The sequence below is a fragment of the Coffea arabica genome, chromosome 11e (assembly GCF_036785885.1).
Source record: "Coffea arabica cultivar ET-39 chromosome 11e, Coffea Arabica ET-39 HiFi, whole genome shotgun sequence".
In the NCBI taxonomy this organism is placed as follows: domain Eukaryota; kingdom Viridiplantae; phylum Streptophyta; class Magnoliopsida; order Gentianales; family Rubiaceae; genus Coffea; species Coffea arabica.
The window spans coordinates 45,058,929-45,131,017 of NC_092331.1; the positions used below are offsets into that span (position 1 = coordinate 45,058,929).

At 35.0% G+C, this 72,089-nt stretch overlaps 3 protein-coding genes and 1 long non-coding RNA gene across 9 annotated transcripts; 2 read left to right on the top strand and 2 right to left on the bottom strand.

Annotated features, from left to right (window-relative positions):
* Positions 1 to 1,246: 1,246 nt before the first annotated feature.
* LOC113719224 (phytosulfokine receptor 1) lies at positions 1,247 to 5,253 on the bottom strand. Its single transcript, XM_027244373.2, has one exon. It carries the CDS (start codon positions 4,664 to 4,666, stop codon positions 1,613 to 1,615), a length of 3,054 nt encoding a protein of 1,017 aa, XP_027100174.1. The 5' UTR covers positions 4,667 to 5,253; the 3' UTR covers positions 1,247 to 1,612.
* Positions 5,254 to 13,926: 8,673 nt separating this feature from the next.
* On the top strand, positions 13,927 to 27,777 carry LOC140021013 (uncharacterized). 4 transcript variants are annotated; one of them, XR_011824980.1, is made up of 3 exons: positions 13,927 to 14,229; positions 15,170 to 15,358; positions 18,294 to 18,946. It is a non-coding gene; the product is annotated as an uncharacterized lncRNA (long non-coding RNA). The 4 variants fall into 4 exon arrangements; XR_011824981.1 differs by lacking the exon at positions 18,294 to 18,946 and adding an exon at positions 27,166 to 27,777 and having other exon boundaries at positions 13,928 to 14,229; XR_011824979.1 differs by having other exon boundaries at positions 13,929 to 14,229; positions 18,302 to 18,946.
* Positions 27,778 to 31,986: 4,209 nt separating this feature from the next.
* On the top strand, positions 31,987 to 44,059 carry LOC113717673 (DEAD-box ATP-dependent RNA helicase 1-like). 2 transcript variants are annotated; one of them, XM_072072681.1, is made up of 10 exons: positions 31,987 to 32,281; positions 32,717 to 32,951; positions 33,399 to 33,653; positions 34,170 to 34,321; positions 35,643 to 35,820; positions 38,070 to 38,257; positions 39,624 to 39,828; positions 41,331 to 41,436; positions 41,835 to 41,914; positions 43,437 to 43,573. In XM_072072681.1, the coding sequence occupies exons 1-9, from the start codon at positions 32,124 to 32,126 to the stop codon at positions 41,897 to 41,899; spliced, it is 1,542 nt and encodes a 513-aa protein (XP_071928782.1). In that variant the 5' UTR covers positions 31,987 to 32,123; the 3' UTR covers positions 41,900 to 41,914; positions 43,437 to 43,573. The 2 variants fall into 2 exon arrangements, with proteins under 2 accessions (XP_071928782.1, XP_027098255.1); XM_027242454.2 differs by having other exon boundaries at positions 31,988 to 32,281; positions 43,517 to 44,059.
* Positions 44,060 to 47,259: 3,200 nt separating this feature from the next.
* On the bottom strand, positions 47,260 to 59,906 carry LOC113719618 (uncharacterized). 2 transcript variants are annotated; one of them, XM_072072509.1, is made up of 13 exons: positions 59,655 to 59,839; positions 59,363 to 59,476; positions 58,526 to 58,573; positions 58,162 to 58,203; positions 57,908 to 57,973; positions 57,571 to 57,690; positions 57,282 to 57,427; positions 57,051 to 57,198; positions 56,894 to 56,977; positions 54,289 to 54,404; positions 54,102 to 54,163; positions 47,877 to 47,967; positions 47,260 to 47,680 (listed from the first exon to the last, which is right to left on the bottom strand). In XM_072072509.1, exons 2-13 carry the CDS (start codon positions 59,466 to 59,468, stop codon positions 47,453 to 47,455), a joined length of 1,257 nt encoding a protein of 418 aa, XP_071928610.1. In that variant the 5' UTR covers positions 59,469 to 59,476; positions 59,655 to 59,839; the 3' UTR covers positions 47,260 to 47,452. The 2 variants fall into 2 exon arrangements, with proteins under 2 accessions (XP_071928610.1, XP_027100666.1); XM_027244865.2 differs by lacking the exon at positions 57,908 to 57,973 and having other exon boundaries at positions 59,655 to 59,906.
* Positions 59,907 to 72,089: the final 12,183 nt, after the last annotated feature.

The window sequence follows — 72,089 nt, forward strand, 5'->3', positions numbered from 1 at the left end:
TGAAGCAAAGTCAAATACTTAGCCAAATCTGTGACTTCTTATGGTATTAATAAATTATTATATGTACAGCTACTGCGCTTGAAATGTTGGACTAAAATATTACTACAATATACACAAATTAATGTACACATGCTCACATTCACATTTGTTGTTGTTTTGCATTTTGACACTTCCAATCTCATTTCAATTTTGTCAAAAGCACCATTTGTTTTCTCCTATAATTTAGTAAAAGAAAACTATATAGTTAGAATGATGGCGGAAATGTGATTAACAAAATGAGAGTACAAATAACATTTCCCTTTATCAAAATACAAACCCTTGGTGTCCTACTTAACAAGTGCCAATGAGGCATCCTGATTAGAAAGTTCATGCCTTAATCACTAAACTTGTGATTTGAGGCAATGTAAAATGCTTGGCCAAATTTATGATTTTTCTGTGGTATAAATTTATTGTTACATGTACAGCTAGTAAGCTTGAAATGTTGGATCTAAATTGGAAAGTCAACTTGTAGACTTAAACATTTTTAACATAGACAATAATGAAGCTCATTGTCTAGCTCAATAAATTAATACATACAAGAATAGGTTGAATATGAAAGCCACCAGAATTCTATTGCATCTTATATTCTTCAGCCAACAAATGGCAATAAATTAATTTCTCAATTGCTACTCACATATTTTGATACCTGAATTGTTCATCCTCACATTCACTGCCCCTCTAATTTTGGCTCACATTTTTCAAAAGAAAGTTCTATAGCAAAGCCATGTCCTGAAAACCAAAATATGGAGATGGACTTTTAGTTCTACTAAGTTAAAGGTTTGTCCTTTGATTAGGGTTCTTTGACTTTGAAGTTCACCTGTTGTGGAATTTCTTATTTGGTTTCAATGAATTTAATAATGGAATTTGTATGACTTATGACTGCATCTTTTTGGAATTCAATTTGGTTTCCAATTGTCAATTTTCAAACTTTTACCAAGAAACCCTAGGCCTTCTTTCACTTAATTTTAGAACTAGTCCCCCAGGGCTTTCTGGATTTGTGCAATTACTAAAAACAAGAATCCAGACATAAAATGAAGCTCAAGCCAGGCTACAACTCCATGCACATGGATTTACATAGACATTTGGAGAGGGTTTACATAGAGATACAGACACACAGGATTACATGGAATAGAGAAACATAGAAGAAAAAAAAAAGAGTAAAAGGCTAGGTGCCCTTCCAGACACTGCTAAAAGTGGAAACCACAAATTTGAGATCAAGTGAAAAGCATATAATCAATAACATCATGCAGAAATGAACTTGTACTTTCCCCTATGTAATAATGATCCTGACAGGAGAGGTCATAATCCAGAACGAACTTGTACAATTTCTTGAATTCTTTCAGATAATTGGGAAGGCAAGCAGGCAAGCAACACTCTTTACTAGGCATGAATTAAGAGTTCCAATCCCATGGTTTGAGATTCCCTATTTTTTCGAGTATTACATTGCATGTTATGTATAGAGGTATTTACATGGATATAATGCTGTATAAGAAGAAATCCAGGAAGAGCAACCATGGACTCTTCAGAGAAATCTAAGAAGATGGTCCTGGCACCATTGGAGAACAACTACCAACTAGCACAAGTACAGGCTGGGTGGGGAATGAATGTTGTCGAGCCAAGAAACTAATTGCTGAGTAGAAGGCCTTGCTTTGGGGGAGTCACTCAAGCAAAGGCAAGCGATCTCAAGAACCCACAACAATTCTTCAGCATGTTCTTTTTCATAAATAAATGGATCAAAAACTTCGGTTTCCCTTTTATCCTTCTTCTGTTGAATAACCCAAGAAATCAAATCCCGATTTTCTTTTGGCTTGCACATATCCATCGGCCTCTTGCCTGTAAGCAGCTCTAACAGAACAACCCCGAAACTGTACACATCACCCTTGTAGGTTGCAACTGAAGCTTGGCCATATTCAGGAGGAATGTAACCTAATGTCCCAACAAGATCAGTAGTCACATGTGTGTCATACGGAAGAATAAGCCTCGCCAGACCAAAGTCAGCTAGGTGAGCTTCAAAATTCTCATCCAAGAGAATATTACTAGACTTAATATCTCTATGAAGGATATGAGGCTCACACGACTGGTGCAAGTAAGCGAGCCCTCTAGCAGCACCTTGAGCAATTCGAAGTCTGCAATCCCAATCCAAGGAGGAAGGCCCATCGACTTTTTCATGAAGCCAATAGTCCAAGCTTCCATTTTCCATATAAGAGTATATTAGGAGCCTGTCATTCCTGTAAATGCAATAACCCTGAAGAAGAACCAGATTTGGATGCTGTGCTCTTGAGAGTGTTTCAACTTCCGCTTGAAATTCTCTATCCATCTGTCCACCATCTCCACAAAGCCGCTTGATCGCAACCTTCCTACCATCAGAAAGAATGGCCTTGTACACCAAACCAAAGCCACCACAACCAATAATGTTTGACTGATCAAAACTGTTAGTGGATTTTACAAGGTCATCAAGTGAAATTGCTTTACTACTACCCTTGTTTTGGAAAAGAACCACAAGACTCGACCCAAGTTCTTCCAAGTCCTTCTCTGAGTCATCACCCTCCTTTTCTGGATCAATTGCTTTCCTCCTGATAGACCATAAAGCAATCAAGAGAAAGAGAGCAATAAGAAATACACTTCCAAAGCCAATCCCAATTGCCATGCCAATTATAGTGCTTCTGGGTGTCTTTGCTCTTCTAACTGATGCATGGGGAACTTGTTTGCCGGTAGGACAAGAAGTATTGTGTGAATCAGAACAAAGACCTGGGTTCCCTTCAAAGCTTGATGTTGGAAACAATAGAAACTGGCCTCCGTTTGGGATCCCCCCAGAGAGTTTATTGTACGCAACGCTAAACGTTGACAGAAAGCTGAGGTTTACTAAAGAAGGGGGTATTGCTCCAGACAGATTGTTATGGGACAAATCCAAACATTCAATGCTCGTCATACCTGACAATTCGCTTGGAATGATGCCTGATAAATTGTTAAACTTCAGGTCCAAAAAGTGTAACATTTTCAAATTCCCAAACTCTGGCCAAATTTGTCCAGTGAGGAAGTTATTTCCAAGCTCCAATGTTGGGGGAAGGCTCAAAATTTGATTATACTGTAACCCTCCAGCACTTACATTTCTCTTCACAAAAAATGGGAGATCAGGAGGAGGCTTATCCAATGTTTTACTCTTAGAAATGAGACTCTTCAATTGAGCAAGTTCCTTCGGAATTTCCCCAGTCAAAGAGTTATTGGACAAGTCCAAGTAAAATAGAAACTGAAAACCCCCAAACCAGGATGGAATTGCTCCTTCAAGCTGATTCCACGATAAATCTAACACTTCCAGCTTCTGAGAATTAGTCAACCACAGGGGAATAGTACCTGTGAGTTTACAATTTGCAATGACAAGAGCTCGAAGGTTGGTAAACTGCAGAGCAGAATCAGATGGCAACTGCTCATTATGAAAATTTAGAGTAAGAAACAAGGTCGTTAAGTTCTTACAGTGCTGCAAAGTTGCAAGAGCAGATGACAGGTTATAAATACTCGAGTTTGATATGGAAAGGTAAGAAAGTGTCTGAAAATTCTTGAAGGTTTCTGGAATTTGGCCAGTGAAGCTGTTTTTTGCTAGATTTATCGTTCTCAATTGTGGGCAGGTAGGAAGATTATCAGGGATTGCTCCACGAAACTGATTAGTACCCAAGTCAAGTGAAACCAGACTAGTCATTGCAGCACAATTAAGATCAAGTGTATCACCTAAAGAATTATTTCTCAAACTAAGCGTAGCAACAGTTGGGGAATTTGCCAATGACATAGGAATTCTACCAATGAATTTATTCGATTGAGCTGCGAAGTAATTTAACTTCCCAAAGCGAAGAAAAACATCAGGTAAATTGCCTGAGAATTCGTTCAAGGAAACATCAAGGTAAACAAGACTAGAGAGGTTACCAATGTTGGCATTCAAGTTCCCTGAAAATTTGTTATCCTGAAGGGTCAATCTCTCCAGTTTTGACAGATGAAACAAATCTTCAGGTAAACCACCAGAAAGAAAATTTGATGCAAGACAAAGATCCTCCAAAGAAGTACAGTTCCCCAGTCCTGGTGCAAGATTTCCACTGAATTTGTTAGCTCCCATCTTTAAGGCCTGAAGTTTGGTTGAATTATTGCAAATTCCCACAGGAACTGGACCGCGAAATGAATTCTCTGAAATGTTGAAGACTTGAATTGAAGGCAGGCTGATGCTCATTGGAAACGAGTCAGAAAATCCATTGCAGCTCAAGTCCAATACCTCTAAATTAGGCAAGTGTAAGAGTGTCGAAGGTATTGAACCTTTGAGATAATTTTTGGACAAATTGAGTGTTCTAAGCTCACTCAAATTGCCAAAAGACTCAGGCAACTTTCCCGATAGCCTTTTCTGAGGAACCTCCAACTTCACGACCCTGCCTGAGGAAGAATTGCATCTAATTCCAGCCCAGTTGCAGCAATTGGGAGAGGATGAATTTGCATCCCAACCCACAATTCTTGAGCTTGAATCCAATCCACCCAAGAAATCCACTAATGCCTTCATATCATTTGGGTTGCACGTAACATTCTGAGAACTTACATCCAAAGCTTGCAATGAAAAGCCAAGAAACACAAAGATAATCCACACCTCCCGCATCTCTGAAAACAGAAAAAGAGCAACTTTTTTCCAACTTACACAAAACACCTTCTATTTAATCAAGATTTTCTGCTAGTCATCTTGGTCCTCTTACCACTAACACAAAACCAAGAAAAAAAAAAGAACAAAATAAATGGCGGGTTCGGGTTCTTCTCTCTTGGTAAAAATGCTTGTGGGTTTTTCTTGAAATGGAAAATTAAACAATAGATCGAACAGCAGAGTAGAGACAGAGATCCTTTAGGCAGGCTGAGTCGAACTATTGAAGGAAAAGGGGAAAATGGGATAAGAGGGAGGTATACGAAGGGAAAAAAAGAAGAACGCAAAAGATTGGGGGCGAAGGGTGAAGCTTTTGACTTCAAAAACCTCTTTTTTGGTCCATTAAAGGCTGCTGTGACTCTCTGTCTATCAGTTTCTTCCCCGCCACAGGCACCCAAGGAGAGATAAAGAGACAGAGGAATAAAGAAGGGGGGTTTGGAGTTGGAGCTATTCAATAGTAGGATGTTAAATTACCTTCAATAGTATAAATTTTCTTGAGTAGTGTAACGTGACGACTGACGACTAACGATACTACTATAGACTAGTCTGCTAGACTGCTGCTCCAACTTTCATTTTTTTTTTCTCCGGTCGTAGTGGGAAGCCCAAACACCCATTCACCAATTTTATACTAGTATCCGTTTTATTTTATTTTTTGTTTTGACTTGGAAAAATTTGTATCGTTTCGACTCGATTGCAATTACATGTTTTGAAATCATAGATCGCTTACTTGTATATTTATAGATTACTTATCCATCACTAATAATACAGTACTTTCATTAGTAAGATTCAAATATATAAGTTTTTATGAAATAGTTTTTATTTTATTTTATTGTATATCGTTATAAAAAAGTTTGGATAGTTTCAATGTGAATTATTTTTATAAGTCAAAACATGCTTTAGATCGTCTCGCAACGGATCTTCTGTCCCACACCCTGTACCATTCTCTGACCCTTTTTTATTATATTGTTATTTCTCTTGCATAAATATCATGTTTTAATTCTTTTTTTTGTTTCTTTAAGATCCAATAGCTATTAACTAAGTAATATACAAAATTTAACAAACTCAAAAAATCAAAATGCATAAAAAAATGAGATTTTTTATGAAATTTCTGCTGTATTTTTTAATTTTCTATTATATATTGCTTTTTTGAAACTGTTGTATTGATTTTTTATTCAATTAATAGTTATTGAATTTTGAGAAAACAAAAAAAGAATTAAAACATGGCGTTTATGTAGAAGAAATAGCAATACAATAAAAAATGAGACAGAATGTAAGACAGAAAATCCGTTGCGAGATCGTCTATACACGAATATTTATAAATTACTTATCTATCAACAGGTACTCCTATTACTAAAATTTGAATACACAACCTTTCATTCATAAAAAATTATTGAAAAACTTATTTACATGCAATCAAAAAATGTTCGGTAAATAAAACTCAATCCAATAACACCCACTCTCTTTTTTTTCTATAAGTAGAAGGTCTTGATTTTAAATTAAAATATCTCACTTATAATTTCTATCATCTCATTACCTAACCCAACCCTTTCCCGACGTCCACTCTTATTGTTTCTTGCTGTCAACTAAAACATCATTGGTAGATGATATCTATAAATCACCTAAATTACACAGTGGTATATCCAGACCTTTGAATAGAATGAGCATCTTCTCCTTCTAAACTTTTTCTTGTATATATAAAAAAACAAACAAACAAAGAAGGCTGAAAATCTGTAGCCTTAAGTACACATTCCCGTGTATCAGGGTTAGGTAGTAATCCACCCTTGTTCACAAAATCATATTATCTCCAACACCTTCGCCCTTCTATTGGACAACCATAGCCGCCTATTATATGTTTTTTCTATTTTAGGTTCCATTTTTTCTTTTTTTTTTTAATTTTATTATTTAATGCCACTAGTATCTCATGTTATTTTTATAGTTGAATATGCAAAAACAACTTCTGATTTTTTTTTAAACTTATGATTAACTTTTTATGCACTAACAATGTAATGATTTTTTTTTATACTAGTAGCTTTGGTTGAACGTCACATAGGCATGATTTGAATTTATGTTATGTGGCATGATTTAAACCTACTTATGTAAAAAAACTTTACACTAATAGTGTATAAAAAAAAAAGTTATCCTTAACTCATCTCTCATATTTAGCGTAATTTATGTAATTTCTATGGTCAACAACAATTAGTGAATTACAAGTTTTTAAAATGTAATTTCTACTTATTCATGCTTTAAATGCAAGATATATATATATACACACACACATATAGACACACATACACACACACACACATATATATATATATATACACACATTTTACTTGGAATGTGCTGTAGAATCTTTCCAATCAAAAACTGACAAAAAACTTTAAGCATCAAAAGAAATTGTTTAGCATATTACTTTCAAATTGTATACCACAATAGGATTGAAAGAGAAGGAAATCTAGCGATTATTTAAAAAAGAAGAAAAAGAGGACTAAGAAAAGGAGAAATTAAAAATCATATTACAACTTTCCTCCAATAAAAGCATTATAATATTGAATGATTTGTTTTGCTACCCAATATGTTAAAACTAAACTAACTTGTTTGAATATTAATCTCTGGAGGTAGTTTCTTGATTTTATGAGCACAAGGTAAAATTGCTAATGACCTCTAATATGGGGCAAATTCTAGTTAAGTCTTTTTTTTTTTATTAGTCTTTCCTACAATAGTAGTATGTATATAGTGACGATCTAAACATACGCTTTATTATTTTAATTTAAATTTAAATACTAAATTTTGTACACGTAACTTAATTCGCTAATATATGCATGGACAACACATAAAATATTTACCCATCTTTTCATGAGAAAAATCTAGACAATTGGACAGAGATCTGGTTTAGATGGGGACGACAGGGCAGGGAGGATGGATGGAACTTGCATTTGAACGTTAAAGTCAAAGGTTTGTTCGCCCAACACGAGCGGTGTCTGCAAATTCTACGCGGAGTTGCAACAAAAAGTCATCCATCACAAATCAACTTGCGGTTCAATGAAGGAGTTGTAAATTTCGTCTCTATTCAAAATTTTATCAAATTTTTTGTTTTTTTTCCCATTTGAGAAAGACTAGATGCTAGCAAGTATTACAACTTCTTCTTTTTTTGGAAGAAAAGTTCGAGTGATTTCTCCGCTAATCACCCGTGCAAGTCAATACAGCCTTGTTCGAATTGCGATTTTCATCGAAAAATTATATCATTTTTCGCAATCAGATTTTCTTGTAATCTTTTTTTCTCACATACATCAAATTGCTACAGTATTTTTTCCATGAAAAATCATGGAAAATACAATCCAAACACAACCTTGGAATCATAAACTTCTTTTGCGTTATTTATATATTACCCATCAATTGTATTTGCAGTGAGAATTAGACATATGATTTTCGTAAAAACAGTGACCTGTTCATAACGATTGAATTGACATATTTTGACTATGATGGCAGAGTATCATTACTAGCTAAATTGATACGGTCTATGATGTCTAAGGGGTTTTAATTTTGAAAAGGAAGACTCGTTCATCTTAGCCAAAAAAGAAATTCTAATTCGAATCCAATTATCACAAAAGTTCCATTAAAAAAACTTATTGGGATTAGTGTGGTCGAAAGATTGAGATATCCTAAGTGAAAAAAAAAATTAAAGGAACCTGTTGGATGCATGCCTTGTGCTTAGATTGGAGTGACATTCCTCTCACGCATAAACTTTCTGTAATCAACAAAAGATTAAGACCCGCTATTATTTGTGGATGAGTAATGGTTGGTTGCTCTTGAAGAATTAATTTTGTATTTTGTTCCATTTATGTGTATATGTATATATATATGTGTGTGTGTGTATATACATATATACATATATACACACACATGCATATGTGTATATATATGTGTGTATATAAATATATGTGTATACATATAATATACACACACACATGCATTCATACTTTTTGTAGTTCCATTTTAATTGAGGTAATATAAAGGCTCACACATATGTGTTTGGATAGAGTATTATTTGAAATAATTACTGTAATACTTTTTGTGATGTAATGTATGTGAAATAAAAGGTAATTAGAAATATAAAATGATAGATTGGAAATGTGTTATTGATGCAAGCGAAATATTATGTGAAATAATTCAGCAATCCAAACACATAGCGTTTATTTGATTCCTATGCTTTTAATTATCGAAGTAAACGGTCCGAAATCAGAGACTATGACATAATACCTGTATATTCTGCTTCCATTTGTATTCTATCCTTTTTTTCTTTTATTTTTTTGGGTAATTATATTTGTATTGTATCTATTGATTATTCAAACCTCAATTATATTTATCTTTTTTTTTTTAAATATGGACCACATAATTCAATCAAATCCATTGAAATTTAAAATGACTCGATCACCATTGTCCCAAATAATCAGTTTTGTAATTTGTCGAGGCTCCAAATTCAGTTTATTCTCTTATCATTCAACTTAAATTACTAAATTTAGTTTGTTTTGTACATGAAAATCGTACTTCACATATGCTCTCAGATACATTTTCAAAGAACAAGTATTTAGGGAATATGCTCCACTACATTTCATTGGGGGGGGGGGGGGTATTTCTGTTATTACACTTTAATGAATATTTTCAAATAAAAATTAATGTCCTGCATAAGACTTAACTTACTATTTGATTAATCAATTCTCTGTTTTTTTTTTTGAGTGATTTTGAGCTATTTAGCACCATACAAGGTATGTGCAAATTGATGACAAAGCACTCATTGGACAGAAGATTATTTGTCCAAATATATTTGTTTACATCATCATTACAATTTTCAATATACCTTTTTATCTTCTCAATTATCTTTTTATCTCACATACATCAAATCACAAAAAGTGCTACAGTAAAAATATCTCAAATAATTTACAATCCAAACACACTCAGATGGCTTTGATTTTTAGGTATGTTGATCGACTCATAATCGAATGGTTTCTAAAAATCTTAATTTTTTTTAAAAAAAAGTAAAATACATATATAATTGAAGAGAAGATAAAGGAGATAAGACCAACCTTTAATTTTAGAGACGCAGATGCCACAACGTGGTGGAATTAAAATTTTTGCGCTTGAATTGAGAGATACCTAAAACTTAATAGACCAAATCTGTATAAAGAAAAAAGAGAGTAAAACTTTGAAGACTAAATTTTTTTTAAAAAAAAACCCTAGAATTAATGCAGTTGGCCTACAAAAGAAAACCCAAATTACTCTTCACTTGATTCAACATGCAAGAGGGACATCTTAGCAGACTTGATGAACTATTTGACCGGCTTGTGAACAGTATCAAATTAATAAAATTGACCAAAGTGAAGGAAATTCAATTTCAACTATTGCTGCTAAGAGTAGCTGGCCTGCGGCTGAGGCTAATGCAATTGCGGTGTTGCAAAATGTCAAACTTTCATTTTCAAATGCATGGACGTTGTTGAACAAGAAAAGTAGCATTGATCATGAAAGTGAAGTCCCTATCAAAGCTTCATACGTATATAGCCAAGGTTGATCAGTTGGTGACAAATGACAACTAGTTTGAAAGGTCTTCAAGTTGGTTTTTTAGGTATGTGTACAGTCAAGAATAGGCTGGAAATTTGAAACACACAATAATAATGTACTTTTATTCACTTTATTATGATACTTTAATCCATTTTTGAAGGTACCTAATTTTTGGGGTATTTGTAGGAAAAAGGTTTACTATATCACTTTATTAAACGAATCCATGTACCGTAGGTTGATCAACCTGCTTTATTATATGTATATATAAAGTCGTTGTCAAAGCTTCATACTTAAGCTTGATCAAAGCAAGACCGTTAACAACTAGTTAAATAGTGTCTGCAAGTTTTTTTTTTTTTTTAATGCCTGCGCATTTATATATAGTCAAAGAATAAGCTGGAAGTTTGAAACACGGTTGCATATGGTTTTTTTTTTTTTTTTTTTTAAGTTTTTCCTGACAGGAAAAAGATGAGATTTAAGATGCAAAGCGGAAGAAGTGGCAGTTGCATGCTTTAGGCTATTTTAAAGTTTTCTTTTGTGATCTATTTTTCATTCTTTATTTAAAATGAATGAAGGGTGCGATACCCTTGTACTAATGCATCAGATTTCACCTTGTTTGGATTGTAAGTTATTTGAGATATTTTTACTGTAGCACCTTTTTGTGATATGATGTATGTGAGATAAAAAGGTAATTGAGAATATAAAAAGGTGTATTGGAAATTGTAATGATGATGTAAACAAATATATTTGAAAAAATAATTAGCTGTCCAAACAAACCACTGTCAAATTAAGCATGTTTGGATGGGAGTAATACTAGAATGGGTGGCTCTTTGTGAAGTTCTTGTGTGCGTGGAGAGGTGAGAGGGAGTAAAAAAAAAAATAGAATCGAGGATTTTAATTTTTAAAATTTGTCTTTAATTTCATGCTAATGTATAATCATTATAGTTGTCCTCGGGAGGATTGCAGCTTGTTTCAATTTCAAACAAAAACCATTCAAGAGATAGGCTATTGATGACATGATAAGTAGGTATACAAGTTTTCAACACAAGCAGTTGGAGCATATTAGACTTTCTCCTTTTATTTCTTGTTCTTTACTTTAAAAAAAAAAAACTTTATTTCTTGTTCTTTACTTTTTCTTTTGTAACTTTTTATTATTTTGCTCCTATACCTCCAGTCTCTTAAAATAAAGTATTAAGTAAATTAAACTAAATAATCCTCCTCCTCCTCTCTCTCTCTCTGTTTGTGTGCCTTTTTTTTATATATATACTTTTTCGTTCCTTTCCTTTCCTTTCCTTTTTCGATTTTGCCGTTTGCCTCAATGCTAGAGTTGTCATTAAAAAAAAGAATAATAAACATGTTTTATCAACTTAAAAACGAATGGGAAATTTTGTGGCAATTGGCATGTAACATTTCAGGAAGATTCTACTAAAATTAAAAAGGTTACCTCCCTGACACTTTCTTCATTTAAAATTTCTCTATTGCTGTTTATTATATAGCATTTCGTTAGGCTTGTTGCTTTTAAATAATTAATTCTAATTGCTTTTGTACTTAAGCAGATCATCAATTAATAAATCTTTTGCACTTCTGTACTTAGACTCTAGCAATATATTGTGAAAAGAAACATCAATTTACTCAAACTGACAGAACATTCAGGAGGGTTACTTGAACAATTAAATCTAATTAGTTTTCTACTTAAGCTGGCCATCGATTGATGATAAAATTTTGATGGTCATTATTATGTGATATGCTGAAACCGCAAATGCACGGATAATACCCTAACAAGGCGAGTATCCCACGGGAAGAATAATGAACTATGAACATTTATCAAACTCCTCTATTATTTAAGCTACAAATTAAATCGAAGATATCAAATAATGAACAAAAATTAATTAAAACTAAACTTAACAGAGATAAATATTTTTTAGGGTTTAAATTTCCTCAATTGTTCCGGCCACAAACCTTATGTTGATCAATTAATTAGCTCGTGTAATAACCATGGTAAATTCCTTAATATTGTTCATGAGTGAATTAATTATGTCCAATAACTAAATTTAGTCTACTTTCTTAATCTAAACCTAATTAAAAATTCATTAGGATTAAGTTGAAAACATTGTACAATTACCCTCTAAGTGCTTCTCAACTTTCATGAGTTGCTAGTTAAAATTATGTCTTTTTTATCTCTCTCTCTCTCTCTCTAAGTAGGAGATCATGAATCTAGGATCTTTTACTTATAATCCCTCCCATTTTATCACCAAACCCAACCCTCCCCCAATGATCTCGGATTTATTAATAACTTTCATCTATTAATTAACACCTTAGACCCTTCACAATTAAGGATCCATTAATTGCAAAGTTTGAAACAAAGAACACAAAATAGCATATCACAAAATTCACCAATCAACTAAAGATTGATATTGAACTAGAGACGAATCAATTCTATCTAAGCCTAAGAAGTAATTAACTTGACATAATTAAGAAAAACAACAATGATGATTAATGATAAGGGATTCACAAAAGATTTAAGAAAAGAGAATTAGGAAATCTTGTCTAAGACAGGCGAGATCTCCTTCTTCTTCCTTCAATTTTTGACAAAAATCCTACCTAGAGTGTCAAAAAAAGAAATCTATTTTAACCTAAACTACTCCTAAAAACTATTTTAAATTGAAGATATGCAATGTTTCTTTTTTTTTTTTTTTGTTGTTGAAGGCAAGATCTAAAATGTTTCTAATCGCAGTGCAAACGCCTCGAGATGGCTACAACGGACCAGCCCAATTGATTCGAGCTCGTTTGAGGTCTGAAACCCGTTGGCTAAACCAGTGGGAGCCTTGTTGCTCCATTTCGAGTTTTTTAGCATTCCTTTTCGCACACAGTTTGTCTGATGCCTTTCAACTTGATATCATCTTCAAAAATATTTAAAAACTGACCAAAATCATGAGATAAACACCATATTCATCAATCGAATGAGTATTCTTCTTAAACTACACTTCAATAGAAATTTGGTAAAAACCCTAGTGTTTCTGACTTAAGCACTTAAAACACACGAAACATGAATTAGAACACACGTGTAACCATATGAAAACGTGACACTAATCAAAGAGACAAAACGCCAAAATAGGAGGAAGATCAGTTTTAAGGACTTGGATTAAGACTTAGCAACAGTAATGTATAGGGAAAAATTCACTTTTCGTTCTCAAACTTTGAGTTAGGGACACATTTCATTTCCAAACTTTTAGATGCACCACATTTTGTACATGAATTACTTATTTTGGGCCACATTTAATCAAAAAATGGTAAAATATTCAATTTGAACAGAGAAGGCTGATGTGGCCGTTGATTTTGACTGAATTTTTTTTTTATTTAACGGCTACGTGCCAAACACTTAACTTTCTCCATCCAAATTGAGCAATTTACCGTTTTTGGACTAAATGTGGCAAAAAATAATTAATTCATGTACTAAATGTGGTGCATCAGAAAGTTTGGGGACGAAATGTGTCCCTAAATCAAAGTTTAGGGATGAAAAGTGTATTTTTCCCGTAGTGTATATTGCTAGTCAGAATGATAGTAGGCCTTTCACAATAATATAGTGCCATTCATAATATTCTACCCAAGTGCTTGGGTGTGAATGGTTTGAAGCCCATTCCTGAGTGCTCATTCCATCTTAACCACCCATTTGGTTGAGGGTAATGGGCCTCCACTTTTGAAAAAGGATCGATTCCGATTGACAAGATTTGGTTGACAACTATCGGAATGGAAGATCTAAAATTTTGCAAATGTGATTAACGAATAGATTGGTAGATTTTGATCTCTTACATAATGCTGCTTCCAGAAAACTCTTTAGAAGTTCTCTCTTTCTCTCTCTCTCTCTCTCAATTCTCATCTCTTTTTCTCATCTTTTTTTCATGACAACTAGCGTCAAATCTGTGAAATCATCCCAAATATACCTGAGAAATTTGTTCCAATCAGAGAAATTTCATGTAAGATTCTTTCTCTCTAGTCATCTTACGAGATGATTTCACGGGTTACTTTTTTGAATCTTTTTTTTATTCATCATTGATTTGTTTTATGGTTGATGTTGTATGTAATTGAAAGTTAAACTACTTTATTGCACCTTTTCATGTTTTTTCCCAATTTCTTTGTGAATTTTTTTTACTATTCAACTGGAAGTGAATGCATTCGAGTTAAAGACCAGTATCTAAAATAGTATGTTGTTTCCCTTTTCTACCGAAAGAAATAGTATCTCAATCTTGTGGGTTGATAATTGATTTAACCTAATTCACTAATTTGCTTCCTCTACGAGAGAATGAGGAATGGAGGTTTTCTACTCTAGCCTTGAAATTATTCGAAAAAAAGGAATTTTCGTTATTAAATATTTCAAGTTGCTTATGTATGCCGAATTTCCTAACAAAATTTGCTTATGTTAAAGAAATTCCATTCCTAAAGGAAGAAGATTGAATTGTCTTTTAATTAACCTTCTTTATCCTCCTAACTGTTAAAAATCAACTATTGCATACAGTTTTTTTGTCTATTAAAGAGCTAGTACCATCTTGGAATGGTCTTTTGTGGTAATTTTGAACTTTTTGGATTTGAAAGTTATTATGCTAACTTGGCATATGTTAATCAGAATAGCTTTTTGTATGTCGATCAAAATAGCTTTTTGGAATTACTAGGCATTATCAATACTTCTTGGAATAGCTTTGAGCATTCGGGATTGCATAAGTTTTTGGTTTTGTAAACTAAACAATCTAGTACTTCTCCACTAGACTTTCTTATGTTACTGTAGAAGGTTTTTGTCTATTATAAAAGACTTGATTCTAGTTTTTGGTTAGAAATGTCTTATACTAATGATTGCAGCATTAATTTTGTGTGCAAATTTTGTTTTGTTTATATTGGACAAAACTTTTTATTTATGTACAGGAAATAGTTGTTGAATTGGGCTTGCATTCCCATTGATGGCTGTGAATAAACCAAACAAGAAAATCAATAATCATTCCCATTACTTTCCCTAAGCCAAACACCTAAAAAGGAGTAGCATTAACCTATTCCGATTGAAGAGGTTTTGAGAGTGATTGTCATTGCCAATCCGGAGTGGCAACCAAACGGATGGTAAGTATCAAACATTTCCTTGGAGTTATCACTTTGAACAATTAAATCTATTTCGTTTACTTACTATAGTGATTGATTAATTCATCTTTTCTACTTGATGTTTAGGATTTAATGAACAATGGACAGGAGGAAATCGATTAGATCAAACTGACAAATTTTTTATGGTCATTTGTAGCTATTCTTTAGGAACACCACAGGGACAGACTTTATCAATTTACTTCACGAATCTCGCAAAACTATTTCTAGACCTATTTCAAATAAAAAAAATGAAAACATGTTTCAAATTACAAATAACAAAGCATGGATAAATCCATTAGATAGCAAAATAGAATCTTAAGAAGGTTGAATATTACAAAATCCTATTCAGTCAATAAGCTTTTGATGATGAGGCTTATTGTCATGTCATTGTTCTCGAGGTCAATACCTTGGATTTAAGATATGACATGCGGTTCTCTTGGCATTTTACTATTATAGATATAAGACATCTTGATCATAACTTAAAATGCTATTAAAAAATTACAACATCTATTAATAGCTTTGCTCCAAATAATTGAAAGCTGAAATAATCTTGAACTTAGGACATGTTGTAGACCATGATTATTTATTTATTATATAAACTTATTACCTGCAAGAAAAACATGAATATTTTCAGTTGGGCAAGACTGGCTCATCAAGTGGCATTCATATTCTTTGTCGGATCATGTGGGTAACGCATACATAAAAAGCTTTCTGGGCAATAATTTAAGCATTACTCACATGAATTTCTCCAATTTATCAGAAAGAAGGCCTTAATAATTTTTACACTTACCTCTCTTACTCATTTAAAATGATAATTCTAACCTTAATATTTTTAAAAAAACTCCCTTGTTGCAATGTTTATACAAGGGATGGATTTTATAATTTTTTTTCCTTTTTTCTTCTTATTCATTTCTCTTATATTTCATTAGAAATATAGAAGAACTATCAGTGTTGTCTCTAACCACTATCCCGATCAAATGTTAAACTAGTAATATTTTTTTGATAACTTTTGATATCATCCACTATTTTGTAACTCTTTTTTATTTTATCAAAATCAAGAATAAATAAAAAAAATAACTAAAACAAATGGCTTAAGATCACTATCAAACTATGGTAGTTCCGTCATTGAACTAGTCCATAAACTTTTCTTAAAAAATAGTCCATAAATTAAAAAAAAAAGATAACACTTTCTTCTCTATCTTAAAAAGAATCTATATCCCTAATGAAGGAATATAAAAGTAGCCTATTATAGAAAATTATAGTTGATTATCAAACAACAAATATTGGCATGAAAAACTTGACGGTCATTCCTTTTATAAGTGTGCCAAATTACTTTACAATTATTTAGAAGAATAAATTAAACTTTATAAGATACGTGCATTTTAAGATATTCATTAAATTTTTGACCTATTTTAAGGTTTGGCTACCAAAGTGTCAAATTAAAGGAGGTAAGTGTAATTTTTAAAACTTTGAGGGAACTAAGTGAAATAGTTAGAAACTCAGGGAATATTTCTGAAATTATCCCTAAAAAGTTTACCAATTTGATAGGTTTTTTGGTTAGGATGATTTCGCAATCAATGAAATCCCTCCATTTGGCATGTTTCTAAAGAACTAAAAAATAGACTTCCTTAATGGGTTTGAGTCCAACTTTCTTTTGGACCTGGGTAAAGTGTAGTTTATTATGAATGGATTTTGTTAAAAATGGATTTTTCCTAAAAATGGTCCACTACTTTAAAATAGACATGATAACCAAAGAAGTTTAGGTCTAACATAGCTATCGTATCAATTATTGTGTATATAAAGAGACGTTGAAGAAAGTTGGTCCAAACTGAAGCAAAGGAGTCCAAGCCAATAAAATTCGTCAATTAAAAGCTCATTGGGCTCTCTCTATTGAAAAGCTTAGGCTCATACAAATGGGCCAAATTGAAACTTCATGACAATATTTCAGCTTAATCATAACTATTTCTAAATTAGGAGGCTAAAACATAAATTTGACAAGACCAATTGAAGACTCACCTACCACTAATTACAAAAAATGACTTTTGTACATTACTCTTGTTTGAATTCCAATTTTTTGGAAATTTCTTCTTTATTAGAGCTTTTGAGAAATATTCTTGATCCTAATAACCACCCCTAGAATTGTAATAAAATGAAGAATACAAATCGAAGGTAAGGGATGAAAATATATTGCAGAGAAAAAAGTTGATAAAGATAACAAAGATTATTAAGTGAGTCAAGACAGAACCAATCCTTCTTCCCTACTTCTCCCTTTTTGTAGCTGTGATAATTAACTGGCCATTATTTAGTTAACTAATTACCAAATATCCTAAAAACTAAGCTAGCTATACAAATACAATCGTAACTGTTATGCTCAGTCAACAATGTTTATTATATTGCTCAGTTCCTTTATTACATCATTATTGCACAAAATTAATAAAGCAATATAATGTGCAAAAATTCTCTTAAATTTCAAACTATTATTTTTCCTTACATGCATTATATTTCAAATAGCAGTGTTACATGTTATTTTTCTATAAAAACTCCTAAAAACTCTGACAAAATATAATCAAAAGTGCCAAGGTTTTCACTACTTTTCTATTAAAAGATACAGATAATATTCAGGAATATGACCAAGTATAGTTGAATTAGGTGTTGTTAGGAGCGGTTGTTGTATTTCGTCCACAACTTGATGTATGTGATCGTATTTATGGATTGAGTTGGCATGTATGAATAAAATCAGTTAGTACAACAAAGTTTATTAAGAGTATACTATAATTTACAGAAAGTACAATTGTACTAAAATTTCAATAGCACTTACCCAAGGTCCGTATTTTCAATAGTAAATAGCACTACTAATCGACAAGTAAGTACAAACATTATTCGAGTAAAGAAGGATAGTAGTTTTAATTCAACTTAGATTGACAGGAAACTGCATTGATTTCTAATGTCACCTGGCAAGTGTGATGGAATCAACACTACTGTGGACTTAATTGGTTTCCTTGTCCCTGGTGGGTGATTTTCATCTTGTTTACCAACCCACCCAAAGTCCAAGATAACGTCCAAGAAATAGAGCAAGAAAACGAGAAGAATGCAGCACAAGAACATAAGAATGTGCCCAAAGATCCAGAAGAAAAGAGGGAAAGAGAAGTAGAATGTCCTCAGACCCAACAATTATGGTGGCTCCGAAGTAGTTAGGAGTGATGAAATGCTGCTTGTGGTGGTGGTTGGTGGTGGCAGAGAAGGAGAGGACATTGATGAGAATGTTGGCATGGCTATAGTACCTTATGGACTGAACGGTCATCAAGAATGCAACCAAAAAGCAAACCAGTATGCTGATAGACTTGACAGAGAATGCTTGCTCATATCTCCCACCACAAACCCCATCAAAGAACGTTCGTTTCCCCATTGCCTCTTAGTCATCAATACTACAATCGTAGAACTAACCATGATGGCCATCGATGTCAAAGGTTGATGCCATTATGTTGTTCCTCAATGTTTGCACTACCAGAACCCTGTTTTTCTATGTGTCATGAAATGAAAATCAATGCCAAATTGCCATTGCCATCCTCATTCATTAATAGAAACAAACAAGTATTTAGCTAGCTAAGTGCTTGTTCAAATTGATCATGGATGTAGTCATTGAATTCATAGAAGATTAATGAATTAAATAATTTAGAAAAGAAAAATTTCAAGAGGGCTGGATGAACCTTCATTACTGTCTGAACCCAGAAACGACAATTGATGGCATTGATGCGGATGATCGTCATGGTAGGGCGCTTCACAATCTGATGGAAAACCCAGATGTGATAAGTCACCATTCCCGCAGGTTTCATACTTAGCAGTTACGCCTCTTTTCTTGAAGTGTCTATTCTTTCTTTTTCCCTTCTCTTTATTCTTCATAGCAAGTTCATCTTCACTAATTACTTTACGTTTCCTTTTAGTATCGTGAGAACTTCCTTCACCCTTTTTAACTTGATTACTAGGGAGGTCTTGAGATGCTATATGACTAGGTGACTGCCCCAATTCAAACTTATTCTGCACCTCTTCTGAGATCTTTTCGTATTTCTTTTCCAATTCCACGTCCTTGTATAGCAGCTCAATTTTCTCCACATATTCTTGTTTCCATCGTCTTTCCCAGTAGTCAGCCAATTTCTTTTGGAATTCTACCTCCTTTCGAAGAATGTCTATTTCCTTATGCATATTTCCCAAATTTGTCATCTCACCGATTGGTTTAAATCAAATGCTAGCCTGTCAGGTAAATCAAAGGATCAAATGAGTAACTATTCACAATGGAAAACTCTAACCATATTACTCTTCTGTTCTTTTGCCCACAGGTTACCCCAAAATATAAATCTTAACGATTCTCTGCTTAATATGGACGAGTTCTTGGGTCTTACCACAAAGATTACTATCATTATTTATACACATAACAAAATACGGAATCATATTCCTTAATATAAGTTCCACACCCTAACTCACTCTCCAATACTCACTTACAAAGTTACTCAAGAAGAATCCCTAACCTCTTACTCACACTAGTACCTTATACTATCCTCTCAAGCCAATTTTCTGCTGCTTTGAGATCAAATCCTCCATGAAACCTAGGTGGGGCGAACTTCAGGAACCGTTCTAGAGTTCTATCTTCACCTCTCTCTTGGTTTTTAGGTTAGTTGACTGGCTCAGGGTCTTGGCGCTCAGCTAAACGCTCAAGAACATCAGTTATGCGATTAAAAGCCGTAGCCACTTGGTCACCCCTTTCATTCCTAGGGTTTTGGTTCGGACCAGTCACTGATCCCTCATCTTTCTCGGAAGTGTGGGGTTGCCGAATCCCATGCCCATGACCCCATCCACGTTCTCACCGATTCATATAGCAAGACTCTAAACGCATAATTAAAAGTGTAGAAATAAGTGTAGAAATTTAAAACATATGCAAGTTGCACGAACACTTTAAATTAAAGTATAGATCTTTACATAAACTAAAAGTCATGATACATGTCAAGAGTGCATACTACAAGTCAATAATATCAAATACAGGATATAGGCATCCAAGTGCCTCAAAATACAGGGGTACATGCAATAAAATACAAAAAGGCCTCAATGCGAGGTTCACTTCTACTAAGTCCTTTGCAAAAAAATCAAGAGATCAGAAGGTCACTAGTTTAAGTGAACCGTACTAGTAGACCCTAACTATCCTTGACAAAAATCACTAAAGTAGAAAACTACTAGTTTAGTGATTGACAGAGTCAGAAGTCTCTACTACTTCAATAGGTTCAACCTCATCTTCAGCACTAGGGGTTGCGTTCTCCTATCCCTCATCGAGTATCTTGCCATCCACTACTTGTTCAACCAAGGTCACACACTCAACCATCATTTCCTCAGTTCGGTCCCTTACTTCTCGTGCCACCCTAGCAAGTCGACGATTAGCCTCTTGAAGCTGCTCATGAAGGGTTTCTACTCTATTTCGCTCTTCGAGTACATTAATCTCCAGCTCATGAACTCTAGCAGTCTGGACATCCACAGTCGCCCTCAACCCTTGATTATCCTCTTGAGTTATCCTATTCGCATTAGATAACTGCCTCCAATCATCGATTACCGCTAGTACCACATCGTTAGGGTATGAGTAAGTCCTCCAACAATCGCATAAAGCCTTAGTTCGACGAAATAAGGGTCCACTGCCAAAGAGGGCCCCCAGGCCTCTCTCGATAACGAATCACTGGAAGGTGCCTCGGAGGCGACTCATTTCCACCATTTCCTTCCATAACCTACAATTAACCCACAAAATTAAAGGTTAGGACCTTATAATCACTGGTGCCATTCAAAAATTTAACTTAAGATTTATCACGAATTTCTATGACCAAAATCTCACAACTAAGAACTCCTAACTCTATTCCAGGTATTTCAAACCTAGTGCTCTGATACCAACTGTGACGCCCCCACCTCTCTCTAGGGCGAATCCTAGGGTATCAGTGGAACGCCTGCCCAACTCTCGTCAGGACTTACGTACTCGTTCAACTTTAATAAAGGATCACAATTAACCATCGACTTAATTAAGAAGTACTTCGAATATACAAACTCAATACTCCCAAGTAAACCATTTATAATTACAAACCACAAATCCCAAGTATAACAAAATTTACACTTTAATGGTCTCCAATAACATACAAAAGCATACTAGCTTCAACCAAAAGTCGCTAGTCTAGAACTTCCAACTTCCACCTCCAAAACCTGTTAAGGAAAACAAATTTAAAGGGATGAACTAACGCTCAATGAGGCTAAGAAAATCAAACAAGCAAGCAAGTAGCACCAATTAATCAAATAGCATTCTTGACAGCAATTTTAACATGAACTTTCATTTAAGTGCACAAGTAGGAAATAAACACACAGGGAAGGATACAGGAGCTCTCAGGAGCTATTTTCACGTCTCGACCGCTTCAAGCCATCTGAGATTGACTCTCCATCAACTCAAGTAGCAACATGACTGTAGTGCTCCACTTACTTTCTCCATCTAACATAACACCCTCTCGAATTCGGAACTAAACACGCATGAGGTGGCAATACTAATCGAGTATGTCAAGCAAGATTTCAAAAGATCAAGCTATAAAATTTCCCATGGTTCACCAAATTTCTCGACAAATCCCTTGCCGACTCGAGTTACGAGGTTAGCCAATTGGTTGGGGTGTTCCCATAAATATAATTGGTCGATGAGATAATGCTCCAATCGTCTTAGAATTGTTCATGGCTCTGAGTCGGTATGAGAGGCACCTCCCATCCGAATAGGGTGTAGTACATGTTGCCGCTCAAAGAATCGATCCTAGCACTGAATCGATATAATAGGCACCTCCCACCCGAGTAGAGTGTGGTACATGCTGCAGCTCAGTGCTCACAAGTAAAAATATGTTCGAGTACAAGTGCAAGTCATATATATTCATTTAACAAGTATCATTCAATCAAGAGAGAAAGAGAGGATGAGGGCGGTAAAATACACTCTCGTCTCGGCAAGTTCACGTATCATATAGCACTTGTACAAATATCATTTCAATTATATTAACATTGAACATGCACTTGACACTTATCAAGAGTCAAGAGTAAAACAAGAGCAAAGCGAGAGATCAGACAAACTCCTCGGCGTCCTCGTGACCACCTGAAACATGCATAATCACGATTATCTAGGTACTCGACCAAGGCTAATAAGAAAAAAATATTTTCTTGCTACCCACTCTCAAGATTACAAGTTTGAGTCAAGTTAAAGGAGCTTTTCTCGCTAAATCATTGAAATAATATACAAAGGAAACTCAAAAGTCATTTTCGAGTCAAGTCTTGCCAAGAACCCTCAATTCCAAAAGAAAGTACTATATTTACTTTCGACACAAAAATGGAGAAAAGGGTAGATAGTTTTCATCTCTCAAAACATCTAGTCCTACGCCCAAGTTTTAGAATATAAAGAGCGTTCACATTTTGCAAACTAATGGAGTTAAAATTCATCAAAACTCCACTCAATTCCATAGTAAATGTCAAAGCTAAAGGTTCCAAATTTCGAGTATAAAACTAGTGAAATTCTCCAAGAATTACTCTAGTTAAAATGCTCCATTTTTAGAGTTCAATGTCATGGAAATCAAGGGCATAAGACTAGGGGTTGAAATCCATTTCTCAAGCATGAAGTGAGGTGCAATTAACCAAAAAAGTTAGGCAACCAAGAAAACACATCAAGAGATGTTTAATCCTTTGGAAACCAAGATTCAAAGTGAAGGTCTAAAGTTTAAAGAGACCTTGCATCCAACCATGAAATCAAACTGAAAACAAACTAACAATCTCAAAGAAAAGTTAAAAGTTCTTAAAAGAGTATTTTACTTGAAACCAGAAAATTCCAGCTTTGTGCGATGCCACTTAGAAAAATCATAACTCGAGTTCTGTAAGCCCAAAAATTGGAAACTTTATACGTTGGAAATTAGATTCAATGTACTAAAACTCTCTAGAAAACACTTTTCTCAGATTCAAATCCGAAATCATTCAAATTTTAGGTTCAACTCACAGTTCCAGTAAGAACAGAGCAAAACAGTCTTACATTTTCAGTAAACTTTGAAAATTCGGCAAAATTCATAAAAGTAGAATCAGCCCCTGAAATTTATATCATTGAAAGAACTCCAGGTCTAGTTTCAAACGCAATAAACAAAACTAAATTTGGACCTTCCTACTCCAAGATACAACAGATTTAGGAAAACTGATTTTTAAAACCTGTTTCACGTGAATTCCAGTTTTGGAGCACTTACCACAATGTATAAATCAGGTCATAACTAAAGCTTCACAAATCAAAATTCAATGTGGTCTGTGGCATTGAAAACTAGATTCAATGCTAAAATTCACTGGAAGGAACCATCTTAAAATTCGTTTTGCAAGATAAGTGAAAATGAGCTACAAACTGCAGCTACACTTATTTCTCGGATGAAGACAGTGAGGAAATTCAGTCAATTTTGCCGATTCACTACAGCTCATAAGAAATGAACTAGAAGGTGAATTTTATATCATTGGAAACCTCTTGGAGTCTAGTTTCATATGCCACAAACGAAACTTGATTTAGACTCTTGGACAACAAGTTATTGGCTGAAACGTAAATACTGGTTTGATAACCCGGTCAGCAATTTTCCAGACTTTCTTCTTTACTTTAACCCAACTTTCACTCAACCAAATGAAATGCTTTTAAGGAGATAATTTACACACATAAACACCACATATAACAAGCATTTGGGCATCTAAATAACCAAAAAATTAGAAATTAACATGAAGGAAATAACCAGCAGAAATTTCGGATAGCATGCTTCTTTCTCTCTTCAAGTTTTCTTTTCAACTCTTAACCAAAATCAAGTTACCATAACTCATCAAAATAGCAACTAAACAAGCAATTTCTCAAGGCCACTACCTAAGAAGCCACCTCAAGACATCTATCTAGTGTCAAGGTTCTTTGAACCCATCAACAACCCAAGCTTAACCTAGTTATAACTAACTAAACTAACCATAAGTTGAAGAAAAGATGAGAGCTTTGGAGTGTTACCTTACTTCCAAGAGATGAACACCAAATCACTAGTGTTTAAGCTCTAAACCACCAATGTTCCTTCCTCCTTCAAGTCTCCCTTCAAACTTGAGTGATACTCCAAGGAAGTGAGCAAAATTGGTGTGTGTTTTTGGAGCAAAAGTGGAAGGAAAGCTAGCTGAAATTTGGGTAAGAAATTGAGCAAGAGTGGCCGGCCAAGAGGGGGGGAGAAGAAAGGGTTTGTGTGAGTTGTTGGTGAAGTGATGGAGTGAAAGAAAGACATGACATAAAGGTGCTTTTGGTGCAAAAAGTCAACAAATGAATAGTGGGCCATTAGTGCTCCTAATTGAGTTTAATTCAACTCACTCACATCTGATCCCTCAATTAACTTTTCTTAGTCTAGTATTGATCATCCTTAATTCTCCAAGACTACTGCACTCTCGAATCCAATTTTGCCTCGAAAAACTTGTATTCACTATTTCTCACTAATCGAGCCGCAGAAAAATTAAATTTTCTAGCAAACATTTTAAAAATATAAAATGAGAAATTGTTCCATGCAAACGCAATTAAAATGGATGAAATAAGTTAATTGGAGTAAACGAATAAATAAATAATTAAATAAGTTAGTAAAATAAGGTAAAAGTAAGTAAAATAAAATCTGGGTCCTGACAAATCCACACATGAATCCTACCACCAACCCTGCACGGATTCAGAAAAGAAAAAGAATCAGATCAAAAAAAAAAAAAAAGAACCACAATTGGATCATACCTTTGAGTTTAGAAATAAGAAGGCAAATTGAAATTGAAAATCGAAATCGACTTGGGTTTTTGTTCCAAAAGTTGGACATAGACTCCTTGTTGGGATTGGTTACTTGTTTCCAGCTACACATCCGAAATATACTTAAAAAAAACATCCTAAAATAGCATATTGATTCTTAGGATTGAGTCCAAAGGCCATTCAGATTAGGCTTTCAATTTTCCAGAAACATATGCAATCGAGTAGAGTGTTTTTTCTAGTTTCCAAAATTTCTGCTGCATAGTATCTTTGTTCTAGTTTTAAAATCCGATTTGTCCAACCACATTATGTCCATCTTTGAGTTATTTTTTTCTGGGATATAATCGAGTTTTAATAGTCCAAAACAAGGCCAAATCAGTTTTGGATTACAAGAGTTATAGTTTCCTAATTCTAGTTGTTTTACTTTCCAGATTTTTGAGTCATTCTTGTCCAAGTCAAATCAGGTTTTGTAGAGTAGATTTCCAACAATATTTCTTCGTGTCAAGTGTGTTAAATTTTTTGGTTCAAAATCCGCACCATTAACATCAAATCTAGTCGGATCCTGAGCTAATCGTCTAGAGTTTCTTAGTGTTGTTAGGGTTCATCTTTGCACCAATAAATCTGCAAATTTCCAGCACCTTTGTCTGAGTTTAATCCTTGTTTTTGCTTGTTAAAATCTGACTGTGCTTCAATCTTTTGAATATTACTTGATAAGTAGAGTTTCATCTTGAGGATAGTTCTAATTTATTCAAGGCAGCCAAGTAACATCCATTAGAACTTGATTGTGAGCTTATTAAAGTGTTGAGTGAAAACACGAGTGTTGAGAGTAAATACGAAGAGAGTGTGCGAGGAAATATGCACTTGTTTCTTTGCTTACTCTTTTGCAGGTTACCTTGACATGTCAAATAAAGGTGTAAGAAGTTTCCCACAAGTTGAATATGATGCTACTATGGAGGATATGAGGGGTGCATTTAAGCAAATTTTGCATGAAGTTTTCAAGCCTCTTCATAGACATCTTGACTGCATGGTGAATAATGATGTCAAGAGGAGGGGATCTACGCAATTTAATTCCAAGGTCCGATCTACTCCTCAAGGTTGACATATTCAAGGAGAAGGGAGGAGGTTCATGTGACAATTAAGCATGCAGATACATCATTCATAGATGGTGGATTTAGTCGAGTATGAGAGACTTATCAACACCTCTTACAACAAAAGCTTGAGAAAGAGAAAGCTAAGCGTGGTAGTAAGAGTGTAGAGGTGAAACTTGAGAATGTACATAAGGTGAAAATCGATGGAAGTGTCAAAGAAAGAGAGGATGAACATTCAAAAGAGTCGAGTGAGAAAATTCCATAAGTGATTCGGCTCTACTGGAAAAACAAGAGAGAAAGCAATGACTTATTGCCAAAGCCAATGATGTGAGGAGAGTTTATGATTTTACTAACGGTCTTAACTTTGTTTTGTTTAGTGTTTCTTATTTTGTGTAGGTTAAGCAAAGTACAATCACCTTGATCTTGAATTTTTTCATTCCTACATCCATTGAAGAGTTAAAGAGCTTTCATGGAGTTGGAATCTTGAGTGTTGTTTCTTGTTGCTATCAACATATGTTCAATCTTTCATCTCGATCTAGTTTGCTTGTTCATAAGCTTAATGACGCTTCACAGGGAGTAACTGCACTTGAGATTTGTTCCATACTTATAAATTTGATATTGATGTTCCATACTTTCTTTGTCCAATTTCTGGTTCTTTAAGTACTAACTTTGTTGTTTCATTTGTAGATTCTAGGCTGTCTATTCTTATCTAGTCTCATCCATGCAAGATGTGCCGGTTAAACATCAACTAGTGATGGATTTTACTACTTTGCATAATCAGATTAGGAGTTTTCCTTGTCTCTTTGAGCATTGCTATGAAGATCCTTTTCTAGTGAATGCAAATGGTGAGTTTTCGAGTGATTTCATATCTACAAATACTAATTGTGTGATTTCTTTTGTAGGTCCAAATATGACAATTCATGACAAAGGGCTGATTAAGAGCTTATAGAGAAAGTTCGTGAGAGACAAAGAGCAAAAATAGCGTTGTAACCAGTTTCGTGTACATTGGTACATCCTTTGGTTGAAGACTTTGCTCGTAAGTTTTTGCAATTGCATAAGCGGCATGTAACATGGTATTTTCACATGAAGGTAATACTAGAGCTATTACATTCTCTACAATCCATCGATTTGTGGGCAAATTGCTTTCAAAAGGAGGGAAATGATACGAGTCTAGTACCCGATAGTTCATGTTCAAATCATACAAGTGGTTGACTAAATCAAATCCAACATTCCAACCGTCCCTTCCTTAAGTTTAGTGTGTTTATTTAGCTTATCATTGTTATTTAGTCTTGTTGTCATTTGTTTTGTTGATTCCAATTGTTAGTTTAAGTTAGTTCTAGCCATGTTAGTCGATTATTGTTATTAGCTTGGAATTAATATTGAATTGTTAGTATGGTTTGCTAAATGGTTAAGGTCATGTTGACCATAGTTAAACCAAGTTAGGATTTAAAAATTAGTTAATTGTTTCCTAGTTTGATTAGGATTTTTCAATCTTGTAAAGGCTATATAAAAACCTTAGTTATACGTTTGTACGTAAGATAAGACATGGAATAAGAATTTTGTTGATAAAGTTTTAGAATTTCTTTCTTGCGAGAAATAGTTCTTTTGGCTTGTGATAGCCATCTTTGAAAATCTTAGAGTTGGTTTAAGGTGTTTTATCAACTTATCGATCAAGTATTCACCTTAATTGTGGTATCATTCTACCCGTTTTGATATCTCTTGAGTGGTCCAAGATAGATTGAAAACATCCACCGCCAAACATTGATCCTAATTTAGGTCTAGGGCTCGTCTTGGCATATCGAGAATCGTATCATGCATGTTTCAATTGGCTCTTGTTTAGCATGAAACAAAGCTTGAATTGAGACTTTACACACTTTTAAAGGTCCTCTCAAATAGCTTGGTTGAATTCGGGACCCTTAAGCATCTGGATTCATATCGTTGAATTTGCACCACTAAAAAACTCACCAAAGGAACGTCGGCATGAATTTCTTGGAGAATAATGTTCCTAGAACCTTCACTTTCACCACACTCTTCAAGAGGGATTAAATATACATCATTCATGCTTTCTTTTTCAGGTTCAAAGTTAATTCCAAAGATATTATCATGGGAAATGGATATATACTCATTAAAACTTATATTAGATGTATTATTATCATCAAAATGTAATCCATTTTTACATGTAACATTCCTACCATTCATGTTAAAATTGAATTCACTATCTTGGATGAAATAGATTCGCATATAACATTCAAATGCTCTTGTATTTTAGTATGACACTTGTTAAATTCATCCATTATAGCATCAACCTTATCGATTGTATCACCATATTGCTCAAAATGGTCAGAAACAATGTTTTAAAACCTTGCCCGAACTAGCTGGTCAAACCAATTGAACCGTTGACCGGCCTTCTTTCCGGTCTGGGTTTGTATAAAAAACTAGTTTGTATCACTGAACCGTCCGGTTCAACCATTGAACCGTTGACCTGGAACGGTTTTGTAAGAATGACCGATTCAATATCCAACCTTAATTAAGCCAATAATTTTGAATTTTGTCAACTAATCTTATTAATGACATTCCAAATTTAATATTTTACCAATTTTCCATGCATAATTATCCCCAATTAATTAGACAATAACAATTATTGCATATTCTACTTATTTCTCTCTCTCCTCCATAATTACATATTAACTCTTATTTAACATTTATAACATATAATTGACTATATTAGTTTTTTTAAAACTTGAATGCATTTCATTTATTTGTTAATGCCTTTTTAAGTGTTTCAATTTTTGTCATATAAACTAGTACTCATATAATTTAGGAATGAGAATTGCAGTGATTACATTAACAATTTGACTTAAGTTTCTACAAATATTTGTTTGTTTTTTTAGATGTTTAATATTTATTAGTAATATTTATGACATCACCGGTTAATAACTATCTGTCCAACGGTTGAACCAATAACACTTGACCCATTCGTTTTTTTGGGTCAATGAATGGTCTGGGTTTCAGAACCTTGGTCAGAAGTCTCATGAGCTAGTTTTTCAATAGTTAACTCCTAATATGACTTATATTCATATTGGACATATTCGAATTAGTAATCATAAAAATTGAAGAATTACTGTAAGCACATTGATTATTCCAATCATAATCATAAGAGTTACACCAATTAGGGTTGCATTGAATAAAACAAGAATTTTAATGCCCAAATTTATCATAGTAATCCGCATTTTATACTTGTCTACGTGTATGAGTAGCGTAATAACCTTCACACAAGTCACAACTCACGTGATTAATATTGAAAGTGTTAATATTCCTCTTTTGTTCAATCAAATGCATCAAATTGTCCATTCTAGTGTTCATCAAGTAATTGAATCTTGTTTCTATTATTCGCATGCCATCTTTAAAGGCATACTTGCGACTCTTCCATGGTTGCCTCTATTGTTGAAGCTTTGAAAGTATTGAGGATCCATTGCCGAATTTCTCTCTCAAGTTTTGTCTACCCATTTGAACTATCCTTCTTGACTCCCTAAACATGTTTTCAGAGCAACTCAAAAATAAATTTAATCAAGAAGAATAGGTTAAAGACACAATCAAAATAAGATACTAAATACAAAACAAAAGACTCCACAAGATACTAGACACAACAAAAACAAGAAAAATAAGTGAAATTGTTTAAACTAATAAAGTTGTTTTTAACACTAATATTGAACCAAACCTTTCTTGGCAACGGCACCAAAAACTTGATATATAGGGAATTTGAATCTTAATTGCTCTCAATTTTTAAATGTAACTTAAACTTCAACTACTGCAAGGGCACAAATCGTACATGAGAGTATAGGGAATATTTGAGTGTCGATCCTACAGAAAAGATTATCCATTACCGTTGTGATTCGAACTCCTCTATTATTTAGATTACCACAAATAAAGCAAGTAAATTTATACTATGAACACGTAATAAAAGTAGTAAAAATGACAATAAAGATGTTTCTAAGGTTATGGAATTCCTAACTAATCATGCAAGTGAAAAATTACTAATTAAATGATTTTATTTATTTTGACTATTTATGACATAATTTTCAAATGTACGTGATATATGCTTTCGCCGATATACCAACTATACATATAGCTACTCCACACCTACTAACAAGATGTTGAAACTAGTTATAGATTCATTAAATTTTATAAAATTATATGGTTAAAACCACAAACGTGCAATCCTACATTTGTGAGTTAACTCCTTAGATTTAACACTTCCATGAACTAGTGTTAGTTCCCAAGTTTCATTGATAAAATAATATCTTTAGATAATCACAATTAATGGTACCAAGTTAATCATGATTGTAATAGCAAAAGTGTTATATAATTTGTTCAAGAAATAATTCAATTAGCCATGAAAATATCACATAACAATCATAGATAGTTCATCCATACCCTATGTATAAAAACTAACAAAACATAAAAGCAAATACTAAACTTGTACTATAACTAAACTTACGAGTCAAATACAAGAAGTAAAGAGTTGAAGAGATTAAACCCTTGTCACTTGTAAACATGAACTTCTCCACCTTCAATCCTTAATTTTCATCTATGTCTTAGCTAGTATAAGAATGGATGAAAACTAGTCCTACACTACGTTAAACTAATGAACTAAGAAGTTCTAGTTAAAATCTACATTTTGTGTAGTATTTTCCTAGCCTCCAAAGTTACAAAAGCAAGCTGAACAAATGCCTTATTTATAGAGAAAATTCTATATAAGCTTTTTTCGTCTTTTTCTTCTTTACTATGAATATAGCTTCCAAAAGGTCAAAAGTTGTGATGCTAATGGAATCTCCAAGGATTAAAGTGACATAAAGTTGTTTCTTGATGATGCTTGAACTTACTTCTAACCATCAAATTGTTTTGTCAAACTTCTAGTCAAAAGTAGGAAATGGTGGCTCTAAAAGAAATCAAGTTGTCCAACTTGCGCAACTTGCATGTTAGAATTTCAGCTAAGAGGAACTGGGGCAGGAATCAAGGCTTGCAAGGCCCGATTTCAAGCCTGGTTTTGCTTCAACTAATTTGCAGCATTTTGAGAAACCTTTCTGCCAAGAAAGCTTACCTGTCAGATCCAATTTCTTTCCCATGTATTTTGGAGGTAAAGTCTTATGTTCCCTTCCTTTTTTTAAATTATTTAATGAAATATAGGGGTGGCATCCTCCCTCGTATATAGGATTAGCTTAAAAAAAAAGAACTTCACACAAGTAAAATAAAATTAAGTTAAAAATAATCTATTTGACGCATGATTAAACTCTTGAAAAGATTAACTACACAAGAAAGTTATTTAAACTTCCTATCCTAAAAATTGCCTCCGTCTTTTTTTTTTTTTTTTCCAATTTTTGATAGCAAAATAGTCAATACTTATTATTTGAAGCCCTCAATTTCCTACTCAAATATAGCTTTAATTTTTACTTGATTCTTTTCACTCCTATTTCTTCCAAATATAATTGACTAATTTTTTTGGTTGAAATTTTAATATAGAACAATTGTGGATTTCCTAGATTGCCTTCATCTGTTGGTGATTTTTATGCTCAACCAATTTTACTTGGTGATGCAAAGTGACAAAAAAAATGACAAAATTAAACTTGAGGGACTACATTGACTAAAGATAGAAGATGGGAAAATAAATTGGCTTAAATTAAAAAAAAAAAAGTTAAATCACCAAACTGGCAATTTTCCATTCTTTGCAACCCCTTCCATAAAAGCATCAAACTCGCTTACCTCTCGGCCTTCTCCCACCCAAAAACTCCGCCATTTTTTCTTACAAATCTGCTCGAGTATTTCCAGTAGTGATTGCTAGTTATAGTGGTAAAATTAACTGATGGAGGGTCAAAAAAGCAAAAGAAAATCTACCACTAGTAGTACTAGTACTAGTACTAGCGGTAGTGGCGCCCCAGTTCTTCCATGGATGAGAGACCCAATTGACATCACAACTTTTGATCAATGCCCTCTTAAGCTCCTCCCTTTTCTTGACCCCAGGTACCCTTTGTCTAATTTAATTTATTTTTTCTTTTCAATTTTTATAAGGCACAGGTAACAATGTAGTTTCCTGAAGCAGTTTTTTTTTTTTCTTTTTTTATTACTGAATTGCCGTTGTTTTTGTTGGGTTCTGCTCTATTCTGTATTGGGTTGTTATAATGTGAGAAATTCATGAGGTAGTAAATATTAAAATCATGATTGTACTAGTTAGTTTAAGTATTTTGTTTCTTGCAGCTAAGCAGATTGTTGTTTTGTTATAGTGATAACATGGATTTGGGCTTTGATTTTTGATGTTTAGGAAAAACAAAAAAGACTTGTATTGGAATTCGACTTAGAATTTTAGCTTTGGTCTTTTTTGAGTCGGATATATGTTTTTATTTCTCCAGATTGTAATGTTTCTGTATCTGTTTTAAATTACGCATTTCTATGTCCTAGGCTGGAAGAGGCTTTGCAAAAAATGGGCATTAGTTCATTGTTTCCGGTGCAATTAGCGGCATGGCAAGAGACGATTGGCCCTGGTTCGTTTGAGCGAGACCTTTGTATAAATTCACCAACAGGAAGTGGGAAAACTCTGGCTTACGCTCTGCCAATTGTGCAAATGTTGTCGACTCGTGCAGTAAAATGTCTTCGTGCTTTGGTGGTCTTGCCTACTCGTGACTTGGCTTTGCAGGTTTATATGCGTACTGTGTCTCATGGAAAATTTATCTCGTGATGTACATTTTTCCTAAAACGTTAGTATTTACTAATTCTGCTGAATTTGTTGACTCGGCTGAAGTGGTCGATGGCTGTTTATTATTATTATTATTTGAAGGCGTTTCAGTTTGGTAATAGTTTTCATTGGACAGTGATTGGTCCTAGATCATGTGTTGAATTCTTGCACAATCTTTTTTCTTGTGATCTTATCAAAGTGTTTTGGCTTTGTTATTATTATTATTTTTAAAGTGACTTTTAGGTCAAGTGGAGTGGTATTAGCATGTATGGAGTTTTATGTCAATTGAATTCGGTTCTTTTGAAAGATGTGCAGACTAACTAAACCACTTGGATGTTAGACTGTCTCATCCTTTATCCTTCAAATGTTTAAAGGACATGTTTATATGGTTTCATTTCCTTTTTGTAGGTCAAGGATGTCTTTGCTGCTCTTGCACCTGCAGTTGGTCTGTCTGTGGGTTTAGCTATTGGTCAGTCTTCTATTGCTGATGAGATCTCACAGCTCATTAAGAAGCCTAAGCTTGAGGCAGGAATCTGTTACGACCCTGAAGATGTTGTGCAGAAGTTCCAAAGTTCTGTGGATATACTAGTGGCTACACCTGGAAGGTTGATGGATCATATCAGCAACACAAAGGGTTTCACATTGGAACACCTTTCTTTTCTTGTAAGGCATTTACTCTGTTATATCTAGTTCTGCATGTGAATTTTTTTTATTCTTTGATTTTAGGAATTGACAGTGCATTTGCCATCAGTATAAATTCTCTATCTTGATTAGCCTGCTGATGGTAAATTTGAAATAATTGTATGGCATCTTGTCTACTGATAGCCGTCTCTTCTATAGATTGTTTAGATCTGGATTTCTTGTTTCTTTTCTCCTTTTATTTGTCAAAGGATTCGAAGTTGACTTTCAGATCAAATGTTGTTGAGCCTTGTTGATTGCTTATAACAAATCAATGTTACATTCTGAATTTCAACACCATTTATATAACTGTTTTGATGCTTTCATTGGATTGATGTCCCTTAAAGCTGGACTTACAAAAGTTACAACTGAATCTAGACCTGGCTAGGTTGAGACATATCAGGACTGTGAACCTCGTATTCATACTTTAGATTGGTATTGAATTAATTTTTTCTCATCATTTTGTTAAAAAACATTTCTCTAACAGGTCACTGTTTATAGGTGGTTGATGAAACAGATAGGCTACTTAGGGAGGCTTATCAATCTTGGTTGCCAACAGTCCTCCAAGTGGCCCAATGTTGCAACAACAATTTCTTCCCCTCTGCTGGCAGTTATGCATCTACATTTGGTTCACTGAGGACCATTCGCAGAAAGTGAGTTTTTGGTTTTCAGCTTCCCTTACAAATTTAGTAGGTTACTTTTATGAATATGGTTCCTTGGTGTGGAAGGTCAATGCTAACAAAATGTGTGGTGTAGCATGTGTTACACGAGTTAGTATTCGCATCGAATTCAACGGATCTGTCTGAGTACAGTTGCCAGCTAGCCTTACCCTTGTTCATTAGATAATATCGTGGAAGCATATTGTTTTTTCATTGCCTACATGGCACAGACTGTTCATGCTTGCCCTGCCATGAGCAATCACATTTTTATACCACCACTAGCCACTGATCTAACTAATTCTCTTAATGAATTTCTCGAGGTCATTCAATGTTTGCCAATATGCTACTCTTATCATGCATTCATGCATAAAAAATCACTCTGGTCTAGGGGTTATTAGACCTTGCACAGGATTTGTGGTCTTGTGGCTTGGAGTTTATCAGCAAGGCATTATCAGCAAGTTCCCCACACTCACCATCCTTGTTGGAGAAAGAGCGCTATACGTGAAATGTACCTTTTACTTTTCATATTTCGTATAGCATCTATGCATTTTGTTATATCTCTTTTTATTTATTGTAGAACAGAACATTGAGCATGTTTGCTTCATGTACATGGTTTTTGCCGCCTTTGGCTAAAGGACCATCTTTATTGTAAGAATGAAGCTTCTTTGGCACATTGACTACAAAATGGCAGACTTCTCAGCTCAGAGGAGATTTTTTTTTTTTCTTTTAGAGTTCTGCCTACTTTATCATTCTCAGCTCTTTTTCCCTTCCTTGAATTGCTTTGACTCCTGCATTCAGATGCTACCAGGCCTGCCCTAATCTTGTGTAAGCCACCTGAAACACACTGATCATAATTTACATGCCCACCGAACACCTAGACACTTGGTCCTTTTGCAGATATCTTATGGAGAATGCACATGGCTTGCTGCTAGATTTTGGACTCAGATTGTTATGGTTCTGTGTTCTTACATTAGAGTGAAAATTGCGGTATTATCTGAAAGGGAACTATACTAGTAATGCTCTTAGTTGCAATGTTAATTGTAATTGGTTTTGCATTTTTTAGGATCTTTTTAAATGCCAGCTTGTTGCCTTTTTATTATTTTTCAGAATTTGTTTGTCCCTCTAAAGTTTGGACTAGATGGGCATTGGGAGTATGTGAGAGTGTACCTTGTGTCCATGCTGTCCTGAAATCTCTCACTATTTTCTTTCATCAAAGTTTTTGAATATTTTGTTTTCCTCAAAATGCATTACTGTTCAAAAGATTCATACTGTGCTCTCTCTTATACTTGGCTTTGTTATATGGTGAATTGTGCAGTGGGGTAGAAAGAGGCTTCAAGGGTAAGCTTTACCCAAGGCTTGTGAAAATGGTTCTATCTGCCACTCTAACACAAGACCCAGGCAAACTTGCGCAGCTTGATTTGCATCATCCTTTGTTCTTGACTACTGGAGAAAAGCGTTATCAACTCCCTGATCAGTTGAAGTCCTTTAAAGTGGTATGAACACTGACAACTCTCTGAATTGTACTAGGAGAACAGTGGGGCTTTCTCTGTCTTACATTAATCATTTTATGATAATTATATATTTCTTCATCATAGGCACCAATGGAAGCCACCTTGTTTATACTGATTGATCTCCCTTGACATAATTTTCCTTTGCCACTAGCTATTACCTAGGCACCTCTAGGCTCATTAAGTGTTAGTTCTGGTATTCCCTGGATCCTTCCCCAATAAATTCTTTAGCAATTGTTTATATCTGTTGTCCATTAATTTTGGCATCTCAACTAGAAAAACAAAGTAGCTGGTATAATTTCACTGCACAGCTTTAATAAGTTTCAATCATCACTCTTGATGAATATTTGCCCCCTACAAGTTGCAAGTCAATCTTCCAAGCTGTGATGCCCCACCAAACTTACTGGGCTTGTGGTTAAATCCCGAAGGGCATCACCCTGTGACCATCTTGTGAGCTAGCAAACATATTTCATTTACTTCGTTAGACGGAGATTATTTTAGTCTTTGGCATAAAGATCTTCAAGCAAGATACAAGGTGAAACAACATTAATAATATCTAGTTGTAAATTATCTGTCCAGGTCATTAGAAGAATAATAAAAGCACTCTTTACTTGGCCCCTTCCAGCATTCATCTCACTTAGCCTTCACCAAACGACATTAAAATTCTTGCCATTTGATTTCTTAAGGTATGAAAGAAACGTGAAATTTCCCCCCCCCCCCCCCCCCCCCCAGATAAAGTTTGACTGTTGATAGTGGTGGTGAAGTGCTGTAGGGTTGGAACACCTACCTCCATACACTTCCTGCTAGTCAGTTTAATGACTATATTACTCTTATGTTGTTAAATCATTTACTAGGATTATATATTTACCTCAAAGCTGTCAAAAGTATTCCATGGTCCATAAAAACAAATTACATTTTGACTTCAACAAGTCCGAAGCTTGAATCATTTTTAGTCAGGCACATGTATCTTGGAATTATATATGTTTTGTCCATATGATCTTCAATTACTACTGAGGTTGATTTACGAGCTAAACAGATGCATTGGAATTTCTTAGTGCTAATGTTTTCAATTCAAAAATAGTGTGTGATGATGAGGTACTTGTTCAGTTAAAGACTTGGTAGTTGAAAACCTAAAAAATGGGGTTTGATAATTATCTTGCTTTTGGAGTTGGTTCTTGAAAAGCACAAGTGAATTATACATACTACTTGTACTGCTTTTGAGTTTTAATCTGGTATATGTCTGGTTTAAAAGTTTTTAGTGTCAGCATCAAGAATTTGCAGTTCTTGCTTGAACATAATTTAAAATACTATCTACCCCATTTTGTTTGTCATTGTAACTGCTGCATAGTTTGCGGCATTTTAAGTCTGACCAAGACAAATCACCTATCAAACTCTGATTTCTACTGTTAACCTTGATTTAAAGTTGGTTTTCTACTATAAGGTTCTTGCTTTGGAGATTGCACAAAGGTTGAAATGGATAAATAGTTTTTCATTTATTTGACTTTTTAAACCATGACAAGTATATTGGCAAGGACAAAAATAGTAGTTATGACTGATGAAATGTGGAGGGAGTATAAAATAATATCTACTATATATGATTGGCTATAGCAATAGCAAATCACCTTGCTATAGGAATTACTTTCTATCTGTTTCACCCTTACAGTTTTTAGATGGAGATATTTTAGAATAGGTAATAGAACATGCATTCCTCTTATTTCTCTTGTACAGTTCCAGCCTACTTCCTCCTCATTGTGAAGTAATAGTTTTCAGGAACTCGTTTGCTTTAGTCTGGCGACGTACGTAAACTAGTGATTTTGACACTTTACCACACATTCTTCCATTACCAATCTGAATAAAAGACCTATTGAAGCTTCAACTTGCCATGTTGATGAAGCGGTGAAAATTTCTTCTTTTCGTTTTAAACATTGCTAGGCTGAAAATTGGTAAATCTTTTGTTCCAAATACAGCTTAATGTGTTGGGAATAATAGTGGTTTTTATCAAACTGTTGGATATTATGAAATGGAGTTTTCTCCTTCCAATAATGAGTAATTTGGTTACTTCACAAGCATCCAAGTTTTCTTTTAATGGGGTGTGTTAATTATGATGAATCTACTTATTTCTGGAAAATATATATATATATATGTGTGCATGTATATGGATATAGTCATGTACACATATAGCTATATCTGTGTTTCAAGACAAACTATTAAATGAATGTGATTGTTTTCTGCAGATATGTGAATCAAAGCTTAAACCCCTTTATTTGGTAGCTCTTCTGCAGAGTTTGCAAGGGGAGAAATGCATTGTTTTTACATCATCGGTGGAGTCAACTCATAGGCTATGCACATTACTTAATTTTTTTGATGACTTGAATTTTGAGATCAAGGAGTATTCCCGTCTTCAACGCCAATCTGTAAGAAGGTAAGCAACGTATGTTTGGATATTGTTCATCATCTTTTTAAGCTGTTGTAGTTCACATTGTTGAAGTAACTTTTGGCTGGATGGTGTTGTTTAATTGCCCTCTTTTGTGAGGTAATCATCTTCGTTTTGTTGAAGCAACTTTAAGCCCAGCACAAGAGGGCACTACTAATTTATCAATCAATTTGGAGAAAATCATAAGAGAAGAACTTTGGTCTCTTCTGCACCACCGAAGTCCAACATCTACACCCTATTGCTTTTAAATTTTCCTATGAACATTGTCCTTAAGCTGCTATCAAGATCTTCAATGTGAAGTGGCACAAACAAGATGCTGGCTATTCTTGTACTTTTTACTAATAGAACAGTGAATTTGCCCAAGCACAATTTTCAAGTACCTAAAGGAGTTAGCTATGCCCAAGTCATTGTCTTGGAGTTGGCTCATATAGCTTTGTAGATTTTGTGCTTGGCCCCTTTATAGTACATATTGGCTCATGGACCTTCTATATTTCTCAACTAACAGATTGATATGACCTATCAAAGCTTTGCTACCATCATGAGAATGATGCATAATTTTTAACCTTGTGGAAGAGAAACTCCGTTAAAACTACTAAATCCTACGAGGCTCCCTTCCGGTTAGGAATGGGTGTTAGAAAAAGCTATGTACTGAATTAGTATGAAGCATAGATCTTGTCATAATCTACAACATTAATGTTCTCAATAGCTTCAAAATCATTTTGCATTGTCATGTTGTTCTGAATATAATATGCTTCTTGGTCACTTTCTATAAAGAGCCAATATAACTTTGATGGCCAAATCTATAACCCACTAATCCCTCCACTGTTAAAAGGTTCACATATGTTTCTTAGAAACTCTTCAGCCTTTTTTTTTCCTCCACACAATTAATCAAGCTAGAGTTGCTTAGGATGACAAAAAAAATTTTCCAGAATCGCCCATATTCACCAAAATTTAGTTTGGTTCGAGAATGATGCCACAGATTATGTAATTTAGTATGTGTTGTTTTCAGAGAAGTGCTTCTTTGGTAGATATCGAATGTGTGAGAGTTTTCTAACCAACAAAGAAAGAAATCATTCACATGATGGAAAGAAAAAACAAAATGATATTTGTTGGTTTCTTGAATCTTTTGTGTATTATTGTGGTTGGGATGAATTTTTGCAAGGTAACCTGTAGAAGGTGTATACCGACTGTCCAATATCAATGCACTTCTATCATATCTTTAAATGGTACTAGTAGTTTAATAAGCAAAAAGCAGATCTTGGATGCTTAAGAACAATCCTAAATTTCCTCATACCTTTTTTCCACTAGCATATTTACAATATGGAACTTCATTAAGAATGTAAATCTTCTACAGCAAAACTTTGAAGGCATTCCGAGCAGGGGAAATCCGTGTTCTTGTTTCCTCTGATGCAATGACTCGTGGAATGGATGTTGAAGAGGTTAGAAATGTCATCAATTATGACATGCCTCCATATATTAAGACTTATATTCATCGAGCTGGTCGAACTGCCAGAGCGGGTAAATCTGGTTGCTGTTTCACACTGCTTCACAAAGATGAGGTTAGTTGTCTTTCTTTCTCGTTGTCTATCAATTATAGGATCCTATCCGCTTTGAAGTCCTTCTCTGGGGGGCCTATTTTACTTCTCTTAGAGCTCTTTTGGTTCACATATTGGGCAAGGGATGATGCGTCACCCTCAGATTAAATTTCCTGGGAAGACTGTGTTGCAATTATTCATGCTCTTTAAACATTTTTTTCAAGTTTGGTCAAGTATTGAATTATTGATTGGATATGCCATAAATAGTCCTTTTAAAAGATTGGTAGGATGGGATTATAGTTTAGTTGCTGAAAAAGTGAAGGATCCATATTGTTTTGTTGTCACACCAAGCAAGCATCACATGGTAGATTATCCCATCCTCCACGTTCGGCTGTGTAGCCCTCAACTGGGGAAAAGTGTACTACTTACCTATCAAATGGAGAGAACTAACCTATATTTCCCTCCTTTAGACATCATTGTTTACTTATATTATCCACTTCTGTGACAAACTCTTCTTCTTTATTATGAAGGATTTTACTTTTGGCAGCATAACTTAGCTAACCAGCAAATATCTATCTGTATTTCAAGGCTGTAAGATTCAGGGGATTGCTAAATTTGTGGACTAATAATGTTTAGCTTGAATGCTGTGAATTTGGTATGAAAGGTGACGTTGAGAGGAGAGTTTTAGGCGGTTGTATGACTGGAGTGCAGAAAGCTCAGAAATCAGACAAGAACAGGAAGAAGTAGAAGAGAAGACATGAGACCTTAGGCTTCACAGTGATAGAAGAGGGTTTGATTTCTGCAAAATATTCTTCAGTTCCCAAGTTTTTCTCATAAGACTTAATACATACATGTTACTTTTATAGGGCATGCGGACTTCAAGAAAGAGAACTGCTCCAAGTAAAACTTGGTACTGAAAATCTGGTAGCATTTGCCTATGGCAGATATATTTGTAGAGTTGGCTTATGCTCCAAGAAAGCAAAAATTACATAAGTGCTGCATCTGCCTAAGAACAGAACCTATGAGAGAAGTTACTAAAAGCCCCTAAACATGCAGAATTGCAAAAGAACATTTAGTTAAAACTCAAGTTGGAGTTCTGTCAAATTTCAAGTCTCTTCTAGTGTTTACAAGCCATGCTGTCCGTTCCTCTTGACGGTCTTTGTCCTGCAAAAGCCATTGCAACTTTAAATTAAGAAGGGTCTTACCAGTTTAGTTGTGAATTTTTTTTGCTTATTGATAGCAAGAATTCTTTTTGTTTGTTGGGCCTAGGGCACACATGTTTATTTGTATTTGACAGTATCTTTGGGGTTTGCTTTTAGCGGTAATAAGTTTGTTGGTGAAATGACTAATTCAACTCCAAATGCAGTCATTTGGGCAGTTTCTGGGTTTACACATTGATATAATCTATTTGGATTATTATATTGGTAAAGACTTGTAATTCTCTAAGTTCACCTACATTATGTCCCCAACACCCATGGGGAATCCTGCAGTATGTGTCTAATTAACTTTTTTTATGCTTGTTTCAGGTTAAGCGATTCAAAAAGCTATTACAGAAAGCTGACAACAATTCGTGTCCCTTGTATCACATTCCTCCACAATCAGTGGAGTCACATCGCTCCATTTACACTTCAGGTATTCTGTCTACTTTTGCCAGTTCCTAGAGTAATAGGAGACCCACATACAAGCACATGAACTATAATCATCTTAGAGTTGGGCTAGTATCAACCTACTGGTGGGGTTTCAATGCAAGACCATTCGGTATTAATGTTTAAACTTTGTGCTATTTACCATCACACGAAGGGTGTATTAAGGAATTGTTTTCTTTCATTGAGCCAATGATTCTATGAGACAGGGAAAGTGGGAGACATCAAACTCACTATTGTTGAGGAACTGTGGGATTTAACTATTGAAAACTTCACATATTATAGATATGCTTACAGAAGTGCGAAGAGCTTTACATAAAAGAGTTATTAATCTGGAAATCCAGTGTCTGCATATCCTACCTTAACTGATTAATTATCTTTTGCCAGCTTTGGAGAAACTAAAAGAGAGTGTCGAATCAGAAGTTCACAGGAAGCGCAAAGCGCTAGTGTAATTTGGAAAAGAAAAGGTATGCATGAATTTAGCGAATGTACTTAAATTTAATTTGCTATAATTCATAAAATGCTTGATGAATGTTGTAAGTAGGAATACCTATTATTGTTTTTGTTTTAGAATGTAAGGAAAATTTTTGATAAGTTGTCATATTTGTATTTGTAAATAAGTTCAAATTGTCAATGTGAAATTTACATTTTGCTTTTTGCTCCTATGTGAATGTCAACATATAAGATACAAATCATTTTGATGATCTTTATATTTCTTCATCAAATGCAACAATTACCAAAGGAAGTCAACATTTTGAATGCCTATATCATCTCTTTGTTTAGTCAAACTTATGTGGTTCTAATTGAACTTTGATAGTTCAATTTACTTGACCAGTATAATTTCAACTAGTGACCTTCACTATAAATGAATTACAAATAATCCATGTATTGGATTTGAGAGTGCTGTACCTTGAGTTAGAGAGAGACCAAAAGTGGATGGAGTAACTGTGGTGGCATAATAGCTTTTGGCCTGATCAAAAGATGGTGACCTTGATTGAGCAGGATAAGAAAAGCCACTTGGGACAACGGCATCTTTGAGTTATGTTCTCTAAATGGTTTCTCGTGCCATAGACCAATCTTCTCATTTAGTGGAGACAAAATGATAAATGTGACCTAAAAATATAAATGTTGTCGGATGCTTCACTTACAGTTTTCAAAAAGGTCTATCTCCATGCATGACAGAAGGGAGCTTCAGATACACGTGCTTTTGGTTCAGAGCATGTTGCTAATGTGTTCCATGAATATTACCAATAGATTTAAGGTGATATGTATGTTAGTCAGAGAGGTACTCAATTCTCGAATTCTTTTATGAATCTAAATATTCACGCTCTTCTCGCTGCATTTTAAAATATGCGTGAGAAAGTGTTTTCTCAGTCTATTTCCCATTTTACTTGTTTCAAGTATGATATCGTACAGATGCTAAAATCGTTAATTATAATCATCCATTCTTTTTGGTGGCTTAGATATAACTATGCAATGCTTTCACAGATATTATCCACTTTTTCATGTAATGTGGTCTTACTAAATATTAGCAGAAAATCTTGATATCTACGACTCCTTTGGTTGTGATTGGATCTTTTTGTTCAGTTGCTAGTTCTGGTCTATTTGTAGTCAGTCACTTCTTTTAAGCTCTATATATGATTTGTATCTTTGTCTTGTATTGTTAAAGAAATTGCAAAATCAGATGGAGAAAAAAATTTAGAAATTGGGTCATGGGGCATTTTTAAAGGTAAATACTGGTACTATTATCCAATGTCAGACAACTCTCAGGAAGGACAATCAGGCTTGCCATGGTAAGGCCCCATTGAAAGATATAGTAGTTTCCTTGTGTACATTGATTGTGGAAAATTTACCAAAGTGAAGAGTAGAAAACACATGTTTTTTGGATTCTTTTGGTTTTTTAGAAATTCTTATAGAGCATAAAATGCATGAGGTGAAATAAATTCTTTATTCCTTTGTGTTGCGCAAGTATATATTTCTGACTTTCAGGTCAGGGACGAGCCTTAGTCCATATTGGTGTACCAAAATACTTGGTTCTGGAGCTGAATTTGTCTCACTGTCTGCTGCAGCGTTGAATACAGATCAAGGAACGGATATTGCTTGTGATCATCAGTAACTTTCTAAAATATCGGGCTTGGTGCTCTTTACCTGGTTCTGCACATTGGAGCAGTCACATGCTCAGAAATCTGCTACGTGCTCTGGAACAGTTTTCGATTGTTTTCTCTGCTCATAGGGCATTCTGATGCTTAAGAGTGGAATTGCCTTCGCAGAACTGAAAGACGTTGTGTGATTGAAGGGAAACACCATGTTCTTTGTGCAATGTCGTGTCCTTTTGAGGTAGTCGAGCGAAGAAGCAAAGTATGGCTCAATTGAAAAGCTTCTGTATGGCTGAAATTGCCAGCCATATTGAGTTTAAAAGATCTAATTTACTGTCGATGTCCATGACTTGCAGAAGCTTAACGTAACAGGATTGATAGAAGTTTGAACATTGCGATGATGTAGACACGAGTTATATGCCAAAATGGTTTTGGGTCACTGTATAGAAAAGATAATCAGTACAAAAAAGTGATAGTATTGCATTTAGTTCATCAGTCAGGTAATTGGTTTTGTTATATCGTGTTGGTAGCGTGGTTTTTTATAAATTTTTTGCCGAGCATGGTAATCTGGAAAATGGACGAATCAATACTTGAAACTTCTCACTTTTTCGTCTTCTACAGGTCCATGATAGTAGAGCTAATAAGCCTGTTTACTTTGGGGAACAAGAACTGCAGTTAACCATTTTTTTTAATTACAGGATAGCACCACATTCTAGTGACGATGAAAATAAGAATGCCTAATTTATAGTTGACAGGATGAGGAAGAAGAAGCAGTTTGTGTGTTGCCATCTTATTATGAGCTATTTTAGCTTGTCTAAATCAGGTTAAAAGTTTTTAATATCACATAAATTAATTAATTGATGCCCCCTCCAATCGTACACCTGCATCTTGTGAGTGGTGAGAGAAGTATTCAATTTTCAATCAAAACAAAGAACGATGAAAAGGAAGGATCCTGCTTATTTGGTGAAGAACAATTCGGGAGGATGCCCTTAAATTTTGCCCCTGCTTTTCAGGTTTTGACCAAAAAATTCGTTTCTTTTGCCAGGCAACAAAAACCTCTGCCACTAGGTTTTTACATTGACTTCGGTCTTCAGGAAACTTATCTTTTTTAGGAATGGATCTCACTAGAAATCTGGCTAAATTCTTGCCTCATGCTGGACCATCTGTTCTCCAATGCCAACAAATAATTTTCAACTGCTTCCCCTACTTTTCCATGTTTACAAAAGTATTTATAGTCTTCCAATTATTCATCCCCATCCCAGGTTTCTTTCTTGCCAAAAGACAAGGTTAAACTCCCCAAGACCATCCAGCATCCCATTACAAAGAACTCTTCTTAAACAAAACCCTTCTAGTTTTGGGAAAAAAAAAAAAATTCTCTTCCTGATCTCCTATATTGATAAAATGAGGAAGGAACTGAGCTATGTCATTGAAGTTGCTCCATCCGCAATGATTTGCCCTCTGAAACCGTCCATCAATGCTCCTAGGCTTGAGACCATTGCTGAAGAATCTGCTGATCCCAAGTTTTACATTGCTATCAATAGAAAAACACTGTTGTTTCTTCCTATATTTCTTTCTTTTGCTTCCTATTTGGTTGTAAACAGTTATAAATCTGCCTATATGATGAACTATGGCCTGTGACATCATTTCTTAATACCATTTCCCTCATAGTTTTGTATCAGTCTCAACTCCTGCTCATCAAGCTTTTGGAATGAAGAAGAAAAAAAAGCAACATGACTTGAGAAAGAATAAACCAGCTGCACCAGGAGAATTATGCACCATGTCACTTGAAATTCCTTCAAGGTTCTCTGATTTAGACATCGAAGACAGTGGTCGGATGGTGTTTCATCATCCGCAGGCAATGCATTCTCAGCGAAAAGATTAGAACATCATATGCATGTGCCAAGAATGCAGGGTTGAACTATTGCACCTTCTGTTTTGGACACAACAGAAAACAGCTCGTGAGCCCACTCTTAACATTTGGAAAATGTTGAAAATGAGTAATTTTTTTGTACTAATCTTCTGATTGTAGATCTTTTTGGACCAATCCCCAGAAATAAAGCTTGTTCGAGTTTTTAGTTTTTTTTTTTTTTTGGGTTCAGTTTTCCCCATTTTTATCCTTTCCTTTTTAGGGAACAATGGTATTAGCTACAGAAGCAAGATTAACTCCCTTCATAGGTTCCCCTAGGGAAAACAAACTTTTGAATCTGGCTCAGAATGGGAGGCATTTGAACAACTCGACATATTATTTCTCCTCCTCTCGCAATGCATGCAACTCAATCCTTTTGGGACTCAATGATGCCCAAAAGACAATTTGTTGGGATAGTTTGTGAGACCAAGAGTTTGGATTTCCAGAGAATTTAAGATTTGGAAAAAAAAAATAATTGTATATTTTAAAATGGTGTGTGAAGCTCACACAATAGTGTTCAAAGTTTACAGTGTATTCTCTTTTGTATAATCAGTGCTTTGATACAACAGTAGCTATCTTTTTCAATTACTGCAAAACTCCTGCTCAAAAGCATCAAGGTCTCTCTTCCAATTGATCAGACTTGCATCAACATTTGATATTGGTTTGAGTTTTTGAACTGTGCCACATCTTTCAAAACTAAATTCTTGGGCCACAGTTTTTCTTGTTCTAATTCCTGCATAGAAAACAATCGAATTCAGTACCTGGCAACCAAGTCTTGGTTCTTCCCACTTGAGAAAACACACAAGGTAATTAGGGATTCTGGACAAGCATGAGAGTCATTAGCTTCAAGACCCGATAAAGCTTAGCTCATTTGCTTTTTGAGACCCATTTCAAATTTTTATAAACATGACATCAGGAAAAAGAACAGAAACAATGATATGATTAAATAATCTACTGAATTCTAATTTAACCCTACTAAGAGCATCTCCAACCGCGTACAATAAGCGGTGTAATGTCTGACAGTTTAAGGGTTGGTTACACGGCCACCCATTGTGGCCGTATAATACCCATTACACGCATCATTCTGATGATGCGTGTAATGGGTGGACCACCCATTACAAAATTTAGCAGTTGACAAAATTTTGCCCAACAAACTTGTTTCAACGTTCATTTTTTTTGCAACTTGCTTCAAACTAGTATTCATTTTGTTATTATTTGTATTTTATTTGATTTAAATTATGTAATATCATGTTATGGAGTTCAACTAATTACATAAATAATTATTAATTAAGTATGGATTATTATGATATCTTCGCATTTGAGGTATCACATATTTGTTTAATGTTCTGCATAATTATTTTTCAAAAAAAAAATATTATTTTTGAGAGATAGAAAAAGATATATTGTTCAAACTTAGAAATTAATAATATTATTTTTAGAAAATAAAAAATTCAAAAGGTAAAAAATTTAATGAAAGTTGATACTTTATTTTTTGAAAATAACAAAATTATTTTTAAAAATTACTTTATTTATTTATGGGATATGAGTTATGCATTATTAAAATAAATATTTGATTTAATTGTGAACCTATACTATTACACTTTGTGGAGTGTAATCCATTGTGAGTGAAAGTATAATAAAAGAGGAGAAAATAGAATACTAACGTGACATGTGGATTACACTCTAAAGAGTGTAAACTATTGTGGATGCCCTAATATCAAATGAAAATTCCAGCACAGATGGATAGAATTTTTAGTTACATTCCATTTCAATTAAGCTGATTTTGGAACCATAAAACCAACTACATGTATGCTTCTTAAATTATTATTTTTTATACAGAAATAATAAGCATTCAAGATCAGGCCTCACGTATCTATATCAAGCTGTATGGGAAAAATTCTATCAGCACTCAAAAATGAACATCCGTTGCACATTATCTAGGGAAAGAAAACAAACAAGTCTGTTTTTCATATAACTAACCCTCCACTGTCACAAGAGTCTTCTTACTTGAATTCTGCAATTTCAAATACACGGGCAGTAGTATCAAGAGAAACTGAAACCAGGAAATCCCCACTGGCAGACAAAGCCAAAGATTGAATGGCATGATCATGCCCACTAAACGTTCTCACGCAATCCCCAGAGAGACTGTCCCATATTCGTACTTTACCATCAACACTTCCGGTAGCCAAAAATCTGGATGCACCCAGCCATAACAAGCTTGTAACGCCTTCCTGCATGACAGAAGATTATAAATTAATAGGAAAGCAGCAAGAAAAAGACAGATGATAATCACAAAGCTTACTTGAGCAATGACATTAACCAACACAAGTCGCTAGTCACTCGTTAAAAAGCTAATGTAAATGTAATTCTAGAAATGAAGGGGGAAACATCTTTATTGGATATAAAACCAAAGCAACTCAAGACAACCTCATGTTCACAGGTGCACCGAGAACTCAGATGCTGAAGATCCCATACAATGAGCTTCTGATCCATGCCTCCTGTTGCTGCCCATGGAGAGCTGCCAGACGAAGTTTGAATCAAGATAGTAGTTTAAGGTATTATGCAATGGTAGCCAACAAATGGGTGAAAAAATCGAGTTTATTAACTGCATAATGGCTTCAAACAAGAAAGAAACAACAAACAGGAGTCCTGCAGAACGAACTCTCAGGAGATTGTTACAATCCATTCTCATGTTAACAAAGTTCAACAAAAAGTTTCACTTAAATAATCTCATGAAATTGTTGACCTGATCTTTTATGCAGAGCAATGGAAATATCAGTGGATTAGGTGTGGGATAGATAATTTGAAACTTAAAGCTGCATTACAGCCCCACTTGAATCCAACCCTGGCAGCTCATACAGTTACATGTATGAGCACTTGGAACATATAAAAGATGTCTTATGAACCTCCAAACAAGCTCCTAATGCATTTCAACCAACATGAAACACAGACAGCCTTCTTAAGGAAATTGAATTTTGCCCCAGTTTTTTAATACTATCCAAATACTTGCACCTAGAATGCAGAGAACTTTGCAGTTGACAAAACTTGGAAATTGCTATCTTGTATGATCTCACAAAAATAATTCTGATGTATTAATTTAGCATTGAAGTTCCATACAAAGATCAAAAGTCAAACTTGTCTGATATATCAATTTCGACAAAGTGGGCAATTGACTAGATTGCCGGGTTCACCATAACTAAATATAAGTGTTTCCCAATAAACAGGTTATATGCATATGATAGTGTTGAAGATATTATCTCCTATGATTATGGGAGATATTATCTCCCATGATTATCTCCCATGATTATGAGAGATATTACCTCACATGATTATGGGATTTTATTGCTTATGATCAATCAAGTTTGAATAGAGTAACTAAAATAAAAGATAGGATATGAGTTGATTATGTAATTCCTAAAATCATGGTTCTATTACCTTAAGTTGTGGCAGAACTATGATAGGGTTGTCCTATAAATGCCTACCTTGTAAGCATATTTGATGTGTGGGAAAATAAAGAAAAGCAGAGTTTTTTGTTTATTTCCTTTTCTTTTTAAAAGTTTACATGGTATCAGAGCTCCGGCTCTGTACCAATTCCTGCCATGAACTACCGAGCAGTCATGACTGGATCTACTACTCACACAAGAGAAGACTCATCCTCGTCTTCAGTAGTTATCCAAACTACAAATTACTCTGCTTCAAATTCTTCTTCCCTACAAATAACCGTTCATAAATTAAATGGTTCCAATTATCTGGAATGGGCTCAATCCGTAAAACTGGCTATTGATGGCAGAGGTAAACTCGGCCACCTTACTGGAGAAATTCAACAACCACCTGCTGAAGATCCCAATTTGAAGAGATGACATTCAGAGAACTCTCTAGTTATCGCTTAGTTGATAAACTCTATGGAACCAGCGATAGGAAAGCCACACTTATTTCTGCCCACAGCCAAAGATGTGTGGGACGCTGTCTGGGATATGTATTCCGATATAGAGAATTCGTCTCAAATTTTCAATCTCAAGACGAAATTGTGGAAATCAAGACAAGAAAATAGAGATGTTACAACCTATTACAATCAGATGGTAACTTTATGGCAGGAATTGGATCTTTGTTATGAGGATGAATGGGACTGCCGTGCAAACAGTGTTCGATACAAGAAACGGGAGGAGAACGACAGAGTCTATGTCTTCCTGGCCGGACTAAATCAAGAACTTGATGAGGTGCGAGGTTGTATTTTGGGCAGGAAGCCTCTTCCCTCCATTCGTGAAGTATTTTTTGAGGTCAGAAGAGAAGAATCAAGGCGTAAGGTGATGCTAAAGTCCAAGGCAGAGTATGAAGTTGAGACTTCAGCATTGGTTTCTAAGGGGACAGATTTGGACGGAGATAAACGAAGGAAGCCTTGGTGTAAACACTGTAAAAAGCCGTGGCACACAAAGGACACGTGCTGGAAATTACATGGGAAACCATCGAATTTCAAGAAGAGAAATGGAGGTGATAGCAAGGTGTTGCAGACTGTGAATGAGGATTCTCAAAAGCAACAAACTGGCTCTAAGACACTGGCCGTCACAAAGGAACAATTAAGCCAACTGTACAAACTCTTTTAAGTCTCCACAATTTTCAGTTACTGAGCCAAAAAACTTCACTCCTTTCTGTTCTTTTGCTAAAAATGGTAATCCTTTTACTGTTGCTCTTTCATGTAAAAAATCAAATGCATCTTGTCCACGGATTGTATGAGTTATTGATTCTGGGGCCACTGACCATATGACTAGTTCGTCACAATTATTTTTTACCTACAGTCCATGTGCAGGCAATAAAAGGGTCAAGGTTGCTAACGGATCATTATCCGTCATAGCTGGTATAGGTTCCGTTGTCATCCCTCCTAATCTAACACTTCATAGAGTTCTTCATTCCAAATTTATCATGCAATTTGCTGTCCATAAGTAAATTAACTAGGGATCTCAAGTGTCGGATTAATTTTTTCCCCTCTTTTTGTGAGTTTCAGGAACTGACCATGGGGAGGATGATTGGATGTGCTAGAGAAAATGGGGGACTTTACTTCCTTGAAAATGGATCAAATATGACAACACCAATCAAAAACACATGTTACAGGTCTGTCTCTATTACTAGTAATAAAGAGATTATGTTATGGCATTTTAGACTAGGACATCCTAGTTTTTATTACATGAAATACTTATTGTCAGATTTGTTTAAAAATAAAGATTCATCTTCCTTTCAATGTGAAATCTGCGAATTGGCTAAACATCATCGGTCTACATTTTCTATACAGCCTTATCAACCCTCAAAACCGTTTTTTCTATTACATACTGATGTTTGGGATCCCTCTAGAATTTCAACTCCATCTGGAAAAAAATGGTTTGTTACATTCATCGATGATCACACGAGTTTGTTGGGTGCATTTGTTAAGAGAGAAATCAGAGGTTGCAAGTGTGTTTCAAAATTTCTACAGCATGGTTTTGACCCAATTTCAAGAAAAAATCAAAATTGTTCGGAGTGACAATGGAAAAGAATATTTCAATAAAATTTTGGGAAGTTTTTTTCTTGAAAAAGGGATTGCGCATCAAAGCTCCTGCAATGATATCCCACAACAGAATGGGGTAGCTTAAAGAAAAAATAAACATCTTTAAGAAGTGGCGAGGACTTTACTTTTTTCAAGAAATGTTCCTAAATATCTATGGGGCGAAGGAATTTTAACTGCTACATATCTCATAAACAAAATGACCTCAAGAACCTTGAATTTCCAAACTCCTCTGAATTTTTTCAAAACACTTTATCCCATTTCTCGATTAACATATGAAGTCTCATTAAAGGTGTTTGGGTGCATAGCCTTTGTTCACAATCATGAACAAGGTCGAAGTAAGTTAGACCCTCGAGCAAGAAAATGCATTTTTGTTGGATATGCACCCACGCAAAAGGGGTATAAATGCTTTGATCCCATTTCGAAAAAATTGTTTGTAACCATGGATGTATCATTTTTTGAAGATAAACCTTTTTTTGGAGATCCTCTTCAGGGGGGGACTCAGCATGTAAAAGAACTTGTAGAAAATGATGATGTTTTTCGTATTGAAAATCAAATTCCTGATCAAAATTTTGTTGATAGGAGAATCGATTTTTCTGATTTTTTAGAAGAATCTACAGCACAATTTCCTGAACAAGAATCTTTTCAAGATAATAATCCTGAAAAATCAAATGACACTCTTCAATTTGCCTGTCAAAAGGATTTTGAAAAACTTCAAAAAATTGATCAAGGATTAGAAGAGGATCTCATCTTTAGTGCCAATAACAGAGTCGAATTCTTTTAGTGAAAGAGATGGGAATGTAACTGAAAAAACCCTGAAAACCTACGTCAGGAAAAACCATCGAGGAAAAGATAAAGCTCCCCCTTCTCTTCACAACAAGGAATCCGAACCTAGGGCAGAATTTGATGTTTTTGAGTCCTCAGATAAAGTTTCCTTTGATTCAAAGATTGCTGATTTGGATCTTCCTATTGCACTTCGAAGGGAGTGCGTTCTTGTACTAAACACCCCATGACTAACTATGTCTTTTATGAAAAGTTATCCCCTACTTTCTTGACATTTACTTCACAACTTTCTTCTGTGGAAATTCCAAAGAATATATAGGAAGCATTGCAAGTTCCAGAGTGGAGAAAGGCTATTGAAGAGGAGATGTATGCTCGAGAAGAATCAAACATGGGAAGTAACAAACCTGCCACAAGGGAAAAAGACAGTAGGGTGTAAATGGGTCTTTACCATCAAGTATAATTCCGATGAGACATTGGAACGGTACAAAGCTCGATTGGTGGCTAAAGGGTTTACTCAAACCTACGGGATAGATTATCTTGAAACTTTTTGCTCCAGTGGCAAAATTAAACACTATTAGGGTGCTTCTCTCAATAGCAGTAAACCTTGATTGGCCACTCCAACAACTTGATGTCAAGAATGCATTTTTAAATGGAGATCTAGAGGAAGAGGTGTACATGGATTCTCCCCCTGGATTTGAAGGGAAGTTTCAATCTAGAGTTTGTAAGCTAAAAAAATTGTTATATGGTCTCAAACAATCTCCTAGGGCCTGGTTTGACAAATTTACTAGGTCGGTAAAGGATCAAGGCTATACCCAAGCTTAGAGTGATCACACCATGTTTGTTAAACACTCCAAAGACGGGAAGATAGCAGTACTCATTGTGTACGTGGATGATATCATTCTCATAAGAGATGACTTAATTGAGATGGAGTGGTTGAAGAAAAGTCTTGCTTCTAGCTTTGAAATCAAAGATTTGGGAACACTACGATATTTCTTAGGGATGGAGGTAGCTCGGTCCAAGGAGGGCATAGTTGTGTCCCAACGCATGTTTTGGATCTTTTAAAGGAAATAGGGGTGAGTGGATGTCGACCTGCAGACACTCCTATGGATCCGAATCACAAGTTAGCAGATATAAAAGATGGAACACCAGTTGATACTGCTCGATACCAAAAGTTAGTAGGCAAGCTAATTTACTTGGCTCACACTCGTCCTGATATAGCTTTTTCAGTGAGTGTTGTGAGCCAGTTTATGCATTCTCCATATGAAGAGCACCTTGATGCAGTATATCAAATTCTGAGGTACTTAAAAAGTACTCCAGGAAAGGGATTGTTCTTTAAAAGGGGAGATTGAAAGACCATTGAAGCTTATACAGATGCTGATTGGGTAGGATCAGTCATTGATAGAAGATCAACCTCAGGGTATTATACCTTTGTATGGGGCAATTTGGTTACTTGGAGAAGTAAGAAACAAAGTGTTGTAGCTCGTAGTAGTGCAGAGGCAGAGTGCCGAGCTATTACTCATGGTGTGTGTGAGATGTTATGGCGGAAGAGAGTTTTAGAGGAGCTGAAAAGACCTATTGAACTTCCAATGAGCCTCTATTGTGATAACCAGGCGTCAATTAGCATAGCTCACAATCCTGTGCAACATGATAGAACCAAACATATTGAGATTGACCGCCACTTCATAAAAGAGAAACTTGAAGGAGGAATTATCTGCATGCCATTCGTTCCATCAACTCAGCAGATAGCTGACATTCTCACCAAAGGACTCTTCAGACCAAATTTTGAACTTCTTACAAGCAAGTTGGGCATGATAAATATATATGCACCAACTTGAGGGGGGGTGTTGAAGATATTATCTCCTATGATTATGGGAGATATTATCTCCCATGATTATCTCCCATGATTATGAGAGATATTATCTCCCATGATTATGGGATTTTATTGCTTATGATCAATCAAGTTTGAATAGATTACCTAAAATAAAAGATAGGATATGAGTTGATTATGTAATCCCTAAAATCGTGGTTCTATTACCTTAAGTTGTGGCAGAACTATGATAGGGTTGTCCTATAAATGCCTACCTTGTAAGCATATTTGATGTGTGGGAAAATAAAGAAAAGTAGAGTTTTTTGTTTATTTCCTTTTCTTTTTAAAAGTTTACAAATAGCTATGTGTATGGTTCACCATAGTCAAATATCCTGGCCGCATTTCTATTCTTAAGAATATATGGTGATCTTAGCGAGAGTTAGCTATTTATGCTCTCCCCCTACCACTAACTAAGAATATAAAGAACATGCTAAGAAATGTAGTGACAAATGTCAGAAGTAAAACAAACCTTGAAGAAGCAAATCCAACACATTCAACAGAATCTGAATGACCACTCAGTGAATCAACAACCTGTGTATGACAACCAGAAAAAAAGAAGTTAAGTTATAAACTAATGATATAATGCCATAAAATCTTGGTTAATCCAAGTAGAGCAAAAGACAGAAATATTTGACTAATACAATACGGACACAAACCTTTCCTGTTGTTATATTTACCAGGTGAGCAGAACTGTCCTTTGAACCACTAAGAGCAACAGCTGAATCAGAACTTAAACTCAAGCATGTCAATCCCTCAGTGTGATATGGATGGCCTGAAGATGATAGAAGTTCAGCACTTGTTAGCAAAATAAAGATGAGCCAATGTCTACCCAGAACAAAAGATATAAGGCAAAAAGCACAAAATAAAAGACACAGCCAATACAGGCAGTGAAAACTAACTTTTACACAAAGATGACTTGTCAGCAGACAAACAAATGGAGGTATGAAAATGGAAAGAGAGATAAGTCATCAATCATGACCATATCATACATTGTTAATTCATAAGGTCCTACTATGCACTTTTGTTAATTCATAAGGTCCTATGTACTTAAGCTATGGCTGACATTCTAATCCAAGACAAACTCTCTGCTAACAAATTTCCATGACATAGTTAGGAGGGCAAATTTGATAGCTTTGCTGCCGTCTTCCAGCTCAAGCTCTCAGAACCTTCTAGTCCTGAAGAGGTCATTAGCCTTTGAACTTCCCTTCTTGTAAAATTCTATTCCATTTTGTCTTTGAAGATTGCAGTGTGTATTCCTGGAAAAAAACCATATCCTTCCAATTCCTGCTTTGGGCTTGCATGACCATATCATACAGATATAGAGCTTACTATTAACTACACTAGAGCACCCACCAAAACGGCCTTGGTCTGGTGGCTTAGGTTTAGGCACCAAGACTTAGAGGACTAGGGTTCAAATCCCCCTTCTCCCTCCCAGCTTCTTAAATCGCACCCCTCCCCTGCTATTAAAAATAAAACCCATACTAGAGTGCCCATATTCCTAGCAAGGATCCTACTAAGAGGTTCTTATTAAATATGATAGAGCACCCATATACCCTAGTAAGGATCCTACTAACTCCCTGATTATCCAAGATGTTTGGCTAACATGTTCATCCAATGCATACAGAAACCTCAGCGACAATCCTGAGAACAAAATGTACAACACTTCTACAAGGAAAAGGTCAAAGTGCATGCACATTGAAATGCTCAAAATACAAGATCCGAGGCTGACAGGCATGAACTCCAGGCTATTGTGGGCAAATAACCTTTTGACATGGCATGACAATAAATGCAGTATAGCTAGTATTAGAGCTTAGTAACTCTACCAATAAGTACTTGACAAGTGGCAATCTGCTAACCCATACATTACCTTCATTTCCTTACATAGGCTCAAAGCCCTACGACATGCAGTCGTAATATTTACAGTCACTGCTAGGGTAGGAACTACATGACAATCTGCCACGCATCATGACTGCTCTTGTTTGCCCAGAAGAACGTTTCCAGGAACAACAGTTGCATTAAGGTCCAAGTTCAAGAAGACTAACAAATATACTCGAAAGATGTCTTCAGTGGGTTTTACTCTGAATGCAAGGACATGCTCAAATGTTTTTGCATTCTCTCATAGTAACTGCTTTTGTAAACGGTACCTTATTGCTCAATTAGGTTCTGTTATTTCAGCTCATATGTTCAAGACATCCACAATGCAGTTCTATCTTTTCCTCATATTACATGGGAGAAGTAATGAGCTATGAACTTAATGTGTCAGTCAAAAAAATAAGGAGATTCTAACTGTCTAACAAGTTTCCCAGCACTGAAGATGGTAACAGGCACCTAGCACCAATTTGAGGCCAACAAAAGTGGCTGGAATCTATGGTAAAAAGCTGGTTTCAGGTATGCACAAAATAGTCCATACGAGAACAGTTATGAAGCTGTTCTAAACTGAATTCAAACACACAAAGTGACCAAAGTCTGCATGTTGGGCAATACTATCTCTTCGTGTTACATTGACCAATTAGGAAAGTAGCTTTAAGAATTTAAATTTCGTGTTACATTGACCAATTAGGAAAGTAGCTTTAAGAATTTAAATAAGTAAAAACTTCGACTTAGTTACCAGTTTCATTTCAATTCTTCAGCAACAACACATCCTACCAGTAAACTTCTAACTTATGAAACCATTTTGCAAAACAATGTCCCTCACTGGATCTACTTTCTATTAAAACAATTAGAATTCTTTCAGCAGAACTATTTTACTACTGATAAATGCTAAAATATTAGCCCAAAGAGAGTAAAGAGGAAAAAAGTTGGTCAGTCAGGTCAACAGATTTGACCTAAACTTGACCCAACTCATTCATGAACTATAACAAGTAGGCAGCTTGAAAAGAAGCTATGTACACCCACTGAATACACCCAATCTAAGCAGTATATCTTCTCACATCTGCACTGAGACTGCGCAAGTTATATCTTGGTCTCACAGCCTATTTCAGTATAAAGGATAATATACATCATTTGCTCCACTGATAACTCAGCGTATGCATATAATGCCATATAATGCCAGTATCCATTTAACTTAACTACATACCATAAAATATTTTTAAACAGTAACAAAGTGAGGGAGGAAAGGCTATCACTCTGACACCTAAGCCTACTTTTCCAGACAAATATTCAGCTTGATATACAATCTCACGCCTGAAAATAATGATGCATTAAGTTGCCAAAAAAAATTTGCAGAAAAATTAAATGAGAATAAAATAAATAGAAGTATACCTCTGACAACGTGAATGATTTCTCCGCTCTTTGGGTTCCATATCCTCATTGTTGCATCATCAGAGCCAGTACAAATTATTCTACCTTAAAAAGCAAATGTTATCACATATAGGAGGCATACATTCATCCTCAGAACAGAAAAAGAAAAAGGCATTACCATCTGGAGTGAAATCACCACAAGTGACAGTACTATTATGACCTGCAAACATGTTGAGATAAACACCCCTGTCAGCATTCCACATCCATACAGTGGAATCCTCTGAACCAGCCAATATTAGATGTCCCCTTGGATGCCACCTGACCCACTGTGAACAATCATACTTGATGTTAATACACTACTCACAGTACATCAAATTGATTCATACTGAGGATACTTTCTAAGTTTCACCTCAATACCCCCTCCAGGACCATCAAGTGTGCATTTCAGATTTCGTGATGACATGTCCCACACTTTTACAAGTCCATCAAAGCTTCCAGATGCAAGCAACTGACCATCATTGCTAAATCCTAAACTTGATATTGAATCTGAGTGACCTGCACAAAAATTTTAAAGACCAACATGCATGGCCAAAAAAATTTACTTAACGCATTATGAGTAAAAGAAGACATTGAACCTTGTTTTGATGCCAAAAGCAAGTAGAACAAAAAGAACTAAATTTTCCTGATTTGTTATATACCTTGTAACTCAAAAGCCCAATCACCTTGACCAATATTCCAAAGAAATCCCTTATCATCTCCACCCCCAGTAGCCACTAAGTTAGGATCTGTTGGGCTGCACACCACAGTGTACAGTTCGCCTGTAAGAGAAAAACAGAAGTACTTGTTTCAGGAAAAAAAAAAATTATAATATGTTACAAGTAGCATGATGAAGTGCCTTAGAAAATAGTATCAATAACCTTTTCTGTCTAGGAGGAAACTACTTGCAGACAAGCAACCAGAAATATATGTAAATCATGTAACTACAAAGCTGAAGGTCATTACAAATCAACTATTGAAAGAACAAGCTATTCATACAAACATCAGGTGCAGTTAGCCCCTTTTCCGATAGTGTTTCAGAAAAGTTTCTTTTCGAGAAACTACCTGAAAAACATGTTTTGAATGTGGTGACAGTCCTGAACAGAACATATTTTTATAAAAAGAAGAATATAATTATATGACATGATCTATGGAGTTTATTAAAATTGTCAAATCCAACATATAGATCCAGGAGAATAAAGGCATACTCCAATGAAATATAAACGAAAACAACACAGAAATACATTCCATACCAGTATGACCAGTGAATATGTGAATTGAGTCATCAGGTTCATCTGAAACCAGCAAAACAAGACAGTGTAACAATGAGCACTACGAATTGGAGGAAAAGGAGAAATTCAATCACATTAATAACTAATCTTCGATGACAAAAGTAGCTTTAGCAGAGAAACATATGCTTCTATCAGACTACCAAATGTTTAACAAGAAGAGCAGTAATGAATATCAGAGGGAATATCCATGATCTTAGAATTTGTCAGAAACAATTGCATTGACCAACAACTAAATGAGGAGATAAATATTGTGTATCAAAACAAAAGTTCTAGTATAATAACAAGAGTAGCCATGTATCAAGAGAAAGTCTAAAAGAATTTTTACCACGGGGCTCAGCATCAGAACCTTCATCATTATCCATGTCTGGCAGCTCTGCACCAAGTCAAAGGGAAAAAACGAGATTCATATACACTTTTCTCCTGTGTACAAGTTCTAAACAGAATGAACAAGTCAATCATATGTTACTTGGACTCTTCAATACCCCACTACCTGCATCGAGACTTCACAACACTGGTACTGATACCTAATACCTACTTGACACGGTCAATATACATTGCGTGCTTTGACTTTCTGAGGATGCCTTGCTGCAAGGGTCTATTTTCCCCCCAGCATGATAATTGAGGAGAAAAAGATAAGTTCTTCTAAATGCTTGCAAGCATTCAATGTCACTGGAATCACACAAGTTCTTCAATGTTTGGCTACTAACTATTATTGGCATGTTCTCAATTGCTTCTGATTTTCTAATTAGAAGCAGAAGCTAAAATCACCTATTTTGCTGCTTCTGATTTTTAGCTTTTTGGCTGCTAAAACTAGATTTTGAAAAGCAATCGTGAATTGAAGATAACAGCTTTTTTAGAATCAAAAGCCGAACTCAGGTGTTTATAATCATCTGCATACTGGTCCTATATACTGATCAAACTACTGTTGTTTGTCTGCTAAATGATTGTAGCCTATACTATTCTGTTGGACAACACGTATCCAGCCTTAGAAATGTCCCCAAATCCTGTTTTTAGGCAATTGACTAATTAGACACTTTACAGAGTTCGAGAACATAAAACCAATCTATTAAATAAAAACCAAATGAGCATGAACTAAGACATCAAACACTGGATGATTATACACGTACTTTATCAATTTAAACAGTGAAATAAAGAAAATGACCTTCTTCATCAACAGGGATTTCCTGGATAATATCATTTTCATCAAGAAAAAGTTGTTCTTCATCTTCTACTGGATCCTCATCATGAGCAGGAGAAGGGGCATTCATGGTGCTTTCTACAAGAAATAAAATAGCTTCAGAGAAAGGGCACCATAGGATTCTTTGAGGGTTTATGAATTCTAAATTATTCTCTCAAAACTCTACTCATATCCCAGAAATAAGAATCAATGGATTGACTAAATGTATACAACTAGAAAATCAATCAAGAAAAAAAATTGAATTAGTAGTTCTTACTTGTTCTGTAGAAGGGGAGCTGCACCGGTTGGACTGGCAGTTGCCGGAAGTAGAAGGGACGGCCAGGAAGAGAGGTGGGTGGTGGAAGGACCGGCGGCGGAGTGTCTGGAAGAGGAAGAAGGAGAAATTTGGGAGAGGAGACAGGAAAACATAAGCCACCGAAGTAGGGGCGGCAATTCTTCACATTTCAGAGTTTGGGCTCTTTTTTTTTCTGGGAATATTTAAAATGAAAAAATAAATAATGGGAAGAATGGATACTCAAGAGGGTTCAACTTCTACTTAATTTGGTTTTGGCTTTTGAGCTATGGGTTATTGTTCATAAATAGCAAAAAAAATTACTTTGTAAGTAAAACTATGAAATTACCTTTAGTGCACATATTAATACTTGTGTACACATAGGATCGTACGAGCACAAATAAGTAGAGATATGTGCATGTGTCTCGATTTAATTGCACACATTTTGATGTAGTAGACATAATAGTACTCGAATTTGCACATACGCATGTGTGCACATTTGAATGTATATATGTATTCTCCAAGGTGCACATTTTTTTCATTAAGATGCATGTTGCAATTCCAAAAAATGCACATTGTGTTATGAGAGCAATTTAGTCATTTAGCGATAAATTGATTGCCTATTTTAATTAGTCAATAGTAATACAAACCCCAAAATTAAATTGCCTATAAGTTATTCCTTAGTGAAACTCAATTTTTCCTATTCCCATTTTCCAAATTTCCCCCCTTCCTCTCTTTTCCTTTTTTTTTTTTGGTTTGGGTAAAATTGCGGAAACAAGAATAGAAAATTCAGCATATATTAATGATAAAGTTTCAAGAAATTTGTGAAGAAGGGAATAGGGTTACTTCTTGTGGGATGAAATTATTAAAGAACAAGTCATAGAGAACACTTTAGAGTTAAGCTTTAAATTTTAAAACTTTGAAAAGCATTTGAGAATCATGTGAAACTCATAGGGGAAGCTTTGAACTCAATGTAGGATTAACTCAAACTAAATTTCTGATTTATCATGATCTTGAATTAAAATAAAGCAAGAATCTTTTAAGTAAAGTAAAGTTTTGAATTTTCTCTAAATACAAAAGCAAACATGGTAGTGTGGCAACAATATAGGAACCATCTTAGGAACCTAAATTAAAGTTATAAGCATTGCCAACAATGATCTCTAAGAATGCATATGTGTGTAGACTTATGTTGACTTATTGGCAATAATTAAAGACTCAAGTTTAAGCAATGAGTCAAGCAAATGAGGTGAGTAGCTCTTGCTATTTTCATTTTTCTAAATAATTTTGAATGACATACATTGGCAAAGAATGATGCTTTTGTGCAAGAGCTGTTCAACTAAAATTATTGATATAAAATGGGACCATATGTGTATGATGTTATGCAATGCTTTCAATTACATGAAAAATAAAATGAATGAAATGCTTTATAACAAAATTTATATGCATGCTATGTGTGCTTTGCATATTATGTATGATTCTAAATAAACTCCATTGTATTAATTCCAAGTTGGCAAACTATAGTTCACCTAAATTTATGAAAGATGATGATAAGACCTTGTGAGATTAGCTGTCCCTAGACAACCCTACCAGTGAGGCCTATTCGTTAAGCTGAGTACCTAGTATTCCAGCAAGAATTATGATTCACATACTTGAACTATGAGGACGATAGTTAAAGTTAAATTTAAAATTCTTGTGTTAACGAGTATGAAATAAAGTTCAAGTTTTATGTCACTCACAAAATTAAACGCTACTTAATTTAAAGTGTGTACATGATATGCAAGAACCATGTGTTGTATGCCAATGTTTAATAAAAAAATGGATTATACTTGTTTAGCGATTGAGTTTGGTCATCCTATATTTATTATTGTTGCTGCAGACTTAGATGAATGCAAGTTAGTTGATGAACGTTCAAGTGAAGAGTAATGGAGATGCATAGTCATAGAGACAATAAAAAAATTGATATGGTCCTTTAGATTAGAGTTTATACTTCATTATTGATGTAATAAGTGGCTTGTTATGTCACTAGGATTTAATGCTTATGCTTCTTCTAGATAGATAATTTCTTCATGGACTATTATTTATGAAGTATAACTTTTATGCAAATTTTAATGTTAATTTAATTAAAGCATGATTACTTCTATGTTTGAGAGATTTTATTTGTAAAATGCACAATGTGGTATGTGCAGATTTGGAGCATGACATATTGAAAAAGCATGTAAGTGAAATCATTCTTAAGAAAAAAGAAGGAAAAAAATAAACATGTTCTCATCCATTGGTGCTTGTAAATACCAAGATTACCCTGTATGCTTTTACATAACCATGGAGCCTAGAAAATGGGTTATCTATCTAAAGGTGGGTCAAGAAAAGCCAAGATTGATCAGAGGAAAATTGAACATACCCTACTTGGGTTTGACTTGTGCTAAATTATTGATGAAAAAGTAAGAAATCATCTAACCAAAGTTCCCCATACACTAATTATGACAAGAAGATGATAATCTAAGGTAGGGAATGCAAATTCAATTGGAGAGAGCAATGATATTTAGTTATTGTTGCTAAAAAAAAAAGATATTTAGTTATTGTTAACATTTGAAATCATATAGATAAATTCTCTATGACCTTCCACCGTTCACGACATCTCTTGCTTGTTGTGAATGGCTCCTATGTTTCTTGATTGACTTGAAATGTAGCTATTAGAGAGGTTCTTACCTCTTTCTCTTCTCTCCAGCATGCATCCCTAACTAGTAATACTTAGAAAAATGGTGGCTTTATCTAAGGATTGTTATGGCTTTATTAGACAAGTAAGAAAGAAGAAGGCTAATCTTGAAATGCCTTTTTCTTGAAGGTGGGATTTGCTATTTCTTAGTTCATCGCTCGGTAAAACAACACACTTGTGTGCTGAGTTAGACTCCCACAAAAGCATACATATATCAGCTATACATCTTCCTTGCATTTATGATGAAGATGTTGACAATGTCCAACCCAACGAGTCCTATGTCTTTTCATGTTATACTAATAATTTATTTGGTACTATATATAGTATTTGAAATACATGAAAGAAATATTCAGTTCAAGGAGCACTTCTTTTGTTGAGGTAGGATTGTGTCCTTGCATCGATTGGCACTATTAAGTCGGGTTGTCAAGTAAAGGAGCTACCGTACTTTATGAAGTAAGGAAGGGTCATAATCCTTTTTGTTGACCTATCGATGGTTTGGATAATCTTTCCTGGCTCCTAGTCGATTAAAAGGGATTGAATATTCTTTATTCTTTGGGTTCCTACACTCTGTATGCTCACTTAAGATTGCTCTTTGAAAGGTAGTTCTGAAAGGCAGCTCTTCATTCCTATTCAACCTCGTATAGAGAAGCCCCAAAACTATGCTTGTCTGTGTGATTAGTTGCTTAGTTGTTTGTCGTAAAAAAGTTATGATAAAATTAAATCCTTTATGAAAATAAACCACCAATATGCCTCAAATATCATGAATGAATAAGTAGTGGCTTTTTCACCCCAGCCAAGTGGCCAATGATTGCTACCACTCTTAGTTCTTAAGCATGTGGGGAATTAGGTAGTAGTTAAAAAAGGTGCTTGATAATACATAATTTGTAGTACATTTATTTCTATAAGTTGCTATTTATCTATGCCATTTGAGCTTTAATTTGAATGAAAACTACTCAATTTATTCTTATATTGTTTTTATAGGTAGAGAGTTGAATTGGAGAGAAAATGGACCGGTTTCGGGAGTTCTAGGACAAAACAGATCACGCAAAGGAGCAATGACAGAAGAAGACACAAAAACAAATGATGACTTCTAAATTATAAAGGATTTACAGATGGATCCATGCCAAGATCCCTGACAACCGCAGCCGGTCGTTCCACCAGACTTTAGGTTGGCATTGTTCTAATTTTAGCTTCAATAATGTCCGGTGCCAGACTTTGAAGTCTTCATTCAAAAAATACACAAATATATGATTTTTCAACTCCAATAAAACCTAATCTTATCCCGTTTACGATATATCTTCGAGAAACGAAAAACAGGGGTATTCTAGGTCATTTTTAGGTTAGAAAACATTAGACAAGTTTAGTTCATCTACTTTTTATAGTTTCTTCTTGAGAAATCAAGATAAAATGCAAGCGAATCAAGGAGCAAGCAAGGAAGAGATTGAAGCAAACGAACTAAGAAGTTTTTCTTACTCTTTTCTTTATCTTTGTATTTACTCTTTGAATTTGTGGGTTTTAATTTTCCAAACACATTGAACTAATTCATTTCTAGGATTAGGATTTTATGAAGGAATTTTGATTAATTTTTCCCGTTCAATTCTTGATTGTCACTGTGATTTATCTATCTTGATTTAATTATATGTTTATACTTGATCAATATAGAAATATTCTTGGGATTTGTATTGAACTGAGAAGCGATATACACCCATACACTAGATAAATAAACATACTTAGTCTAATTATGAGATAGGTTAGGGTACGTATGATACAATTATATTACCTAATTTCTTAAAATGTTTAATTGAATACTTGTAATCTCGAAAGAGAGATAAATGATTTAATTAGGCATACTTTAGATATATAGAAAGATAATTTAAAATATAATCGTGTGATGCGTTAGTAGCATGTTAAGAAAATAATTGGGTAAATTAACTCAAATTCTAGATTAAAATCTAAGGCCCATTGTCATGTCTATTGTCTTCTCAACCGATATTTACTTGATTTGATTACTTATTTACTTCTCAATTGGCAACTTAACTCTTTTGAATTTAACTTCTAGAATTTGGTAGAATAATTAAAATAGAAGATTAACTCGTCCTTATGGACTCAACCTTTAGATAACTTCAGGTGATTTTATTACTACAATTGGCCCTGTGCACATATAGGAATTTATTGATCAAGTTTTTGGTGCCGTTACTAGGGATGATGCTTAATTTTTCTACTGTAATTATTTTATTTTTGTGTCTTCACTTTTACCTTTGGTTTTTTTGTTTAGGTACTTGGTGTATGACCCAATCTTCACAATAAAGAGACTTATTGTTTGATCTTAAAATTGAAAAAACTGCAAAATTTTTGGGGAAAAAAGCTCGTTTGCAAAAAGCAAGCATTGCAACAATCATCACTAGGAATTCACAGTGCAATAGAATTGACTGGATCAGAGAGTTCAGATGAATTGGAGATGGCTAAAGAGAACAGAAACAATGGCAATAATCAATAGCAAGTAGTTCAACCACTTGCTGGACTTTGTCTCAGGGACATCCAATATCTTGTAATTGTAACCTCCTCCTCATTGTATTCGCCCAAGTGATGGGTTAGGAATTACGAATTGTAAATAATTCACTACAATATGCCGCTTGCTTTTCATGGCTTGACTAATGAAGATCCGCTTTCTTTTATTCAGAAGTTCTTTTCGGTGGTGCAAACTTTTCATTTGAGTGGTGTTTGAGAGGATAATCTAAGAATGAGGTGCTTTCCCTATTGTCTCACAGATCATGCAAAATCATGACTTCGCTAGGATACATTGGTAATGAAACCCTAAAGGATTTAGTTGCTCTGTATGAACTATGAATTGTTGGCTAGTAATTCTCAGCAAAAAGCTATATGAGATGAAAGAGTAGGAGTACATGAAGTGAATGTGTCATGGGATTTGGGGTCATAGGTTGTTAATTGAATCATCATATGCAACTACTCTTAAACATGGTAGCTCAATCTCAAGAACCATGTTCATATTGTCATATGTATGGTCATACAGCTGCAGGTTGCTATAACAGAGAGCCTCACACCATAGTAGAAGATGTCAATTTTACTGGAACATATGGTATGCAGAAATTTCAACCAAGAAATGACCCTTTTTTTATGTACCGCCTATGCCCTTCCTTTAAAGGCTCAAGAAAAATACTATTAAGCATTATGAGAAATTTGTGAGGATCCTCAAAAAATTCCAAGTGAACATGCCATTTTCTAAAGTTCTTTCCAATATACCCGCTTATACAAAGTTCTTGAAAGAAATAGTGTCAAATAACAAGACATTAGAGGACTTTGTGAGGGTATCACTTACTGAAGATTATAGTGAGGTCTTGCAAAATCATCTTCCAATCAAAATGAAGGATCCAGAGAATTTTACTATACCTTGTCAATTTGAAAATACTTTCATTGATAAATGTTTATATGATCTTAGGTCTGGTGTTAATCTAATGCCTTTATCCTTTTTTAGAAAATTAAAGTTTACCAACCTTGTACCTACCAAGTAATTCGAGAATTAGCTAATTGTTTAGTGTGTTATCCTATTAGTAGTATAGAATATCTGTTGGTTAAAGTTGGTAAATTTTATTTTCCTGCTGATTTTCTTGTTTTTGAAATGGTTGAAGATCTTAGTATGCCTATTATTCTTAGTGGAGGGTTCTTTAACTATGGGAGAAGGAAATATTGATTTATTAGAAAGAAAGTTAAATTTAAGGGTTGGTAAGGAAAAGGAAGAATTTAATATTTTTAAACCCATAAAATATCCTTCTTTTGAGTCTTGTCATTATCTTGATGTTAATGACACTTTGTATGATGAGAAATATGTCACAGAGCAGGACTTGAAATTAAGGCTCCCGATAAATAATCGTCAATTTTCCTTTTGGGTAGTCAGAGAGTTGCGTGTTGATGGAAAAGATTGTGAGAAATTTTAGGCACATGCGATGGGTGAAGTGAGATCATCTTAACCATATTACCCGCTACTAGCAAAATATGACCGTGCTTGCGCACAGTGGAAAAATATTTTTGAATATGCCCAGTAAAAGTTAATAATGATAAAAATTGTGCTTAATTAGTTGTTAATTTGTTAAGGAGAATACATTTTAGTAGTATAATTCAGTAGTTGAAAATAAATTGCATACATGTTTTAGGCGTTAGGAAAGAATGAAGCGGTACTATAATGAAGCATCTTAGCAAAAGATGGATGCAACCTCGAAGCCCACAAATGGGTAAATGGTGGTATAGGTAAACGATTAACAAGAATGAAACTTGTCTAAAGCAAAAAATTCTAAACTTTATTTTTTCTATCTTGATAAGAAAAGCATTTATCCTTAACTTAAATAGTAGCTAACATGACAACTAATTTTACACTGGCAAGCTGATCAGTCTATCCTACTGGCAAGTTGGCTACAAACTTTGGAAATTGAGCAAAACTCATGCTTGCTCCGTTACAATTGTTTTTTACCCTCGCTCAACTCTCAGAAAGTTAAAAAAACCAAGAAGCTAATCTAAATACATGTGTATCAAATGTAGCAAGAGTGACAAATCATTCCCATCTGAATTAACTTGCCCTGTAACGTTCAATCAATCATTCTACATAAAACAATTGAGCCATTGGATCTGGAATTAAATTGCCCTATAACGTTAAATGGATCATTCTCCGTTAACACAATTGAGCCATTGGTACTACACACAACTCCACTGTTGCCGTAGTTACCTCCATTTTCACCAGCTCTAGGCAGGATATACCTTCAAACCTTTTCGCCATAACCACTATAAGCTTGCCTTAACAATCACATCAATCCCACGTGCCTCCAAGTTAATAAGTATAGCTCCATCAAAGTTCGATCAACACCCAAATTCGGACTGTATTAATTTGCTGAGACCACTGCTGACACATTCCACCAGCTCCACTCACTTTCCTTAATTCTCCAAGTAAACTAATTCCAAAAGGAAACCGTTGCAAAGGATCCTTAGCTTGACCATCATGAAGCACAACATTCCTAATGGATTTGATTTTCTGTAAAGTTATTGAGTAAAATAGATGCAACTAAAAAGATAGCAACATGGAAAATAACATAGCTAAATAAAATTTAACATGCGTGGAGTAAAAAAACAATTTAAGAATTTTAATATTTACAATAATGGATTAAAATCTATATGTAAAACTAATAGGTAGCGCTCGCCCTTTGTAGCAACACAAGAACAAACATAAGTAATTTTCTATTACACTGTATATTGGCTAATTTTTACAGCCTTATAACACAATGCAAATCTTTTCAGCCGGAATCCCTCAAATTTAAACAAGAAATTTGATGAAAGGTAGACTGCAAAACTTCCAAATAGTTCATGTTTGCATTGTCAACCGAACAGCAAATATAGGGCTCTAATAGCAAAGCAACAAGTGAAAACACAACTACACACGCATATACCACCAATGGCACTTCAAGAGAAACAGGAAGACGCTTAACAAATTTGCTTCATGGTTCAAGCACTGAATTACAATAACAAACTATTGGTACCTAAATTTGATGGTGATGTTAATCTAAAAATGTGAAGCTTATTGCACCAGAAATACCTCATCTTTTTAAGGGGTCCTGCAATTTCCTGGATACCCATCTGTATTGATACGACTTGGAGAGAGAGCTCTTTTTGCTATTCAAATGGATTTATGAAGGTTGTGCTATTAGCTGCTGGTTTATGTTTTGCTTTCTTCTTACATGGTAGAGAATCGACTCTTCACAGCATTATCAATCCTATTTGTACAGACGAAAATTAGGCCATACCAATGAATACCTTTTATGACTAAGTCTAAACTGCTCAGAATTATTGAAATACTGAAAAAGTAGATCTGATCACCTTGCATCAATACTTGCGTCTTGCAATTTTAGTCCATCTGTTCCCAAATATCTTGTAGGCTTGCATATCATGTTTAGATTTCAGAAATTTAATAAGATTGGTGAAATTATGCAATCAATCCTAGATCCAATGTCATGTAATGGAAAAATCAATTTAGCATATTTGAAGTCAGGGAAAAAAATGGAAGCAAACATGAATAACATCCTCCAGTTACTCTCTCGACTCATTTCATAAAATTGGATGATTCCATAAAGACGAAAAAGTCGCAAAGGCCCTATAATGTGCGAATAGCCAATAGCAGCAAATTAAGGTAAAAAACAGATGATACAAAAACAAGGGTAAAAACAAGCAATAGCTAGATTCCTAGAAGCAAGTAATAAATGTTTAAGCATTCTAGATAACAAAAAATTATCTAAAAATCAATTACAATGGCCCTCAAGCAAGCCCCGCCCATATCAGAAGTCAGAACATTTATTAATTTTAAATTTAATCCATGCCAACCCAAATAACCATTTCCATTCTATAGAAACAAAAAAAAATGAGGGGAACTGTGATAGTAAGCCAGTTATTCAGAGGTTGAGTACTTAAAGTACAACATGAATTTAAGCACCTAAGATTCAAAGTTCTGGTTGCCTTAAGAAAAGACGCACCAAATTCAACCTGAGAGCAAGCATTGGTGTCGTTCACCCCTTCACTTCCCCTCCCTTTCTCTTCATGGCTTTGGTGTCGTTCAAGATCCCTAGCAAACTTAGACTGCCGGAATATGCCATGGCAGTGAAGTTAGTTCCAAGGATTCTTTGAAGTCAAATTCGTGCGACTTCAGGAAAGCGTTCAACATGATTGATGGGTTAATTTTTCATCCCCTTTTTCTAGATTGTCCATTGATTGATTAAGGAAGGGGTGAGTTTTTATCTCGTCAATTTAGAAGACTGAAGTTTAATATGAAGAGAGATGTAACAATTGTCTGGGGTTTTTAGAGAGGAAAAAATGGAGAGGCATGGAGGAGGTTGAGTTGCAAATGGTGTTTTTTGAGAAGTGAGAAAAGAAAGAGAAGATGCAAATGGTAAGAGAGGAAGGAGGTGAATAAAACGAGGCTTTTGCCTTGGGCCCCTTAAAGCTAAAGCATCGTTCAAGAATCCCACTGCTGCGGTATGTTTAGATGTCAAAACAGAGGTGTGAAAAGTTAAGGGAAAAGACATTCAAGCATTTTGGGCCATAAACGCTAGGGGAAGTGTGTTGGCCAGGCACGTGAAAAGGGCTTTTGTGACGTGCAACCGGAAGATCTATTGGGCGTTGAAGGGGACTCCAACCGCGCATGTGAAATGTGAAGGGGGCGAAATTAAGCAACCGGGAAAGTGAGGGTTTGTACGTGAAAGTACGGCAGGGAAAAAAAGCGCGAAGCTTACTGGATAAGCTAAACAGTGTAGGCGTATTAGAAAGGAAGAAGCGCCAAAACCGAAGCAGGAGGAATAACAGAAGATAGGGATTTGTTATGGAGCTGGCGGCGGAAATAGATGCTTCGGATATGCAGTGGGACAGTGAAGGAGAAAGCGAAAATGTAGTATTGCTGATGCATGAGAGTGGAACACCTTCGAATTTTAAAAGTTGCAGCAGTGAAAGGAAGGCCATTCGTCGGACGGCAGAAACAATGGTAGTATCGCTGATGCATGAGAGTGGAACACCTTCGAATTATAAAAGTTGCAGCAGTGAAAGGAAGGCCATTCGTCGGACGGCGGAAACAATGGTAAGCCACTCAACTCATTCCGTGAAGAATATGGTGGATTGGATCTCGGATGAGCAGCGGCAGGCTGTCAGCGAGTTTGGATTCGGGTCAATTTTGAATGTGAAGGGAGTAGAGGTTGACGAAGAGATGTTGAAGTGGCTGGTGGATAACTTTGATGTAGATCGGAGGACACTGAACGTTCATGGGTACTGTCTACAGGTGAGAGCCGAGGATGTGGAATGTGTACTTGGTTTGAGCAGCCGTGGGAAAGATATTTAAAGCGAAAAGCGAAGGCAAGAGATGGATACAGAGTTGGAAAGAGAATTGAATATCAGAATAAATAGCGGTGAAATTGTAGTGGAGGAATTGAGGCACAGTATATGTAGTTTGCATAACGAAGGCTTAGAATTCAAAATGAAGTTCGTACTGTTTGTTGTTGGTAGGTTGTTAGCACCAAGTTTGGATGACACAGTGAGCCGGGCTCTGGTGGCTGTAGTGGCTACAGAGGAGAATATGAAAAATTTGAACTGGTCGAAATTCATACTTGACAATTTGGTGAAGAGCATCCGTGATAGAGACGGCAACGGAATAGCGGGATGTGCACTTTTCTTGATGGTATAAGAAAGATGCACCATTTTGTATTAGAGATAGGAATTGCTAGAATAATGAAATTAAACTTTGATAGAAAAGACCCGTAAATAATGGTAGGCGTTTTTGTCCGTGCAGATTTACTATCTGGAACGATTCTATATCGAGAGTGAGGACGAGTTTCGCAAGTTTCAGCCGAGAGGGCCGAGGCTAAGATTTTGAGGAAGGTACGAGATTAATGAAAGCGTGCGAATATTGAGGAGGAATCACATATTTGAGGGGGAACAGGTAATGTAAAATCCTTTCGTGTGAATTGTTGTTGAAATTGCAATCTGCATTTTGTGACGTTACTAGTAGTACAAAACTGAAGGCTTGTAGTGATAGGGCAATGTGCAGTTTTACAATAACATAAGCTGTAGAGAAGACATTGATAGAAGACTGATTGAAATTGAATGTGGTAATAAAGATGTGAATGATAGTATTGGTAGAATGGAAGCAATGATTGAATGTCGTTTTGAAAGGCTGAGGAGCATGGATGAAAGTGGAAGGGCGTGCAAAACAAACCGGGCACTTGGTGTGGAGGGTGGGCAGAAGGACGATTGGCGCGGTAATGTTAAAAGAGGGAGTGAGTTACATAAATTTAGTCCTACAACGCCAGATGTTAGGTCCAAAAGCAGGAGTGAAAATGATAGAGTCACTACGAATAGTACTGTAATGGGTGAAAAGAGTGCATCGAAAATTATAAAATGGAGGAGTAGAAAGAGACTAAGGATGGACAATACGGAGAAGCCTGTGGGGGAAGACAAACAAAACAGAAGGCAAGGTAAAAGAATAAAGGTATGCATTGGTTTGTGCCAAGGTATTTCTAGCATTAGAAAAGTAAAGTATAAATTGTAGTTTTATGTACAGATGGATAGCAGTGTGATGAACAAGTGTCAAACGAAGATGGTTGCTTTATTGGCAAAGGTGAGTATTCCAACGTTCCAGAATTACTAAAGTATGGGAAATTATAGACAATGAAAGATGACATATTTTTGTGGTAGCAGGAAACGAGGCTGGCATCTATCGGCGAAAAATTGAGTGAGGGACGAGCAAAAATACTGAAGTTCTTGTTTGACACTCAGCTGTCGCAAGGGTATGTACTGGATCATGGATTTGTTAAATCAACAGTTCTATTTTGTTTTATCCTTTATTTGAAATTGCAATGGGAAAGGGGACAGAAAAGTATTTGCAATTATAAGGTTGACTAAATATGTAGTATGATTATCCCCATAGAGGAGAGGGCATAGGAACGAAAATCTTGGAAGCAGTTAAAATTGGTTTACAAGTGAGCATAAAACTTACAATTTGTGTGCTGTCAATCATGCCACCTTATATAAAAAGTAAGGGTAGGTAACATGCTTGCATATAGAATAAAAGGTGAGTATTCCAGAAGTTTGAGAATGGAACTACAATGATAACTCAATGACCCTTATGGTGAGTACATAACCGCGTTAGGCTAACTCAATGACCGTAAGGA

What these genes read in the sequence shown, in the direction of transcription:
- LOC113719224 (XM_027244373.2), bottom strand. Translation starts at nt 4,666, where the DNA reads ATGCGGGAGGTGTGGATTATCTTTGTGTTTCTTGGCTTTTCATTGCAA.
- LOC113719618 (XM_072072509.1), bottom strand. Translation starts at nt 59,468, where the DNA reads ATGAATGCCCCTTCTCCTGCTCATGATGAGGATCCAGTAGAAGATGAA. An exon ending in AATCCCTGTTGATGAAGAAG is followed by an intron (nt 58,574 to 59,362) that starts GTCATTTTCTTT and finishes GACTTGGTGCAG; the next exon opens with AGCTGCCAGACATGGATAAT. An exon ending in CATATTCACTGGTCATACTG is followed by an intron (nt 57,974 to 58,161) that starts GTATGGAATGTA and finishes CATGTTTTTCAG; the next exon opens with GTAGTTTCTCGAAAAGAAAC.
- LOC113717673 (XM_072072681.1), top strand. Translation starts at nt 32,124, where the DNA reads ATGGAGGGTCAAAAAAGCAAAAGAAAATCTACCACTAGTAGTACTAGT. An exon ending in TGGAACACCTTTCTTTTCTT is followed by an intron (nt 33,654 to 34,169) that starts GTAAGGCATTTA and finishes CACTGTTTATAG; the next exon opens with GTGGTTGATGAAACAGATAG. An exon ending in AGTTGAAGTCCTTTAAAGTG is followed by an intron (nt 35,821 to 38,069) that starts GTATGAACACTG and finishes TGTTTTCTGCAG; the next exon opens with ATATGTGAATCAAAGCTTAA.